General features: G+C 44.9%; 3 protein-coding genes across 7 annotated transcripts; all 3 read right to left on the minus strand.

Annotated features, from left to right (window-relative positions):
- Window positions 1-35,800: 35,800 nt before the first annotated feature.
- Window positions 35,801-43,382, minus strand: LOC101485977 (chloride channel CLIC-like 1). Of its 4 annotated transcripts, none has more exons than XM_004570248.2 (12): window positions 43,321-43,382; window positions 42,960-43,131; window positions 42,744-42,851; window positions 41,792-41,902; window positions 41,430-41,651; window positions 41,165-41,305; window positions 40,961-41,060; window positions 40,564-40,661; window positions 39,888-40,034; window positions 39,190-39,750; window positions 38,007-38,033; window positions 35,801-37,363 (listed from the first exon to the last, which is right to left on the minus strand). In XM_004570248.2, the coding sequence occupies exons 2-12, from the start codon at window positions 43,089-43,091 to the stop codon at window positions 37,268-37,270; spliced, it is 1,743 nt and encodes a 580-aa protein (XP_004570305.1). In that variant the 5' UTR covers window positions 43,092-43,131; window positions 43,321-43,382; the 3' UTR covers window positions 35,801-37,267. The 4 variants fall into 4 exon arrangements, with proteins under 4 accessions (XP_004570305.1, XP_004570304.1, XP_004570306.1 ...); XM_004570247.3 differs by having other exon boundaries at window positions 43,224-43,371; XM_076879854.1 differs by lacking the exon at window positions 35,801-37,363 and adding an exon at window positions 37,391-37,846 and having other exon boundaries at window positions 42,960-43,368.
- A 506-nt stretch (window positions 43,383-43,888) lies between these two features.
- On the minus strand, window positions 43,889-53,521 carry ftsj3 (FtsJ RNA 2'-O-methyltransferase 3). Its single transcript, XM_004570245.3, has 21 exons — window positions 53,335-53,521; window positions 53,093-53,198; window positions 52,334-52,380; window positions 52,145-52,224; window positions 51,906-52,005; window positions 51,482-51,676; window positions 51,240-51,355; window positions 50,946-51,050; window positions 50,733-50,833; window positions 50,485-50,571; window positions 50,251-50,397; window positions 49,930-50,065; window positions 49,607-49,800; window positions 48,042-48,159; window positions 47,855-47,936; window positions 47,569-47,719; window positions 47,304-47,401; window positions 46,600-46,702; window positions 44,789-44,972; window positions 44,613-44,707; window positions 43,889-44,521 (listed from the first exon to the last, which is right to left on the minus strand). Exons 1-21 carry the CDS (start codon window positions 53,399-53,401, stop codon window positions 44,263-44,265), a joined length of 2,571 nt encoding a protein of 856 aa, XP_004570302.1. The 5' UTR covers window positions 53,402-53,521; the 3' UTR covers window positions 43,889-44,262.
- A 1,462-nt stretch (window positions 53,522-54,983) lies between these two features.
- plaat1 (phospholipase A and acyltransferase 1) lies at window positions 54,984-60,334 on the minus strand. 2 transcript variants are annotated; one of them, XM_004570244.2, is made up of 5 exons: window positions 60,204-60,334; window positions 59,151-59,200; window positions 58,699-58,837; window positions 55,784-56,052; window positions 54,984-55,174 (listed from the first exon to the last, which is right to left on the minus strand). In XM_004570244.2, the coding sequence occupies exons 2-5, from the start codon at window positions 59,175-59,177 to the stop codon at window positions 55,073-55,075; spliced, it is 537 nt and encodes a 178-aa protein (XP_004570301.1). In that variant the 5' UTR covers window positions 59,178-59,200; window positions 60,204-60,334; the 3' UTR covers window positions 54,984-55,072. The 2 variants fall into 2 exon arrangements, with proteins under 2 accessions (XP_004570301.1, XP_004570300.1); XM_004570243.2 differs by lacking the exon at window positions 60,204-60,334 and adding an exon at window positions 59,934-60,149.
- Window positions 60,335-60,948: the final 614 nt, after the last annotated feature.

The raw sequence follows: 60,948 nt of genomic DNA on the forward strand, positions 1-60,948 counted from the left end.
CCCCACACAACAATGTAGAGGCGTGTCAATCAAGACAACCCTACAACATCCAGAACCTTCAGGAACTCAGGGAGTGGACCTCATCCACCCCCGAGGCTCTGCCACCAAGGATTTGTTCAACTGCCTCAGTGACATCACCCCCAGAGATAGGTGAGCCATCCCCATACACTACTTCCTCCACGGAAGACACGCCAGTGGGATTAACAAGGTCCTCAAAGTATTCCTTCCACCGCCCTGAGAATGTTCTCCTTTGAAGTCAGCAGCGCTCCACCTGCACTATACACAGTGCAGGTAGAGCGCCACTTTCCCCTCCTGATTCACCTGACAGTTTGCCAGAAGGAAGTCCAAAAGTCTTTTTCCATGGCCTCTCCAAACTCCTTCCACACTCGAGTTTTTGCTTCAGCCACTGCGCAACCCGTGTTCCGCTTGGCCTGTTGGTACCTGACAACTGCGTCCAAATTCCCACAGGGTAAGCCTGGTGGCTCCCTTCACATGTGATGTCCACCATTTGGTCAGGGTTTCCACCACAACAGGCACAGGCCACCTGGCGGCCGCAGCTCTGTTCAGCAGCTTTGGTAATGGAGGTGATGAACATGGTCCATTCGGACTCCATGTCCCCAGTCTCCCTCGGAATGCTGTTAAAGCTCTGTCTGAGGTTGAAGATCTCACGGACTCTGGCCTCTAGTAGGCGTTCCCAGTGCACCCTCACTATTCGTTTAGGTGTGCCATGTCTGTCCAGCATTCTCCCCCGCCACCTGATACAACTCACCTCCAGGTGGTGATCAGTTGACAGCTCAGCCCCTCTCTTTGCACAGGTCACAGGTCTGGTGAAATGATTACAAAATCAATAATCCACCTAGGGTGTCTTGGTGACATGTGCACTCTTATTTTTGAACATGGTGAGGACAGTTCACTAGCTAAGGATTTCCTTGCCCTTAATTAACACCTTCAATCTCACCCAGTGGGTAAGTGAACCAACTCACACAAAAGGTCATATACTTTATTTGGTACTGTCCTATGGTCTGGACATTTGCATTACAGACATTAAGGACTCTGGGATTTCAGATCACTTCCCGGTTTTTGTTTAATGCTGTAGTGAGCAATGTGGAATTGAACAGTGATAGTCCTTTGCGGCAGATGCATACATTAACTCCCAGTCAATCGCTCACTTTGCAGCTGCTTTCCTTGACCCTCCCCTCTCTGATGCTAACTGTAATGGGGATTTATCAGCGGCTGAGCTTGCTAACCTCTTTTATACTACATACGCTGACATTCTTAACTCTGCGGCACCTCTGAGGATTACATGTGCCAAATCCACATGCCAACCCTGGCTAAATGATACTACTTGCACCCTTAGGCGTGAATGTCGTCACACTGAGAGAAAATGGAAGAAAGACAAACTCCACATCTCTCTGGACATCCTTCATAATTGTTTATCTAAGTATTAAAAGTCTGTTAAAGCTGCCAAATTTGCCTTTTTGTCTAGCATTATTATGACTAAAACCACAACTCCCGAGCCCTTTTAATATTTTTTTCTGTGATAAACCCTTGCACTATCACTTATAGGGATGCCTCCCCGGCTCTTTGTAATAAATTCTTAAAGTATTTCACTGAAAAGATCTCAGCTCTAAGGGCTTCTCATCCATCTCATTTATCGTTAGTTTTAGACCCAGTTCCAGTCTCTGAATGCTTGACTGTCTTTCAACAGTTTGAGTCAGTCTCTTATTCTGCTTTAAAAGATATAATTGATCATCTTAAAATCTCTGGTCCCCGTACGATATTCATTCTTGTTTCTTTAAGCAAGCTTAACATACTATAGTTCCTTGTATCTTACTTCTGCTGAATGCATCATTGTCATCAGGTTGTGTACCGTCTGTCTTTAAGCATCCTGTGGTGCAACCTATTATGAAAAAGAAAAACCTTGACCCTAAAATCAAATCAAATCAATTTATTTATATAGCACTTTTCACAGGATAAAAACCACAAAGTGCTTCACAGTAATATAAAACAGAAATACATAAAATACATTAATAATAAAACACACAGCACAAATCTAATTAAAAGCCAATCTAAATAAATGAGTCTTAAGTTGCTTTTTAAAAGAATAAATGCAATCAAGGCAATGCTCTCATTAACCTCAGGCTGATCTCCAAAATCCCTTTTATGTCCAAAATATTGGAAAAAGTAGTTCTAAAACAACTTAAGGCCTTTTTAGATGGAAATGGTATTAATGAAAAATTTCAATCTGGTTTTAAACCTCACCACAGTTCTGAGACAGCCTTACTTAGACTTTTAATGATCTTCTTTTAACTGTTGACTCTGGATATTCCGTAGTTTTAGTTTTACTAGACTTGACTGCTGCTTTTGACACGGTTAATCACAACATTGTTCTATCGAGACTGGAACATTTTGTTGGTCTTAAAGGTACAGTTTTACCCTGATTTAAATCTTACCTCTGAGAGATCATTCTCTGTTGCTTTGGGGCAACACTCCTTGGCCTCTGCCCTTATTTATTGTGGTGTGCCTCAAGGGTCTGTGCTTGGTCCTGCTCTTTCTCTTTGTACATGTGTTACGTCCCCACGAAGAGGTCTAGGCGTTTGAGTGAGGGGACCAGTAACAAATGGGTCCGGAAATAGAATGAAAAGGAAAACAGACAAGAGATATTCTATAACAATATAGTTTTATTACAAATAATATAGTTTTATTACAAATAACCTTAACTTAAAGAGCCGGCAATGCCGTTTTACCAACAATGCCAAAGAAACAAAGGAAACAAGAAAAAACAAGAAAAAGACTACCAAACATCTCCTTTCACTGTTATGCTGATGATATTCAGGTTTATTCATCTTTGAAATCTGATGTGTCTGCTTCTATGCAACCTCTGTTCAACTGTCTGCATGAAGTTAAAATTTGGTTATCACATAATTTTCTTACACTGAATGAGAATAAGACCGAAATCATAGTTTTTGATAGTCACATTCTGCCAGACTGGTTAGCTGATGTCCTAGGTCCTCTTGCTAGCCATCTCTTGCTCACTGTAAGAAACCTTGGAGTGTTCCTGGATAGCTCTTTTAATCTAGAGAAACAGGACTCCACTGTGGTAAGAAACAGCTTTTACCAGTTGCACCAGATATCTAAAGCAAAGCCATTTCCACGCATTTATCACATCCTGTAACCCCCTCTACTTGGGCGTCCAACACTCTTCTCTTTACCGGCTTCAGTTAGTTCGAAATGCAGCTGCACATCTTTTAGCAGGTTAAATTGTAGCCAACTTACATTGGCTTACATAGTTAAATATCGTATAGATTTTAAAATTCTTTTGTTCACTTTTAAAATTCTAAAGAATTTAGCGCCCAGCTATCTTTCCAAATTCCTCCATTTGTACAATCCCAATAGAGAAATAAGATCTTCCAATCAGATGTTCCTAGCATAACCTAGGTCTCGACTGAAGTTGAGAGGTGACCGTGGCACCTAGACTCTGGAATAACCTCCCTGTTCATATTCGTACCGCCGAGTCCATCCAGTCTTTTAAATCCCATCTTAAAACCTCTTTTTACTTTGGCTTTTGATTCTAACTAGTTGGCTGTTATGTGGCTTGCTGCGTTGTCACCTATTCTTTCCTGTCCTGTTTTCTTATTGTTTTGTTTTAATTGTCTCATACTTTTACTGACTGTGAACAGAGGTGGGTAGTTGTCATGGTCCTGGGTCGTGCGACCCAGTGTTTTGTGTTTAGTCTATTTTGATGTTTGTTTGTTTAGGTTCATTAAGTTATTCCAGCTCATTTGTAATTATATTACCCTATTAAGCCTCCCTTGCCCTTCATGTGTTTATGTCTGTGTGTCTTGTGTTGTCAAGTTCATGCTGTCGCTTCTGTCATCTTCTCCCTGGTTCGTGCGTCTACCTGTCATGAGTCATGTCTGCGTGGTTATGTTTAGTTCATGTCCTGTCTAATCTCCATGTTTCCTGTTTTACTTTGTAAGTCTGTATTCAATGTCAGTGTATTTAGTTTCACCTCTCCTGTCCTGTCGTTAGGTTCATGTGTGTCAGCTGTGCTCCCATGTGTGGCCACTTCCCCTGATCATCCCTCATGTGTATTTAGTCTCGGTGTTTCATGCAGTCTGTGTCGCGTCGTCTGTGTTCCCACCCTCCATGTTGTCACAGCCAGTCTTTTGTATTCATAGTTATGATTTCCTGTGTCTTCATAGTTTATCCTGGTATCACTTTCCCAGTTTAGTTATAGTTTAGTTTTGTCACTGCGCTTCTGCCTTGTTTGCACTCCTTGTCTTCAGCCACAATAAAGGCTCGCTTTTCGTTCAACTCAGTTTCGTGTCCACGCCTGTGTCTGCACCTGAGTCCTCCACACACTCGCCACACGGTCTCCCACTACGACCGTGACAGTACGGCGCGACCATGTCGGACTCAGCGGACATTTCAGAGGAGGTAGGAGAGGAGCTGAACAGGCTCTGCCGCATTATGGATCGCATCATCGGATGGACGGATCCAAGAGTGGTTTCCATGGGATTGGCGGCCGTGGACGCCATTTTGTTGCGGGAGCCACGGTTGCGACAGCTCCCCCACCTCATCGAGGCGTTTGACTCCCTGGGCCCCCTTAAGGAGGAGCTTCATGCCCTTGCGCTGGCCCAGAGGGTCCTGAATGCCGCCTCAGCACCCACACCTCCACCCCGTAAACGGGTGTCGTCATGGCTGCCTCATGAGCCAGAGGCTGTGAGAGGTGGAACGCTCAGGCCCACTTCCACTCAGCCATCGCCTCACCGTGGATCGGCTTCCTCGTTTCTGCCACAGTCAAGCTGCACTGACCAGCACACGGAGGCGATGGAAGCCATAGATTTTGGTGACGATGAGCGTCAGCAGGTGTTACGGGCTTATCGGGAGGAGGAGCTCCGTTGGAAGCCTTGGCTCATTCCCGAGGAGGAGTTCCCACCTGTCGCCCTGCTTCAGACCGGCCGCTCACCTTCACCGCCTCGCGAGGACTTCTCGTCTCCGGCCGCTTGTCTGTCGAGGATGTGGGCAAAGGAAGAAGACCCGATCCCAACAGTTAACGCTGCCGCGCTCGCGGCCGCTCCCAGGAGGAAGCGGCGTCGGCGTCGCTCTACACGGCACTCAGAGGTTAGTGATAATGTTCTGTTGCCACTGAAACGCCCTGGATGTAATGAGGGCGAGGGGCTGGGAAAGACAATTAAGGTCTCGGAGATGGAGACTCAATTTACCTGTACTGTTAACTCTGTCACCCCCCCATGCACCTCATCGCGGTCTGTTTTCTCGGGGGCCAGTGAAGAAGCTGTCTTTTCCATGCCTCTGACTGCTAATGTTGAAGGTGTTAATCTTGTGCCCACGTTGTGTTTTGACAACAAAGCTAAAATTTCTGATGTTGGGCACGCTATTCTTGGGGAAAACACACTGCCATCACCGAACTGTGAAACCGACACTGCCAAACCGGCCATAGACTCTTCAGTCCTGAGAATTAAACCAAGTGATGTACTGTTAAACCCTGGTATTATGTATGAGCAGGCTGAGGGGGGACATTAGCGAAACAGAATGTACTAATGATTCTGCACACCCAGAACATCCATCTTCCACTGAGAGGGCTTCTTTTAAGACCGCTACGGCATCTGGGGCCTTATTTAAGACCGTGTCTCAGCCCCTGCTGTCCGTTAACTACAAATTAAGTGAGAAAGCTTCTGATCGGACCAGTAGTAAGACTGTATTGCCTTTGGCTAGCACCCCCCTTTCCAAGTCTGTTTTCCTTGTTCCCAAGTCAAATAACAAATGTTCTGTTTGTATAACTAGGCCAGCGAAAGAAGAAATGTCCAGTGTTGATCATGAAAATGTCTGTTATGATCCTGTGCTGATCGGTCCCCATGTTCCTCACTCTGCTGATGGTTTGACCAGAGTGAGTGCTTTGGAGCCCGACATCAGCGACTGCTTTTCTACACCAGTCCATCGGGCCGGGAAAAATATTATGGGTCTGCCAGGATTCCCTATGTCCGTGAATGACATTGCAATTTCCGTTAATACAAAACTGAAGGACTGTTTAAGTTATGCTCCTGTTTTATCCAATGACAAGGCTGAATTTTGTGTTTCCAAGACTGTCGGGGGGGAGCGCCATGCTAGTCATTACAAACCAGCTAGCCCTTTAACTGCACCCCTGGGCCAGGACCTTTTGACAGCAGTTAATGAACTGGCCGATCTAAAGACAATTCAGCCGGATTGCTCAGAGCCAGTCCACTATGTTTTCTGTGCAAAGCCAAGTCCATGTGCATTCCACTCACTAGCCTTCTACAGCCGATTAGTGTGTGTGGCTGAACCCCTCCTTAACTCAGTCTCGCCAACGGGGGGCTTAGATTCCAATAAGCGTAGTTATTTCCCATGTGACTGCCAAATTATTGTGTTAAAATCATCTGCACATAGTCCTGGTTGTTTTATGTGGGTTCATGAATCAAGTCTTGGCCTTAAGACTCATGCTTCCTGGGACAATATAACTATCACTTATGTCACTGAGCCAACTTATTTCAGGTCTGAAATGTTGTTTGAATCGTGCTCCAAGACAGAAGGTGTGTTTAGCTCCCCAAGAAGGGCAACTAAGGACAAGCCGGACTGTGTTAAGGACTTAGAGACTTTAAGGTTTTTGTCTGTCGTTGCTCCTCTGCTTACACCTGACAAAGTCAATGTCCGGAACTTTGTGCTCACTCCCAGGGTGGCTGTGGCGTTGCCTGACCTCTCACCTGCGTCTGATCTCCAGGTAGAGGCAGTGGTCACCCATCCAGCACCTGAGCTAGTTCCCACCACCAGGGTCAGGGCAGCCGTAGGTCAGCCATATCCTGCACCTGCATCTACACCTCAGGTGGGAATGGCTGCCGTCCGGTTTGTTCCTACACCCGGGTTGGTTCCCAAGGTTATGCCAGTCAGCACACAGCTGAGCTCCGCACCCAGCCTAGGCACTTGGGTGGGAGCGGTTGTCGCTCTGCAGGCGCCTGCACCAGCTCATGTTTCCATTGGAGGCTCAAGAGAATCATCTCCGCCACAACAGCCTCCTACTCAGGTGGCAGCCCTGCTCCCGGTCCAGCCAGGGGCCTCCATAACTGTTCATCCTGCGCCTGCTGCTGGATGCCTGGGTGTGCCTATCCGGCACCCTGCAGCATCCACACCACTTCACGTCATGCCAGCTGGAGGGCCCGAGGAGCCCGTCCAGTCCCATGCCACGTCAGCTGGGGGGCCCGAGGAGCCCGTCCAGCAACCTTCCTCGTCAGCTGGGGGGCCCGAGGAGCCCGTCCAGCCACCAGCTGCTCCACCAGCAGCCTCATCCACGCCTGCAGCAGCAGTTTCATCCACACCGCTGCCTGCTGCAGCGCCTCCATCTCCGGCTTCCACGCCGCCGCCAGCTGCGGTCTCCGAGTCTTCGTCCTCGCCAGCTGCGGCCTCCGTGTCTTCATCGTCGCCTGGTCCAGCCTCCGTGTCTTCACCCACGCCGTCGCCTGGTCCAGCCTCCGTGTCTTCACCCACGCCGTCGCCTGGTCCAGCTACAGCCTCCGCCTCAGCTTCGGCGTCATCAGCTTTGTGTTCGCCTGGTCCAGCTTCAGCCTCCACCTCAGCTTCATCAGCTTCGCCTGGTCCAGCCTCTGCCTCAGCTTCGCCTGGTCCAGCATCTGCTTCAGCTTCACCCGCTTCGCCTGGTCTGGCTTCACCTCCGCCTGGTCCAGCTTCAGCATCCGCTTCAGCGTCGCCTGGTCCAGCCTCCGCTTCAGCTTCTGCTTCGCCTGGTCCAGCCTCCGCTTCAGCTTCTGCTTCGTCTGGTCCAGCCTCCGCTTCAGCTTCTGCCTTGTCTGGTCCAGCCTCCGCCTCGCCTGGTGCCGCAGGGATCACGCCACCTTCAGGTCCCAAACTGCCGCCTCAACGTCATCGATCATTTGTCAGGCCGCTTGTTGGTCATCATCACCACTGTGGCCGCCCTCCGGACTTCTGTTGCCACCCCCCCCCCCTTCCGCGTGGACGACCTCCTACACGCCACCACTGCCTTCCGCGTGGCCGGTCTCCAGACTTGCATTCCCGCAGCCGTTGCCGTCCGCACGGTCGGCCCCCAGAACTGCTTCCTCGCCGCCGTTGCCATCCGCACGGTCGGCCCCCTGAACTGTTTCCACGCCGCTGCCTACTGCGTGGCCGGCCTCCGGACCTGCCCCACTGCCGCTGCCATTCACATGGTCGGCCTCCGGAACTGAACTGTTTTGGCCTCCTGCGCTGTCGGCCCCCTGAACTTGGCCATCTGGGCCTTTTTGGAATCTCAACAGGGTTGTCCGATAAGAACAGATGGCGTATCCACAAAATCCACTGCCACTCAGTTATCTGCCGTTCACTCATTTATTTAACAAGAATCTGAAGCACACATCCATCATGTGAGTGAGGGGATTTAACAGGCTGTAAAATGCTATATGCCGTGTGGTGAGTGATGGTGTGGTTTCTGTTGGAAAGAACATAAAAGTCTTCCATAATTATGTGAATAGAGTGAATTAAATGTGTAATACAACAATACAAACAATACTGGATAGTGGAACATTCAACCAAAATAAGGGAGTATCAACAAATGCTAATTTTACTATTTACATAAATCCTAACTAGGCACTTTACACTAGAGCTAACATGAGAAATTAGTGACGGTCCCTAATGACCCCACGGCAGAGGCTGCTTCGCAGTAAACGGCAGTAACATTTGGTAAACAAAGGGTGCGCCAAGGATTAAACAAGGGAGGATAATGGCCGCAGCAAAGAACAAACACGATAAAACACAGAAACTTACAGTCTCATGGACGCACCGCTAACAGCATTAGAAGGAACGAAAATCCACACGGTGAGTAAAACTCTGCTGCTTCCCACCTGCAGCTCCGACCGAACTCTCTGCGTCGACGTGTGCATAATGATGAGGTGGAATTGTGTCTTCTGATTGGTGAAGAGAATGGGTTGCCTCACCGCTCATTGGCTAAACGGCAGCAGTATGCTGATATCTTACTCAGCAGATGTGGCTCCGTTCGTGAGTTCTGCGAACTGGCTGGCCTTTTGTACAGTTTCAGTCTGCCTGTGTGACAGAGGCAAATAGGAGCAGCTAACATTTGAAAGTGGCAGCTTTATTAATTGAAACTTTGATAAGCTAATGCTGATAAGCTCATGCTGTTTATGAGCCGTGTTAAAATCAATATTGTATTCTCATTCTTTTTTTCTTTTCTTTTTTTTTTCTTTTTTGTGTCCCGTTTGGATCTTTAGCCATCAGAATTGTTGTCTTAAGGCCAAGAAAGATGCCAAGCGGATTTATTTTACCAAGTGGATCATCATGGTCTTGCCATATTGGTCCATTTGATTGACCTTTATTATAATTATGAATTTATTTAATTTTCGGTTGCTACAAACGGGACAGACATGACTGGGGGATAGGACCGGGAGAAAGAATGAAAGAAAGAGAGGGAGAGAAAGAAAACCAAAGGGGAGAAGAGAGGGTGAGAAGGGGGGGAAGAAAGAAAAAAAACAAAATAAACAAAAAAACAAACAAACAAAGCACCTGGGTCACCTGTATGGAGAAAAAAAACAGAAGAGAAAGCAAACAGCAAAGAGCAACATAATAAAAAAAAAAACAGCATCATCACAATAAACTAGCTAGCAGTAGATATCAGTAGATACTAAATAACAAACGATATTGTTCAGCACGCAAGATAGACAGCGCACAATGTGCTTTGAGGCAGCAGCCAAGAAAGCTGTAGTCCGCGTCTGTGAATACCCGTGTGTACACCTGTGTGCATACCTGTGTGGATCAGCATGCTTGTATTCCAAAGGTTTCTCCATGTAACGATCTGCTAGGGAGTGTGGGGAGCCACAGCCCCGTCCTCCAGGGTATGAAGCAGGTATGGAGGAGAGCAAAACTCCAGACATCCAGAGGCCCCCAGAACACAAGAGACCATGGAAGACCAACAGAGGGGCAGCCGCGCCACTGTCCCAGCAAGAGCTGAGGAGAGTCCCAGATGAGGGTTCACCCAGCAGCCGCGGAGCAGAAGCCAGGGGGAGTTGCAGTGACGTGCCCGTGAGCTCCGCCGGCAGCCAGCTGTGCCTGAGTGACCGAGCCCCAGGCCGAGAGGCCGGGGGCACCCCACCTCCGAAGTGGCCCGAGCGAGCCCAAGGCTCCAGGCCCCGATAAGCGGCCGCCAAGGAGTGAGCCGGTGTGTACCTGGACGCCCACCCCCAGACACAAAGAACCACCAACGCACCGATACCTGAGGGAGTCCGCCACTGGCAGGGGAAGTGGTGGTGGGTGGAGATAGGCCTCCAAACCTTGGAGGGCCTGAGATGTCCCCAGAGAGGTGGCGTCTGATACCCAACCTGACATATAGACACAGACATACAGGCACACACAGACACAACCATCCATTCCCCCCCTCATACTCTCATATGCACTTACTCCACACTGAACCAACGTGGAGACAGACATAAAGAGACGCTGTACACACGATCACACTCCCCAAGCGTACTCTACGAACCGGGTCTAGGTACCCTTGCCCCTGGAGGGGGGAACTGCACCCAGACCCAGGTGGTGTTACCCTTTTCCCTGCGGTGGGGAGAGGCAGACCGCCCCGACTCCGTAGCAGCAGGGAGGCCCCACACTCCAGACCGCAGTCGGACGGTCAACTCCTCCTAGCCCTCCCGCTCCAGCAGGCCGCAGAGAACGGGGGTGGGAGAAGACTCCAAACCTCCCTCCACCCGCTCATTGTAGTGTTGATGCATGTGTGTTCTAAGGTGCAATTAAAACCCAGGAGGGCATGGAGCTACCTGCCAAGGAGCAGCAGGTAAGCGCATAGTCCCTCCTGATAGCCCTCAATGTCTAAGTGTATTTAAAATTGAGAGGTGGGCAACGACGCCAGGGGTGAGATGTACACCCTGATGGTAATTTGGACTCCGTGTATCGTGCCCACCCCCAAGATCCTATATGTATGTGTAATGAGAGTGTGAGTAATGTGAATGTCTAAGTTGTGGGATAAAATTGAGGCAGAGGCAGCCAGAAGGGGACGGGGGGGTAGCCTCCTCTGCACCCTGGTGACATACCCCTACTTCAAGGCCCTGCATGTGTGGGTGGTTGTGGTGGAGCGGGAAGAGGGAGGCAGCTGGAGATGGGGAGGGAAGGAAGGGAGGGGCAGGTGACCCCTCCCTGGGGCCAGCTCCCCCGCTGACCCCAGTAGGCACTCCCACACTCCGCGACCCGCCAGGGAAAGGGGGCCCAGGCCCATCCAGACCGGGGCCCAGTGCAGCAGCGCCTCCCGGCCCCACAGAGCCCGGGACAGTCCACCCAACCCCACCACAGAGAAAACTGCACCCACCCCACCATCCACTCATCTTCCAGACTACATAAGACAATAAACGCCCAGGCTGAGATCTTCCTCCACCTCTCCTGTATCTCCCCCTCCTGCAGAGAGAGTTCCTGAAGAGAGGAAAGCTCCTGCAAGATGTGACCATCTCCCCCACCAGTTGAAGAGCCCCCCAGGTGGCTCGACGCACCGGCCCACAACCCCGGCAACACACCAACCAGGACCCAAGCCCCCGAGGCCCGGCCCGGGCCCCAGCCCAGAGATTCTCATTCTTTAGTTTGACAACAGTAACAGAAAAATAAGAACTTGAGAACAAACTTATTTTGGATTCGGCTTTGAATGTGGTTAAGAACCACTCAGAATATAGAAACGTGGGCTACCTAGCATTAGATGGAAATGGTGATGGAAATGGTGCCTCTTCGAGGCAGTCCGAAAGTCTTTTTACATGGCCTCTCCGAACTCCTCCCACACCCAAGTTTTTGCAAAGAAAAAAAGAAGAAAAAAAGAAAGAAAAGCAAGAAAAAAAAGAAAAGCAAGAAAAAAAAAGCATTAGATGGTCACATGGTTAAAAAGCAAGGGAAAATGGCATTAGCTTTAGCAGCTAATGCTTATAAGAGCTGTCCCACAGTAATATTATCCCCGAGAACACTTCAAATAAAGCCTACACTTAAACTGAGAGTGATTTGTGTTGGACAAAATATGCTTTGCTGCTAATCATCCACAGCAGTACAATTTGCATAGTGTTCCAAGCTTTCTGTTAGCTAGCAGTGAGGGGGTGGGACTATGGTCTGTCAGAGAGAGATGGATTAAAACCAATTAGATGATGATAATCAAATAACTCAGCTCCTTAACTGGCATTGGCTGCACCTATGTCAGAGGAGCTATTTAGGTACCATGGTTACATGAGCTCATAAACCAGAGCTATTGAATGTTTTGAACGCTACCCCAACAGAGGTCTATTATCTTGTTAATAATTTCACCTCCTCACTACGTACGACTCTGGAGACTGTAGCTCCTGTGAAAACTAAGGCCTCAAATCAGAAGTACCTGACTCCGTGGTATAATTCTCAAACACGTACCCTAAAGCAGATGACTCGTAATCTGGAGAGGAAATGGCGTGTCACAAATCTAGAGGATCATCATTTAGCCTGGAGAAATAGTTTGCTGCTTTATAAGAAAGCCCTCCGCAAAGCCAGAACATCTTAATATTCATCACTGATTGAAGTAAATAAAAACAACCCCAGGTTTCTCTTCAGCACTGTAGCCAGGCTGACAAAAAGTCAGAGCTCTTTCGAGCCAACCATCCCTTTAACGTTAACTAGTAATGACTTCATGAACTTCTTCACAAATAAAATTTTTATCATTAGAGAAAAAATTACCAATAATCATCCCACAGATGTAATATTATCTACAGCTACTCTTAGTACCATTGATGTTAAATTAGACTCTTTTTCTCCAATTGATCTTTCTGAGTTAACTTCAATAATTACTTCCTCCAAACCATCAACCTGTCTTTTAGACCCCATTCCTACAAAACTGCTCAAAGAAGTCCTGCCATTAATTAATTCTTTGATCTTAAATATGATCAACCTATCTCTAATAATCGGCTATGTACCACAGGCCTTCAAGCTGGCTGTAGTTAAACCTTTACTCAAAAAGCCATCTCTAGACCCAGCAGTCTTAGCTAATTATAGGCCAATCTCCAACCTTCCTTTCATATCAAAAATCCTTGAAAGAGTAGTTGTCAAACAGCTAACAGATCATCTGCAGAGGAATGGTTTATTTGAAGAGTTTCAGTCAGGTTTCAGAGCTCAGCACAGCACAGAAACAGCTTTAGTGAAGGTTACAAATGATCTTCTTATGGCCTCTTTTTTTTTTTTTTTTTTTTTTTTTTTTTTTGCCTGTCCCATTTGGTTCTTTAGCCATCAGAATTGTTGTCTGAAGACCAACAAGGATACCCAATGGATTTACTTTGCCAAATGGATCTTCGTGGCATTGCCGTATTGGTCCATTTGGTCGATCTTTGTTTTTATTATTTATTATATTTTATTTTCAGATGTTACAGACGGGACAGACATCAGTGAGGGATAGGAAAGGGAGAAAGAAAGAGGAAGGAAAGGAAAAACAGAAGGGGAGAGGGACAGTGAGAAAGGGGGGGAGAAAAAAAATAAAAATCTCCTGGATCACCTGTTGAGAGAAGAATAGAAGACAAAAAAAACAAAGCAACATACTAAACACAACACCATCGCATTAATCTAGCTAAGTGTAAACAGCAGTATATACTAAATATTCAATGTTGTTGTGCAGCACGCAGGACAGATGTGCTTCGAAGTAGTAGCCAAGAAAGGTGTAATTTAAGTCTACGAGCAGTGAACACCCGTGTGCATACCTGTGTGGATCAGCGCGCTTGTATTCCAAAGGTTTCTCCATGTAACGATCTGCTAGGGAGTGTGGGGGGGGCCACAGCCCCGTCCTCCAGGGTATGAAGCAGGTATGGAGGAGATCAAAACTCCAGACATCCAGAGGCCCCCAGAACACAAGAGATCATGGAAAACCAACAGAGGGGCAGCCGCGCCACTGTCCCAGCAAGAGCTGAGGAGAGTCCCAGATGAGGGTTCACTCAGCAGCCGCGGAGCAGAAGCCAGGGGGAGTTGCAGTGACGCGCCCGTGAGCTCCGCCGGCAGCCAGCTGTGCCTGAGTGACCGAGCCCCAGGCCGAGAGGCCGGGGGCACCCCACCTCCGAAGTGGTCCGAGCGAGCCCCAGGTTCCAGGCCCCGATAAGCGGCCGCCAAGGAGTGAGCCGGTGTGTACCTGGACGCCCACCCCCAGACACAAAGAACCACCAACGCACCGACACCTGAGGGAGTCCGCCACCGGCAGGGGAAGTGGTGGTGGGTGGAGATAGGCCTCCAAACCTTGGAGGGCCTGAGATGTCCCCAGAGAGGTGGCGTCTGATACCCAACCTGACATATAGACACAGACATACAGGCACACACAGACACAACCATCCATTCCCCCCCTCATGCTCTCATATGCACTTACTCCACACTGAACCAACGTGGAGACAGACATAAAGAGACGCTGTACACACGATCACACTCCCCAAGCGTACTCTACGAACCGGGTCTAGGTACCCTTGCCCCTGGAGGGGGGAACTGCACCCAGACCCAGGTGGTGTTACCCTTTTCCCTGCGGTGGGGAGAGGCAGACCGCCCCGACTCCGTAGCAGCAGGGAGGCCCCACACTCCAGACCGCAGTCGGACGGTCAACTCCTCCTAGCCCTCCCGCTCCAGCAGGCCGCAGAGAATGGGGGTGGGAGAAGACTCCAAACCTCCCTCCACCCGCTCATTGTAGTGTTGATGCATGTGTGTTCTAAGGTGCAATTAAAACCCAGGAGGGCATGGAGCTACCTGCCAGAGAGCAGCAGGTAAGCGCATAGTCCCTCCTGATAGCCCTCAATGTCTAAGTGTATTTAAAATTGAGAGGTGGGCAACGACGCCAGGGGTGAGGTGTACACCCTGATGGTAATATGGACTCCGTGATTGTGCCCACCCCTTTTAGACCCCATTCCTACAAAACTGCTCAAAGAAGTCCTGCCATTAATTAATTCTTTGATCTTAAATATGATCAACCTATCTCTAATAATCGGCTATGTACTCAAACAAGCTTTCACAGCAATAGGTGTGGCATGTACAGAACTCAAATAACATCTCCTTAAAAGGAGAGACCATTAGCTTATCTGTTGAAACAGGAGGTAGCTTGGTATATATAGAACTCAATAACATCTCCTTAAAAGGAGAGACTGTTAGCTTATCTGTTGAAACAGGTGGTAGCTTTTTGGCTGTCACAGCACATTTTTTCTGCACACAAATGTCTCACTCCCTTTTCCTGCAATTGTCCAATTCACAAGCTCTTCTTCCTTTAAATGAAGCTACAAATAAACATAACACAAAACTCAAAATCTTTCAACAACAGTGAAACAATCACAGCTGATTGTGTGATGATGTAAACTGTCACTGTTACATTCAGTGTGTGTGACATAATGTTAGTGCAGGGCTGATAACAGCCTGGTTCTGTTAGAAACACATGAACGTGTCCATAGATCAGTGTGTGTTTAACATGAGAGCTTCAGCCCTGCTGATGTGTTAAATAAAGACATGCAGGAAAACTGATGAGACTCTGAAATAACTCTTTATATTTATAATGTAACTCTGCATCAAAAGAACAAGAAAGGATCCCAGACAGGTTTATGTGAGCAAAGACGATTCTGACGTTTCTGTGTTTCTAACAGTTTGACATTATTAGTAAATAGACTGCAGTGAACAGGATTTATAAAGAGCTTATATATAAAGATATGACAGCTGTTTGACAAGTTTATCACTCTGTGTTTTGACCTGATCAGTCCAGCTGTTTACTTGAAATATGTTCATTTACCTAGTCTGTTATATTTATGTTCTTGTCTCTGTTGAAAAACACATTTTAATGTCCCTCAGATTTTTCGCCCAGATGAATAAATATAAAAATGACACAAACTGACTGCAGCTACTTTTTGTCCTTTCTGTCAAAAACCTTCATCTGACTCATGAGAGACACGTATCAGCTGTTTGTGACAGATCAGAGGCCAACAAGTCATTTATAACACTTTCAATCATTGTTTAGCACAAATTCAAATTCAAATTTCAAATGTTTTATTTGTCACGTACACAGTCATACACAGTACGATATGCAGTGACATGCTTAGACAACTGCTCGTGACCTAAAGAAAAAAAAGGAAAGGGCTATGAATAAGATAGGAAATAAATATGAAAAATTAAAGTGTAAATTTAACTAGGAAGGAATAAAATATAAAAAATTAAGGTTAAAACTGAAATAACTGTACAACACAAATTAGAATGAAGGGTAAATTTAACTGGGAAAGAATAAGATAAAATATATAAATTAAAGTTGAAAATAAAATAACTGTACAACAAAATACACAATACACAGTATAGAACTATATAAGAATGTATGAAGAAATATAAATAAATATATATATATACACACACACACACACACACACAATAACAGCAGCTGTACAAGTATTAACTGGAAATGAAGAATATAGTGACCAGTGTTGTGCAATCCACATTATGTCTTGTGCAGTGCAAATATGCTTAAAGTGATTTAAGTGATAACAATGTCCAGAATGTCCAGTGTGTGTGTAAGAACTATATGTGTGGGTCAGTACTGTGTGGGGGTGTGATTGAGAGACCGTATCGCCTGCGGGAAGAAGCTCCTTCTCAGTCTCTCTGTGTTGGTCTTCAGGGAGCGGAATCGCTTTCCTGACCTCAACAGAGAGAACAGTCCGTTGTTGGGATGGCTGAGGTCCTTCACGATCTTCCTGGCCTTGGTCCAGCACCGCCTGCTGTAGATTGAGTGCAGGTCAGGGAGCTCGGAGCGGATGGTGTGCTCAGCTGACCGCACATCCCTCTGTAGAGCTCGTCTGTCCTGCATGGTGCTGTTCCCGAACCAGGTTAAGATGTTTCCCGTCAGGATGCTCTCTATGGTGCACGAGTAAAAGTTCCTGAGCACCTTGGAGGGCAGTTGGAAGTCTCTCAAGTGTCTGAGGTGGTAGAGACGCTGACGGGCCTTTTTCACCACGGAGTTGATGTGACAGGACCATGACAGGTCCTGCGTGATGTGAACTCCGAGGTATTTGAAGCTGTCCACTCTCTCCACTGGGCACTCGTTGATGGCAGGGGTCTGGTAGTTCCTCTCCTGCTTAGTGCTGAAGTCCACTATCAGCTCCTTTGTCTTACTGACGTTTAGAAGGAGGTTGTTCCTCTGGCACCAGTTCTCCAGATTCCTAATCTCCTTCAGGTAGGCCGTCTCGTTGTTATCAGAGATCAGGCCTACCACGACGGTGTCGTCAGCAAACTTGATGATGGTGGTGGAGCTGGTAGTGGCCACGCAGTCATATGTGTACAGAGAGTACAGCAGGGGGCTCAGAACACACCCCTGGGGGGCTCCAGTGCTGAGAGTGGTGGAGGCTGAGACATGTCCGCCCATCCTTACTGCCTGTGGTCTGCCAGTTAGGAAGTTGGAGATCCACTGACACATAGATGAGCTGAGTCCCAGATGCTCCAGCTTGGTGGTGAGTGTGGAGGGAATTATGGTATTAAATGCAGAGCTGTAGTCTATGAAGAGCATTTTAACATAATTCCCCCTTCTAGTGTCCAAGTGAGTGAGTGATGTGTGGAGGAGATGAGAGATGGCATCGTCTGTGGAACGATTTGGACGGTAAGCAAACTGTAGTGGGTCCAGTGTGTCTGGTAGTGAAGAAATGATGAAGTCTCTGACCAGGCGTTCAAAGCACTTCATCACTACTGAGGTGAGGGCTACAGGGCGATAGTCATTGAGAGAAGCAGGGTGGGGTTTCTTCGGGACAGGAACAATGATGGACTCTTTGAAGCATGTGGGGATCACCGACTGAGATAAAGAGATGTTGAATATCTCAGCGAACACAGGAGCTAGCTGGTATGCGAAGTCTCTGAGGATACGACCTGGGATCCCGTCTGGTCCTGCTGCTTTCCTGGTGTTCACTCTCTTGAAGGCTCTCCTTACTTCATGCTCGGAGATGACGAGCACGTTTCCGGTGCTGGCAGTATCTTCCTGTCTGCAGCCGTTAGCGCCGCTAACACTAGCATTGTTGGAGTCCTTAGCTGCAGCCTCGCAGCGAGTATAGAAAGTGTTCAGCTCGTCTGCCAGAGTCACGGCCGAGTTCGTCATACCGGTCGTTGGTGCTTTATAGTCCGTTATTGTCCTTAGTCCCCGCCACAGGCTCCTATTGTCATGGTTCGCTGTGTGGCAGGCAGGATGAGGACCCAATCGCAAAACTCACACACACGGGGATGAACTCAAAAAACACAGCTTTATTGCTGGCCACGAGAAACAATACAAAACTAAACTGGGAAAAACTAACATAAAGCTCACCAAGGAACACAGGGGAATCACACACAACATGAGGGAGAACGCGACGCCGAACAGAGGGAGACTCAGACAGAAATACACAGAGGGTAAACGAGGAAAGTGGGCACACACGGGGAACACAGGTGACACTGATAATCATAACGAGACAGGGCGGGGTGAACTGAACATGACATGTACAGGCACAGAGGTTCAGACAGGAGGAGAGAGAGCACGGGGAAACACAGACATAATGGGCAGGGGAAACATGGGATAAAACATAAGGAGAGACGAGGGCTCACAGATACACAGAGGGGCACACAGGGGGTAAAAGCCATGAAGGGAAAACACTTAGGGAACAACACAACAGGGCAACTCAGAAAACATGGCCTAAATAAGGAACGAAATACAAAAATACAAGGAACTAAGAATACTGGGCCCACATGGCCCAGGACCATGACATCACCCCCCCCCCCCCCCTAAAGGGCTGGCTCCCGACAGCCCAAACCCGAGAAACAAAAACAAAAACAGAAAACAACCCACCCAGGGCGGGAGGCGGGGGACCAGGACAGAGGGACCAGAACGGGAAACAAAACAAACAACAGAAAACACAGGAGCACATGACCATAGTCAAAATAAAGTTCAGGGGGCCGACCCAGAGCCCACAGGCACAAGAGTTCACGGGTCACACGGTCGGGGGGCCGACCAGGCGGGTGGCACAGGTGACAGAGCTGGTCCGTAGGCCGGCCGTGCGGAAGGCAATGGCGGCGGCGACGAAGGAGACGACGGAGCAGTTCAGGAGGCCGGCCGCGCGGAAGGCAGCGGTGGCTCTCCAGTGTCAGGCGTGCTGGCCATGGCCCGGTGGGCACAGGACCAGACGAAGCACAGGCTGAGGCTGGACCAGACGAAGCACAGGCTGAAGACTCAGAGGCTGGGCCAGACGAGGACGAAGACTCAGAGGCTGGGCCAGACGAGGACGAAGACTCTGAGGCTGGGCCAGACGAGGACGAAGACTCTGAGGCTGAAGCCGGAGCCGGACCAGGCGGAGCAGGAGCAGCTGATGCAGAGGCCGGACCGGGCGAGGATGACGGCTCTGAGGCTGCAGCTGACGAAGCACAGGCTGGAGCTGCAGCTGACGAAGCACAGGCTGGAGCTGCAGCTGACGAAGCACAGGCTGGAGCTGCAGCTGACGAAGCACAGGCCGGAGCTGCAGCTGACGAAGCACAGGCTGGAGCTGCAGCTGACGAAGCACAGGCCGGAGCTGCAGCAGACGAAGCACAGGCTGGACCAGGCGTAGCAGAAGGTGGCTGGACGGGCTCCTCGGGCCCTCCAGCAGACGAGGCGTGAGGCCGGACGGGCTCCTCGGGCCCTCCAGCTGACGTGGCATGAGGCTGGTGCGGTTCTCCTGAACCCCCAGCTGACGAGGAAGGTTGCTGAACGGGCCCCTCGGACCCTCCAGCGGAGACAGGAGGCTGAACGGGCCCCTCGGACCCTCCAGCGGAGACAGGAGGCTGAACGGGCCCCTCGGACCCTCCAGCTGACGAGGTAGATGGCGGCGTGGGAGCCGCGGAGTCCTGGATGAGCTCATCCGAGCTCCCAGCAGGAGCTGATGCAGAGCCAGAGAGATTTGAGACCCCTGGCTGAATGTTAAGCTGACCAGCGGACCATACTGCTATCGGGGACTGGGCTACAGGAGCTACTGGGGCCTGCGCTACAGGCGGCACTGGAGCTACTGGGGCCTGCGCTACAGGCGGCACTGGAGCTACTGGGGCCTGCGCTACGGGGGACACTGGAGACTGAGCTGAGGGGGACACTGGAGACTGAGCTGAGGGGGACACTGGAGACTGAGCTGAGGGTGGCTGCGAGGGAGCTAACTGAACTGAGGGTGGCTGCGAGGGAGCTGACTGAACTGAGGGTGGCTGCGAGGGAGCTGACTGAACTGAGGGTGGCTGCGAGGGAGCTGACTGAACTGAGGGTGGCTGCGAGGGAGCTGACTGAACTGAGGGTGGCTGCGAGGGAGCTGACTGAACTGAGGGTGGCTGCGAGGGAGCTGACTGAGCTGTGAAGGGCTGCGAGGGAGCTGACTGAACTGGCCTGGGAGGAGAAACACGAGCAGGAAAAGGAGCAGGCTCAGAAAAAACTGTCCGAGAAATGGCAGGCTCAGGGTCGACAAAAATAGCTCTATCAAAAATGAACCCGCCGTCCACTTCATGTTTTGTAGTTTTAGCATTGTCCGGTTTATGGTGGCGGGCGCGCCGCCTCCTTCGAGCAGAGGAAGCTGGCGCGATGGGCGCTGATGGCGCCAACACAGAGGGTGACGTAGTGGTGAGTTCCCCGTCGTCCGCCCCCATCCTTGCCAGAAATGAGACAGGCGAAAAATAGCCTGAGCGGATCGGAACAAAACAAAACAAAAAACAAAAAAAACAAAAAACAAAAAACAAAACAAAACAAAACAAAAATCTTCTAGTTTCACTCATTTAAACTCTGGCTGCAGGATTCTGTTCACCCCTGCTATCATGTTCCCCAAAATAATACTAATTCAGTCGTCTATGTATCAGTTCTCAACCCACTCAATAAACCAGACAGGATGATGGTAACAGTATTACCTACTTAAAATTGTGTTTGATCTTCATTACGTGTGTGTGTGTGTGTGTGTGTGTGTGTGTGTGTGTTAGTCGGGTTAATACATTTTCTGTTTTTATGTTTCCTTTCATGTACCTTCCCCCTTTTTTCTGAAACAAAACTCCGTTCACTCCAAATTTTGTTTCAGAAACATCTAAATGAAAAACTCTGTCTTAGTCAGGCACAGCTAAACCCCAAATGCTTCCAGGTTACCATAGGCAACCACACTGTGTGTTGTTAACCCCTTCTACAAATGCCCTCTTTTAATGTGTAACACTTTGTGTATGATTTTGTGTTATCTCTGGTGCATATTATGTGCATGTGTGGTGTCACCTTTCCATTTTTCTAACAGTACACTTGCATACCTCAGTGCTTGTCTTCCTCCCCCTTTTGTGGTGGTCTGGACACTGTCAATCCTCCACTTCCAGGCAGTCGCTTGTCTCCCCGGATTCCTTAACCTAATTTGATTCCCCACACTAAAACAGCCGCCTCAGTCCTCTTCTGTTCCTTTTCTTCTCTCCCACTTTTCAGTCCAATGGCAGTCAGTTGTCTTCAGCTTTGTCCCGTGTATCTCTTTGTCCCACTGTCTCATTCATTGCCATCTCACTCCAAACATGGCAAATGTCAAGCTCAGACAGTCTTCTCAAAAGTCCTTCACACACAGTGAGGTTGCAGCTTGCTGGGAACGCATCTCCATCCATCCAATCTAGATGGTGGTTCTTCTCTTTCTGATGCCGTTTGCCCACAGCGCTGCTGGACCTCTCTGCTCAGAACTCTGGTATTGTCTCTTGGACTTCTGTCCATTGTTGATGTTCATGCTTATGCTTCTGAAACTGCACTCTGTGTCTTCAGGGAGAGATTAGCTTCCTTGGAGCTTGCTTGTTCAGGATGAGGACGGGAAGCTGCAAAACAATTCAGCCAAAAAATTCTGGCTGGGTGTTTCTATTTTTTCTAATGATTTCAACCTATAATTTTCTTCCGACTGCTGCCCGTGGAGAATTGATCCAGGTCTGTTCCCCACCTGTAATCGACAGACTGAGAGACTTTCATTATTCAGTGTGACTGCATATGTTTTCATCACTCCTAAAGCAACACATCTCTACTCATTTTGTTTTAAACTCTGACTTTAAACCCCAAAAATGAAATTTTTATTTGGTCTTAACTACAAACCCAAAAATCTTCTTGATGTTGTTGTTAATTATTTTCATCCACCACACTCCAAATTATGTTTTCTTTTGTGTCCAGCAGGGGAAGAAGGTGACCTGTAGCGTCACTGCTTCCCCCAGTTGGAGACAATTTCCCACTCACACTTCCACGCTTTTTATTTTCTTTGTTTTCATGATTTTCTTTCTCTTTTTTTATTACCCCATTGTTTTACACCCACACATTAACCTGTTAACTCACTCCTTCAACCTCATCTTCCTTTCACCCCAACAGCTCTCATAGAGTCAGCAATCAAATTCTCCATTCATCCTTGAATACTTGATCACCTTTAAATGTCACTGTTAATTTTATCAATTTATTTATCATTACTTTAACACTAATCCACTGTTTATTTATTTTTTTATTTACTTTAGTTCATTTCCTCCTCTTTGATCACTACGATTTCTTGACTATTTATTATTTCACAGAAAATCAACTAATCTACTTTGTCTCCCTTTTTGTCATCAAGGAATTCACACACACTCACAAGCTAGTCACTAGCCCCCACCTTTTCTTTCTCTCTCACACACACGCACATTTTACTCTTCGTTCGTTCCACCTGTGAACCCGCCCCTCGAGGCTGGCTCACACACACCTCATGCTTCTCGCAGTCCCATTCAAACTTTCTGCGAGACACTTCTTCCTCTGCTTATTCCGGACAACGCCCCAAGCGGCACACAGAGCGGGTGCCGTCCGCTCTTGTGCACCTCGCAAATTATTCAAACTGCGCCACGGACTCGATACTGCGGTTTCTCTTCCCCTAAAAGATATAAAACCAAATTAAACCCCCCAATTGACTTCACAGTTTGCAACAATTCGCGACACGGCCTCCTGCCGCGATTTCTGCACACCACAAACACACACTTTTAGACACGAATTCTTTTTATTACTTCAATTGACTCCCGTACTTCAGATGAGACACAGACTCTAACTGCGCTTTCACACAAACTGCACAGTCTACACACACTGCAGTCAGTGGGCTGAGCCAAGCAGTCGTACTCTCACTAAGAAGCAACTTGCCCCCACTATTATGCATGTTATCAACCGCGACTAGGATCCAACACCTAGCTTTAGTTATTTAGAGCGCCCCGGTGCCCAGGTCACCAACCCGGCAAATCCCAAGGACGCGTCCGACCAAGGGTGGAGTTGCCAAACTCGGAGCGCACACGGCCCTTAGCCGGCGACAAAGCCTTTCAGCCCCGCTTTCTAACTAATAGTAACACAAGTTTCCTGCTTTAACGCACGGGGACGGATCACCGCCACTTTTTTCCTAATTAAGACGGATGAAACACTGATTCTATTAAGCCGTAACAAAAATCTCCTGCTTTAACGCACTGAGATTTTCTTACGGGGCGCTAAACATCAACTTGGAGTTCTTAAAAAAGTCTCTTGCTTTAACGCACTGAGACGGACGCTAGCCGCCTTTTTTCTACTGAGTGAATTTACACTGGGATACGTTCAACTTAGCGAACAGATAATTTAGGCTTTAAACAATATGCACGGTTCGAAAATAAACAGGTCGTGCTTACCTTTTAATCATGTGAGCTAGCTCTCTGTTCGCCTCGTTTCACGATCTCAGCTCTGCCAATTCATCTCTGCGCCTCGAGCGAATCCCGGGTTTCGGCACCAAAACTGTTAAGAAATCAGTTTTACCCCGGTTCTTTTTATTCCTCGAGCATCCAGAGATGGCACCGGACTCAGTAGTCATTTTCACAAAACTTTTATTCATCTTTATTCATCTTCATTTAAGCATGCATGCACTTCTAGAAGGGAAGACGAGGCCGGTGTCCCTCTCCAAAATCTTCACTCCTTTGTCTGTGAAACACAGTTTTATAGGGGCGACCCTATCATAAAACCCCCTACGGTGTGCTGCAAACTCTGTCTGTGTCTATGTGCACGAGCACATGAATGCCTACATGTGCGCGTTCCCTCGTGTCAATGTGAGTGCTCGTGTGTGACTGTGTACGCATACCTGTGTGTATGTGTGAGTGCACATGAGTGAGTGTGGGTGTGGATGTGTGTGCGTGACAGTTAAAACACTGTGGGTGTAGGTAACTCCCTAGAGGTCATAAAACCCCTCTCACTTCCAGACCACAGTTACAAATCTTGAGACCCCCACCCTAAAACATCCTCTGGGGAATTTCCACTCAGTGGGGGAGAGGTCTCATACAATCTACTCCTAAGTTCACGACACAGTGAGGCCTTCATTACTTTAAGGGCAGTATCAATGTCTCTACAATAGTTCTACATTCTATGTTAACACATTTCTAAACTCTAAAATCAGCTAAACATTCTACAAAGGTTAACTGGTTATAAATGAAGGAAACACTGCAGAAGATGTTCGAGTAACCAAGGCTGAGGCTAAACCAACAACACGTTACAGACTCTCTAATGTTAACCAGACATGCTGGGGCAAGGTGTTCAACTAAAACTGGAAGAGGTCCAGTCAGAGAGGATTCACTGAAGCATGATCATAATAATATCTAATTATTCAGTGATCGTTCTAAGTGCTGAACTTCATAAAAATGAACCAAAGAGAGTTAAATCTTGAATTTCTCCTCCTCTGTTTCTCATCCTGACTGAAAGTCTGAACCAACTCCACAGAAACAGAAGCTAACCCCAGGCAAGGCAGCGTGATGCATCCCGAGACAACAGGACTGGGATATCTACATAACTGTGTGAGTCAATTGCCTTCAAAAAGTTTATCAATTCACTTGAACCAAAATCACGAACACCCGGTGCTGCAAGAGTTAATAGTCTCATTGGGGCCAAGATATACATTTTATAGTTGCCTGGTATCAATGGTTGTTCATCTGCCTTTATTTATTTATTTATTTAAAGAACCCATAGGTGGGAATGTGAGTTGTCTGTCTCTGCGTGTTAGCCCTGCGACAGACAGGCGACCTGTGCAGGGTGCAGGGTATGGTAGCTGGAATAGCAACATACCCAAGGATAAGCAGAAGAGCATGACTGATATGATGAAACTGGGATTTTGTTGCACTTAATTATTGCAAACAAAACTAAAACTATAACTGAAACTAATCAAAACTAAACTGAAACTAAGGATTTTCAAAAAAAATTAAAACTAAACTAAACTAGCAAACAATTGGTAAAAACGAATTAAAACTGATATAAAATTGAAAATCTGAAGTCAAAACTAAATAAAAATAAAAACTAATGAAAATTGCAAAACTATTAAAACCCTGGTAATTAGTTACTGATTACTTTTTTCAAGTAACTTGACCAACACTGTTCACGGCAGCCATAAGCTTCTCCAAGATCTTATCCGTGCTGCACTCAATGAGCCCATTTTGAGAAACTCACGCCTCGTCCCATCATTTCAATCCCAGCGTGCAGCCTTGTGGGGGTTTGAACAGCCGGTTCCGCTTCCTTAATTCTTCGATAAGCCAGGGCCAAGCCAGCTCCGATCAGCAAGAACCCTGTTATCATGGTTCCGAATAGGTAGATATCTTCAGCACTCAGGCTCACCCAAGCTCAGACTTCTCGTTGAGAAAAGGGGTGTCAATTGCATTCAGCGACAAGTTGATCAAATCCATAATTCCTCTTTTAGGTTTTAGAGAACAGACTGTGAGAGAGTGTTCCAGGGAAAAGTAATACAAAAAACACGAGACTAAGGGGGAGGAGGAGGAGGAGAAAAGTGCGACTGCCTTCGTCAAGAGCAAGAGAGTAGTCCATCATCTGGTGTCCCCACTGTGGACTTCTCTGACCTCCTCTTAGGACACCAGAACATGATCTTCCTTTGGTTCAACACGACTCACCAGGAGGCCACGTTTGAGCTGTAAGGAGATGACATCATCACAGTGATCACTCTGGGAACATCCAGGACCACCATGTTTGTAGTTTTCTCCTTCCCACTGTAGCTGTGTTTGAACAGTTTGTGCACACATGCTCTTCATCTACCCACAGTGACTCCACGCTGGTACAGAGCTCTCCTCTAACCTGTCACATACTTATAGGGATGTATTTCCTTTTTTTTTTTTTTTTTTTGCCTGTCCCGTTTGGCTCTTTTGCCATCAGAATTATTGTCTAAAGGCAAAGAAAGATGCCCAACGGATTTACTTTACCAAATGGACCATCCCAGCCTTGCCATAATGGTCCATTTGATTCACCTTTTATTGTTTATTTTATTTTCACTTGCTGAATACGGGACAGACTTGACTGGGGGAAAGAAGGGGAGAAAGAAAGAGGGAAAGAGAAACAGCTGAGAAGAGGGACGGGGGAGAAGGGCAAAAAACAAAAACCAACAGAATGGGCAGAAAAAGAAAAAAAAAAGAAAAGAAAAAAGAAAAAAAATGCATATATCGATCACCTGGATCATCTGTTGAGAAAGAAAAAAGAAAACAAGCAGAAGAGAACAAGAGTAATAGAATAAACAACATCACAATGATATATGGGAATATGACAGTAAATACTAAATATTAAACATTATTGTGCAGCACATAAGATCAACAGAACACAGTGTGCTTTGAGGTAGGAGCCAAAAAGGGTGTAGTTTGTGGGTGTGATCACCCGTGTGTACACCTGTGAGCATGGATGCGCTTGTTTTTTTTAAAAGGTTCCTTCATGTAATGATCTGCTAGAGGGTGTGGGGGGCCACAGCCCCGTCATCCAGGGCATGAAGCAGGTATGGAGGAGATCAAAACTCCAGACATCCAGAGGCCCTCAGAACACAAGAGACCAAGGAAGACCAACAGAGGGGTCTTTTGTGCTTTCATGTTATATGACCCTTTGATCAGCAGTACCCCACACACACACACACACAAACACACACACACACACACACGGTATTCTTTGTTCACATGTATACCTATGTAAGATGCTATATGTTAATGACCCTATGCATATTCATGTAACCACAATAAAAGGAGTGCTATGGGGAACCTGGCTGAGAGTCTGACGGAGGTCAAGTGGTGGAACGACACTTGGCTCCAGACAGGTCTCCCTCATGCATGAGTGACAAGAAGAACTTTGCCTACTTCGTGTCTTGCTTGCTGTGTAATTATATTGCCTTCAACGTTCCAGCGAATAGGTTCAAGCTACAAACCTATCACTAACCCTTATTGGGAGGATGGGAAGAGGGAGGGGTTCAATATTTACAATGGGTCATTGTAATCATAAAAATTCATGGGGGAATTGCAACTAATTCATGATTTAATTTTGATAATTTTAATAATTTAGGGTATTATTGGGTTAAAATTTTCATATTTGTAGTTTGAGCACAAGGGGCATGCAGAATTTGGGGGTTTAAAAATATACAAGTAAAAAATTAATATGTCATAACATTTAACATAAATTTTGGGATTAAAAATTATTATTAAAAATTTCATGTTAAATTGGACTTTTAATATTGGGTGTAAATATGATTTGGGCCTACAATAATTAAGTACATACTGGGAAATATCATAATTCATGGAGTGAGCATTTTTAAAAACTAATGGGAAAGGGCAATTTACATAGGAAGGAAATTTGGATAAAGAAGACGAATGAAAAATCTAACTGGAGCAGAGGGTATAAAAGGCGCTGAGACACACGGGAAGGGCATTTCGCCTTGAGACACAAAAGGAGCAACATCACAGAGACTAGACAAACACACAGAAGTTTGTTTTGCTTGTTTTTTGTGCCATAGCCTGAAGAAGGCCCTTTTCAGGGCCGAAACGTCGCGGCGGCACAAATTGAAATTTTATTTTATTTAATTCATTTTATTTTTAATTCATAAATACAAAACTAATAAATAACAAAAGAGCAAAAAAACTTTTATTTCATTTCATTTTATTTTCTTAATTACCACTCTTACTTTTTGATTACTTAGATACCAAAGGCGACATTATTAATATATAACAAAGGCGATACCACAATAATAAAAATCAACACACTACATAAGTAAACAAAAACACCAAGACATTAAAAAGTCCATCGGGCTCGATGGCTTTTTTTGATGATGAGGATGGGTGGACGGTGGTCCGTCGCGGGAGGCGCCAGCGGCGTCCTGGGCGGTCCGACTTCCAGCAGCAACGGGTCACCTGGGGGATGGACCGTGCACGTCCTCCTGCCTTCGAAAGAGGGGGGAGGAGTCAGTCTTCATTCCCTAACCCTAAAAACAGTAGCACAAAGAGAAAACAAGTCAAAGAAAAAAGGAAACACAGAAAGCAAAGTGAAAAGACAAGTAAGTCACGTAAAAAGAAAAAGTGAGAACCCAAGAAGTGGGAGGAGACAAGCAACACTGTTACGTTCCCCTGAGGGGTCTAGGCGGGGAGGGGGAAGTAACAAAAGTGACCGGGTCAGAAAAAGGAGTCAAGGAGGCAAAAGGGTTAAATTAAAGAGTTTTATTAAAGTAGCGCAACTAAAAGAGACGGACAAGCCGCTATCACCATTTAAGAAAAACAAACAAAACTCAGGCGTTGGTCAATAAAGTAAAACGTAAGCCAAAAAGAAAGAGCAGCTCACTAGCTGCAAACCACCAAAACACAGCTCACTAGCTGCAAACACAAAAACCACTCAGCTCACAAGCTGTAACCACACTAATGGAACTCTGGCCCAGAGCTCACCTTTCCCTGGGCTTAAATACTGTTAATTACTGATGTGAGTCAGCTGTGTAACAGGGAAAGGTGGCACCTCAGGCAGAAGAGGTGGTGGGACACGCCCACACAGGCACCTTCAGGAGGAGGAGGCCCTGCTAGGGCCGTAACACCCCCTCCCATAAATACAAACCCATGGTTTGTCAAATTATTACGATAACCACAACAAGTCCATAACCGTTTCATCACCTACTGGCAGGCTTTCCACCTACCAAACCCCATAGCAACGGTTAGGCATTGCCTGCGGAAGCTGCCAACCCCATCTCAATGGGTTCAAAATACTTACTGAGGGTGGCCGCAGACCCTCAAAACAATTTCTCATGTGATAACCAGGGCTTTTTTGAGCCATCACATGTGGAGAACACAGCAGGTCATTTTGAGGAACTGGGACATTGTCAACCAGCAGCAGCTCAGGGTTAGTTGACCTCTCACACTGACTACATGACACTATTGAGCAATTATGCTCCAAGTGTAGCCTTTTACTAGGCCTGGCAACCTTGTCGGTTTGAGAACCACGACTAACTTTTCTCAAAGCAGGCCCTTTTTGCTTTGAGTCAGCTTTCCGTTTGAGTTTCAATTTCAAACAGTTAGCAATGAGGTGTCCAGGTTTGTGGCAGAAGAAACAAAGCTTCGTTTTGGGTCTCGAAACCACAACTTTTTCAGCCTTGTTAGCTGGCTCCCTCCTAGCTCTCCAAGATGTATTACAGTGAGAAGAGATGTCACATTCTACAGCATTTGTTTTATGAGTTAGGGTAAACTCATCTGCCAGTATGGCAGCCTGCTGTAATGTGGAAACCCTTTGTTCGCTTAAATAAAGAGCAATACACTCAGGAACAGAGTTTTTAAAATCCTCCACAAGCATGAGCTCACGTAACGACCCCAAACTGTTAACCTGGCTTGCAGAGCACCACCTACCAAAAAGCTTTGCCTTCTCCCGAGCAAAGTCAAGGTAGGACTGACCCTGTGCCAACTCCAAACCTCGAAAGTTCTGCCTATAGGCCTCAGGCACAAGTTCATAGGCTTGGAGGACAGCACTTTTAATCTTTTCATAAACTAGGCTGTCCTGCCTAGACAGACCAGAGCACGCTTCTTGAGTCTCACCTGTCAACCGACACAGCAACATCACCCCCCCACACATCTTGAGGCCACTGCAGTGCAGTTGCCAGGCGTTCGAACACACTGAAAAAGCTGTGAACACTGGATTCACAGAAGTCTGGAACCAGGTGAATGTTATTGCTCACAAACGAGCCTCTAGACACCTGTACACTAGCAGCTGTGTCAACCATTTTGGGGATGGTGAAGAGTTAGCAAAACACAACCTAATTAAGACAGTTAACAGACCACTACACAACTTACTTTAGCTGACCAACGTACCTCTTACAGTATACACAATAAACAAACACAACTTACCCAGTTCCTAAGCACAACAAACTTTACCTATCTTCTGGAGCGTGCCGGGCTTGAGGCAACTTGAAAGGCAAAACTTCAGCGACTGGAGCCCTGAATTGCCTACCCCCAACAGGGAACTAATCCCCGCCCAGGATTACTCCGAAAATAAAAAAGGCAAAACAACAAAAGAGTGCCCGAAGGAAGAACTTAAAACAAAGCTCAGCTGGACACTCACCTAACTAAACTGGGAAGTTGAATCTCCAAAGGTAAAAACAGCAAGATAATCAAAAACCAATTCCAACTCAAAACTCCCTTTTCAACGATCCCGGACGAGCCCCCACTTGTTACGTTCCCCTGAGGGGTCTAGGCGGGGAGGGGGAAGTAACAAAAGTGACCGGGTCAGAAAAAGGAGTCAAGGAGGCAAAAGGGTTAAATTAAAGAGTTTTATTAAAGTAGCGCAACTAAAAGAGACGGACAAGCCGCTATCACCATTTAAGAAAAACAAACAAAACTCAGGCGTTGGTCAATAAAGTAAAACGTAAGCCAAAAAGAAAGAGCAGCTCACTAGCTGCAAACACAAAAACCACTCAGCTCACAAGCTGTAACCACACTAATGGCACTCTGGCCCAGAGCTCACCTTTCCCTGGGCTTAAATACTGTTAATTACTGATGTGAGTCAGCTGTGTAACAGGGAAAGGTGGCACCTCAGGCAGAAGAGGTGGTGGGACACGCCCACACAGGCACCTTCAGGAGGAGGCCCTGCTAGGGCCGTAACAAACACTATAAAAGCCAAGACGGCACTGAGCTCGGCCTGAAGAAGGCGAAGGAACGCCGAAACGTCGCGAGGAGCTCAGTAGATGCGCATTAACCCAAGTTGGGCAATTTTTTGAACTGGGGCAGGGGTACCACCATCCTGTCCCACGGTGGAGAGTGCATCTCAGGGAACCGGCGATTGCTGGTGCCCTGATCTTTTTTCAACACCCTAACCCTATTCTCGCAGTCGAACTCGTCTGGGCTTCACCTTCCCACTGGCCCCTGTGTCCTTCTCATAGTGTCCTTTGTTGTCTTGAAATCTCCAGCAGACACAGTCTGTTTCTTCTCCGTTGATCTTTTCAGTATTTTCCTTTTAGATTAAATCCCAGCCTGGCAAAATATCCCATTCAGTGCCTTTAAACAGTTATGTCACACTGTTCTTACCAGCCTGCAGTTCACCGTGCATCTTTTCATCACGTGGTTTCTTCTTCTCTGTTCATCCTTTCAGTCGTCTCTTTCAAGATTACTCCAAGCATGGCAAATATGCTGCTGCTGGTATCGTCAGTGTGGTTTCAGTGTTAATGGTTCAGTTGCACTGTCTTTTGCCTGCTGTTAATTCTTCAAGTCCACGATGTTCTGTCGGTCTTCATCAGGAGATTAACTGTCCTTTGAGTTTCTTCTCAGGATCGGGACAAGTGGGAGGTCAAGCTGTAAAATTTTAAGCCAAAATCTGGCCTATTTCCTCCCAATTCTGTTAATCTATGGTTTTGCCGCTGTACTCAAAATTCCAGGTTGAGAAAAGTCCACCTTTATTTATTTGTAACCTGTATTGACACACTAAAGCATACCATTAATATCCTTTTCATTTCTTTTCTTAAAACCTCCATTCTGCCTAGAGTTTGACTCATCTCTCTCTCTGGGTGCTCACTTGTCACAGTGAGTCTCCTTTTATGGGCATGCAAAGTTCCTGTCACACAAACCATTTCTTGTCACACACACACAGCACTCAGAGCCATATTTCCTGTTTCTCTTTCCTATTTTACAACCTAATCAAACTGTTTAGTTTTACTAAGTCTTGATCTAAAAACAATGCACCCTTGTTTCACGCACACACTTTTAAATATACTAAATTCTTTGCATTTGTCAGTATTCACATCACAGTCTTCAGTGTGCTCAGCAGAGCTCTTTCAGACATCAGGAATCGTCTCACACACACCGCCTTTTTCTCTCACACTTCCACTTCTGCACGCACTCTACTATCAACTTTCATGGTGTTATTATTATTTATTATTTTGTAGAAATCACACCCAATCACTCAAAGCCTACTACTCACAGCATTCACACACTTAAACTGTGACAAGAGTTGAGGAATATACTCAAAACACGCTTTCCTAAGAGTATTTTAGACATGCCTTTCATAATCAGAAAGAGCAAGTCAAAAAGAAAAACAATTGAAACCTCTATTATTCTCACCGCACACACAAGAAATTGAAAAAATAAAACACACCAGCAATTATTGCTGGAGAGAGGTTACTACTAAAAGTAATATGTTAGTCTTAAATATATACAGTGCACTCACTATATATATATATATATATATATATAAAACACCCAGCACGCCCCTGCGGGCGGTTTATCCTTCAAGCTCGGGTCCTCTACCAGAGGCCTGGGAGCTTGAGGGTCCTGCGCAGCATCTTAGCTGTTCCCAGGACTGCGCTCTTCTGGACAGAGATCTCCAATGTTGTTCCCGGGATCTGCTGGAGCCACTCGCCTAGCTTGGGAGTCACCGCACCTAGTGCTCCAATTACCACGGGGACCACTGTTACCATCACCCTCCACATCCTCTCGAGCTCTTCTCTGAGCCCTTCGTATTTCTCCAGCTTCTCGTGTTCCTTCTTCCGGATATGGCTGTCATTCGGAACCGCTACATCGATCACTACGGCCGTCTTCTTCTGTTTGTCTACCACCACTATGTCCGGTTGGTTAGCCACCACCATTTTGTCCGTCTGTATCTGGAAGTCCCACAGGATCTTAGCTCGGTCATTCTCCACCACCCTTGGGGGCATCTCCCATTTTGACCTCGGGACTTCCAGGTTATACTCGGCACAGATGTTCCTGTACACTATGCCGGCCACTTGGTTATGGCGTTCCATGTATGCCTTGCCTGCTAGCATCTTGCACCCTACTGTTATGTGCTGGATTGTCTCTGGGGCATCTTTCCACAGCCTGCACCTGGGGTCTTGCCTGGTGTGATAGACCCCAGCCTCTATGGATCTTCTACAGCTTGATGTCATCCATGTACAGGAGGTGGCTGACAACTGCTCCATTCCGTAGTTGGTATCCGTAGCCAGTCTTGTTAATGATCTCACTGAGGGGGTTCAGGCCTATGCAGAACAGCAGTGGGGACAGAGCATCTCCTTGGTAGATCCCGCACTTGATGGTGACTTGTGCTATGGGCTTGGAGCTGGCCTCTAGTGTTGTATGCCACATCCCCATTGAGTTCCTGATGAAGGCTCTTAGGGTCCTGTTGATCTTGTACAATTCTAAGCATTCCAGTATCCAGCTGTGGGGCATTGAGTCATAGGCCTTCTTGTAATCAATCCAGGCAGTGCACAGGTTGGTCAGTCTGGTCTTGCAGTCTCGGCTGACTGTTCTGTCTACCAGTAGCTGGTGTTTTGCGCCTCTGGTATTCTTGCCAATCCCTTTCTGTGCCCCACTCATGTATTGACCCATGTGCCTGTTCATCTTAGCCGATATGATGCCTGACAGGAGCTTCCATGTAGTACTGAGGCAGGTTATTGGTCGGTAGTTGGATGGGACCAGTCCCTTCTTGGGGTCCTTGGGGATCAGGACCGTTCGACCTTCGGTTAGCCATTCCGGGTGTCTCTCGTTAACTAGCAGCTGGTTCATTTGTGCTGCCAGACGCTCGTGGAGTGCAGTCAGCTTCTTTAGCCAGTAGGCGTGATGGTGCTGTCCAACTCTTCATACTGGAGACCCTTTCTTGGATATCTGCCACTGTGATGGTTACTGGACCCTGTTCAGGGAGGTCGCTATGGTCTGCCCTCAGATCCACTAGCCACTGAGCATTGCCGTTATGGGTTGCGTCCTTCTCCCATATGCTCTTCCAGTATTGCTCCGTCTCCAGTCTCTTATTGTTCCCTTGCCACTGAGAGTACACCTTTGCTGGTTCTGTGGAGAACAGCTGGTTTATTCTCCTGCCTTCTATCTCTCTGGTGTACCTCCTCAAGCGTCCTGACTCCTCTTTGCCATAGCATTTATGTTGTACCTTGTCAATCTCTAGCTGTGATAGCAGTCCCTTCTTTCGAATGTTGGAACACTGAGCTACTAGTTGTTTCACCGTCATTGTGGATGTTGGGTATCGAAGAATCCATAGGTCCCCTCATCCTATTCGTGTAGCCCCTTCCGCCAGGGTTACTTGCGTAGTAGCATTCCAACAACGCCCTGTTTTCGTCTCTTGCCCACCGATGCCTTCTTGTTCCAGTAGCCCAGTTGTCGTCAGGGTGCCCTGGTTCCTCAACACCTGACGCGGACCTTGTTGATCCGGGCGACGTTCGAGCCGGCATGCCTTCATATTTATCTGTCTCGCTCATGTCTGCGGTAGGCTCGGTAGGCTATATATATATATATATATATATATATATATATATATATAAATTTAAAAAAACTCAGTCAATTACTATACATTCACTACGGCAGCTCAAGACTTTATTTATAGCCCTCTAATAAACATAAATGGCGTCTTAAACACACATTCAACAATGTTTGCAGCAGTACTTGTAAAACCAACTGTGGTTTAAACAGTTCACTGCTTACTAATTTGCATTTTCACACACACCATCTAAAAATAGCAGCAGACAGTCAGTGCATTACTGAGTCGACACACAACCTCCTCTCACACCAAACTCTCTTATTTTATATTACAAAGACGTCTTATATTTACAACCACTGTCAGATCTGTCAGCTTTAGCGCCTAAACAATTTCGACAAATTTAAGTTAACGGTCCAACCGATAAAGTCCAACTTTCTTGTGATCAATTAACCAGTATCTGTCCAACAGTTTCTGGCCTCATCTCTAAAATCCCTAACTCAATTTAAAAGCGTCAACCAACCCAAACTTTGCCTGAAGCTCTATTTTTGCCATTTCACAGCCAAGGCTTACCCCAAAGTTTTAAGTTAAAGTTACACGCCCGAAGTCCAACTTCTGCTGGCCAAAAAAGCGCAGACTACCGTTCCAAACGGTAAGGAGACTCTAACTCCTAGTTATTCTGGAGTGCCCCAAGCTCCACAGTGACCAACTGACTATCCCTCTTCAAGGACAATGCCTAAGCGTCCTTGGCATTGGCAAGCGTTACCTCTGAGCACTGCGCTTCCTATCAGTCCAACTGACGTTCTTGAATAATTTATAATACTTTGGAACAACAGTAAAACACCCAAAAAAGTGTAAGACTGAAGCAGGTCCAACCTTATAACCAATAGGGGCTCCAACCCCAAACAATAACCAAATTCCCTAATATACTAAAAGCAGTCCAACTGCTTTCCACGGTCCAACCGTATTAAATCCTTTAGCGGTCCAACCGCATTCAATCATTTAAATCCTCAGTACTGTCATGAGATTTTCATCAAAATCAAACCAGACATTCACCAGTAATTTCAGTGAGTAGACTTTAATTTGTAATGTCCAATTTGGCACACTTTGGAAATAATTCAACAGGTAGTGCCTTACCTTTGGATAAGCCGGCTTATGCCCTCTCACTTCGACCACTGGCACTCGTGTCTGCCCGTCCGACCACCTCAGACCACCGAATTTCTCCGTCTACACCTTCTAATTCTCTCCCTCCTCAACCACCGGACGAAGCCCCCAAATGTTAAGGTTCAAATATTGAGGAAGGAGAGTACAAACAACCAGGTCCAGAAGAGCTTGGTCAGACAATTGATTTTAATGAAATACACTTACACGACTTAATCAAAGCATAAACAGATATTTTATACCATCAGGGCTTGAATTTAATGACGCCCCCTCAACGTCAGATCCATTTCATACATAGGTCAAAACCACAATGACTTTTAACACAGTTTAAAAAGAACATTGTCTTCATCTTCATGGCAGGTACTTCCTGTCACTGCCGGATGCTCGCTTATCATCTTGACACATCAGCAGCAGTTCTGCGACAAACTGCTCTTTTGCAACCCTGAGCAAAACATGATTAAACTTTCACCTATAAATGATTCTCTCTAACTGAGTGTGTGTGTGCTAACCACAATTGTACCCTATTTCACCTCGCCGACTAGCTCCTGACCTCTCACCAGACAGAGAGACAGAAGCCACTCTCATATATGTAATAACCGAACTGAAACTATGTATATGTTGAATAAATGTTTTAATCAGGAACCTCTACTAAAAGCTTAATCAAAGAATATAAAAGTATAAAAGACAATTTGAATAACCTAGTTATTCACATAGCCTCGTCCAAACAGCTCCTCAGAATAACCTGCACTTAGACTCTGCTTTCAGTTTCACTTCTGTAAAAGGCACACTCTGCAAACCTGCAATTTCCTGTCAGCCTGCAACTTAGTCTTTCTGAAAGACACACACACTGTTTAAACATCTGAATGCAATATCAATACTGTAGATTATATTATTAATGCAATGGTAATGATGATGATTATTAACAATAGCAGCAAAATAATTTCCCTGATCTCCACAGCTACAAAAATATCCGTTCGGAAAGACGGAGCGCGCACGACCATACCCAGCTGATAGCACTCCCGCCCCGCCGCATCATCGGGTTAAACCAGCACCGCCGACAGAACGAGTGAGAGCGCAGCTGGCACAAAACACGGATCGCTGGATGGCCAGTTATTCATCAATAATATGTAGCAAAACCAAAATGTGTGGTAGCATTTCTTCAGAAGAATAAACATAAAAATATCGTAAAGCCCAGTGACAAACAACATTAGTAATAGTGTATTTATTTCCACATATTCAGAACTTTTTATTCCTTAAAAGTCCCCAACAGTTCCAAAAATGTGGCCTCAGTCAGGCTGTAGTTAAAAATTCAAAACATCTTTTTTAATTTGCAGCACCGACTTATTATACAGCTCGTCAAATATAGTTCCAATTTTAACAACGATTTGAAAGACACCAAAAAGCACACAGGAACACCAAACTGAGTAAACAACACTGTTCCAGCCTGGTGCTGCATGATTTCCCAAACGTTTTGCCAGCGGGAAATCAGAATTCACCAGGAAAACACAATTATCCCGAGCAGTTGTTCCTCATGGATAGCCACATACGGGTGACCGCACAGCAGCAAACAACCACACTGCGTGGTGGTAATCCCGTCATCCTGTTAATTCACTTTAACACCATCTGTACATCTGTCAGTCAGATGTATTCATTATTTCCACCAGTCTCCTGGACGGGAGCTTTAAAATTTACAGAGCGTCGCAGTGAGGAGTCTTCAAGTGAGGCTTCTGGGCGCTGCAGAGAAACAGAACAGAAATGCATTACAAATTAATTACATATTAAAAAGTACCTTTTAGCAGCAAATAATACACTCATAAACCAAAGTTTAAAATTTAGCCATTAAGAGATTTTCAACTACATAAAGATAATAATAATCACAAAACGTTAAACACATTTGGAGTTCAAAGTTATCATTTTAGTTACCACAGCGGGTAGCTCCATGCTTAATTTGATACAGCTGTTTAACCATCAGCATCAAATGTGTCTCCTCCTTGGATCAAACCAGGGAACTTGCAAATGTGTAAACTATACAACTATGAAGCCACTAATTATTTGCTGCAAAACGTCCTCAAATGAAAAAAACAAAACGATGTAATGAAGATACAGTCGCTGACATGCACTTTATTGCTGCGTATACTGAGAGAGCTCCATCAAGCTCACCAGGATTGAAATCCACTGTTGTTGAACAAACGTCAGTGGTGTGGTAGCAACAGAAATCTAACATATACAAGGCAGAAAAAAAGCAGTAATGATAACGCATTACTGGCTCTACATTAACAAAACTAAGACAAACTCAGCAGGTATAAAAGAAAAGAAAAGAACAAAAGACAAAAATGCAGGAAAAATGAAATGTTAATGTCATTAAATACTTTGTTACCAATTTATGTTGCATGTGAATATTCACCTTCCCGTCCATGAGTGCATTAAAAAAATAAGAACAACATTAGTCTCTGTTAAAAACCACTGCGCTGTGTGTCTAATTTGGTTGGATGAATATTAGGGCTGCCACGATTAGTCGACTAGTCACGATTACGTCGACTATCAAAATCGTTGACGATTAATTTAATAGTCGACGCGTCTTTTGAAGCTTTGTAAGACCCCAAAAGACGCAGGAATAAGTAGTAGGATTTAAGAGTGTAATAACGGACTGAAACAGAAGATGGCAGCACTGCATGTACAAGGATGCCAGTTGCCGTTAAACCCAGAAGAAGAAGAAACTGTGTCCCAGAATTCATAGCGCGGCCCAGCTCAGTTTCCAACAATGGCGGCAGCTAGTTAGTTTTAATATTACTCTTATTATTCTTTCTGGGTCACAAAATAAACGTTTACCATATTTTCAGGCGAGAATGTAGCTGTGTAAACCTCAAATATCTGCTCAGTTTATCAAGACACCGCATATTTTCAAAAGCGCTCCGACGTTTTCGGAGACGTCTGTTACCCGCTAGCTCGATAGCTAGCCGGGGGCAAGGCTCACTAGAGCCCTGAGAACACCAGACTCCCGGCAAATCGTCTTCAAACCCACCGCCGTCTTTTGCTACTCAGGTTAAACATGACATATGAGTCACTTTGATAACTTAAAAATGTTATTGTTTGGCTTTTTTCAGTATTTTATTTGTTCCTGAGTAAATCGGTTTGGCTGAGATTAAAGTTATAGTTTTTACACAGCTGAATAAAGTCAAGCAGACAGCTGATTATCAGAAGTGTGAGATGCTCGAGAATATACTGCGGTGAGTTTATTAAACTCCACCGAAACAATCTACAAATTTCATTAAAATTTAATAAACTATCATCTTCTCTTTATTTTTAGTTAGCACATACCTGAAACACTTAAAGCTGTAAGCTAATGATATATAAGAGTAGATGCATGCTGGTGCAATAAGCTGCAGGTTGTACATTCAATGGATGCATGATCTGATTAGTTGACTAATCGCAAAAATAATCGGTGACTAGTCGACTATCAAAATACTCATTTGTGGCAGCCCTAATGAATATAAAAAAAATCTTAAAAAAAAAAAAAAAAAAAAAAAAAAAAAAAGGGGGGGGGGGGGGGGGGGGCTCACCTCATCGACAGGCTGCACGTCTGGGAGCTCAGGTCTGAGCAGTGCAACATCTCTGTCTGGTTGATCTTGAGAAAGGTTCTCATTCCCTTTTGAAGTTTTATTCTTCGACTCAGACGAATCTGACCGAGCAGCTTTTGGCTCCGATTTGGCTTTGTTTTCACCAACGCTGTTATCCTTTGCTGCTGGTGGCCGTTCTTCTGCTCCCCGCTGGTTTTCTGAATCTGGCTCAACAGACGGATTCTGGTCTGCCTCAGGAACTTCATTGGCCCGCTCAGCGTCCGGCTCATCCTCAGCAGTTCCTAGAGTCTCGACCCACTGCCTGTTGGGTCTCCTCTGATGCAAGTCATTCCTGTTTAATCTGGCTTCATCAGCTCTGTACCTTAGGGCATGTTGCTGTTGAGGTGCATCCCCTCCTGCAAAATGATTGCAGTCCTCAATCCTGAGGCGAGGTTGAGCTTGCGGTTGTTCCAGCTCTGGTGGTGGTGGATCGGTTCGAGGGCGGCGTAGAGGTGCCATGATGCCATGCTGGAAGGCTGCTTGCACACTTCCATACATGAACACCTGTAGAAGAGTCAAACATATATTTATTTATACAAAGCAAAGACATACAATGTATTGCTTTATTAATGCAAATAATGCTGTGTATACAACGAAAGCTCCATAATGTGAATTAATGTGAAAAAGGGGACAATTTGTACCACAACAGCGATCACGATAGTGAGCAGGACTGGGATCTGCAGGGTAACTGGTAGATCTTTGAGGAGCGCTCGAAGAAATTCACTGATTCCCTGTCCGAAGTGCTTCAGTGGCTCTGTGATGAAGGTCGTAATGGTAACAGAGATTGCCTAAAAAGAGAAGGATGTCTAGGTCATAACAAAGTCCAAGCGCATACCAAGGAACACAGTTTGGCATGGTAAAAATATATAGCAGTTAGAACAAGGTAGACTGGTTGCTGGGTAAAATCGGTGTAAAGAAGGTGCTGTACCAAAATCTTCCTGGTGACAACTTTGGTTTTTGCCACAGTGGCTGTTTTTTTTCACGTTTTGTCTGCAACAAGTTGCCAACTAATAGCCGAGCAGTTGCACAACTTGAAAAAGTGTGACACAAACTGGACATGGAAGCAAAGTTGTGCTTCAGTGCTGCAGCCAAGATGTTTCAAAATGCAATTTCAAAATTTGTACTTTTTACTTCACAACTGGAGGTTGTCGTATGGTCGTGGGCAGTGTGTGACTGGCAACTTGCTCGCTCACTTCTACGCTGTCAACATATTTGTCACATGTCCAAAATGGCAGCCAAATTAAAACCATGTGTTTAGTGGTGATGTGTCCGCAAAACCTCAATAACCCTTAACAGACATTCCAAAGAGTGGCCTACCTTGGTTGGAGGTACCAACAGGATGGGATTAACCATGAGAACTTCATAGTATCTCTTACAAGGGTCATCTTGAAGAGTCCAGGTGCTTCTAAACCACTCTGCAGGATACCAAATACAGGTCCAAGCTTAGGCAGACGTTATGAGCCAAATACGCTTAATATATGCAAAACAGCAATGCTGGAGTCTAAAACTGTTAAAGCAGCTGAGACTTCAGAGTTTGCACAATGACTCCACAAGGACTTAAATTCCTCTCCATCTCATGGCTGTGCAGTGAAACGTATTTCAAAATGATATTTAATACGCTCTAAAAAAGAATGTTTTTCTCAGCCAGTTAATATTTTAGATGCAAGAGGTTTTCACAGAATGCCGTGACTGTTCGTGCTTGGTGATTGCATACCTTTCAAACTGTCACTCCAGTCAATTTTCTTCACCCCAGTGCATTTTGCATTAAAGCCTTCCATCTTCACTATATTATTTTGATGCTCAGCAAAGGCAATCTGAACAAAATATACATATTTATTAAAAACATTGTATTTTACAATCAAAGCACTGAAATACAGCTAAACTGAAACCACTGAAAGCTGCAGGAGCTCCTATTTACCTTGTACAGGTAGAACCAGTTCCAGATAATACTAACGAAGAAGCAGACGGCAAACAGTCGTCGGAACTGCACAAACCAGGAGATCGTTGTCCACAGTTCGGTGCTGATAATGGCTACTATAATCAGGACAAATGACCCGATCTGGAGGAGAGAGCAGAGTACAGTTTGAGTGGTTACAGAAAATAGAAACCATTAAAGCACAGTAGAAGCATTAAGAAGAGTCAGAATAGAAGGAAGCCAGAGGTAAAAGCTACTAAAAACTTACTTTTAATACTGTGTCCAGCTCCACCCCAAAGGTGTCTTCAAATCGCCACTTCCAGGCCTCATAATCATGCGGTTTAAGGTCCACGAGTATCTGACTGATGGCGTTGTCCAGAGCGCCTGTTCTCCATCTGTCTTCACCCTCCAGAAGTGTCTGGATCTCTGTCATGGCTTGTTTGGACAGTTTGACTTTGGCATCAAAAAAGACATCTGTGGAGTCACTGGGCTGGGGAGAAATTAGAGCAAGTGTCTTAAAATTGCAATATTTATGACACTTGGCCAATTATTGAACCAGAGAAAAATTATGGCACAATATGTTCAACTAAAATCTCATAATTCACCATAAAACATGAGATGACCACCTACCACACCCACTCTTTGTATTTCCTTCAACAGTCTGCTCAGAAATCGCTTGAACACTGGACTGCATGTTGGCTGTTGTGAGATGAGCTTGATCGTCTTCTTTTGATCTTCATTCTGAATGAAGGAAGGTGGTGTAACGATATGAAGGATATCTTCTTGGCACACTTCGCCATAATTTAAACATCTCAGCCTACCCGAGTCTTGTTGCTGACCCACTAATGGCTGTTCTAAAAGTAGTAACAAAAGTCAAATCATGTATAATTGGTTTCTTGTACATTCAGTGATGATCTCAAGCCAATAGAGCACCTTTGGGATGTGGTGGAACTGAAATGTTTGCAGAACCTTGTTGAACATAAGACAGCTCTGAATGCAAAAGAGGCTCCAACACAGGACTAACAAGGTGTACCTAAGAAAACATGCACAGCGAGTGCACATGTATACATAAAATGTGATTGAATGTGATAGGCTAACTATGTGTTGACACCATAGTAACAGCCTGACTTTTACTATGGTAATGTCCTGATACTCTTGATGGTCCAGTATCTGTAAGTCTGACTCTAGTTAATAGAAAGTGAGAGGCTTAGAGTGCGGCTAGTCCTATCCCTGATCCTCAGATCATACTTTACTTCCTTTTTAGAGGCTACATTTCAAAAGTCCCTTAGAAAAAAACTTTCCAGACTCCTTAAACCGTCCACACAATTCTGTTTAAAAAGGTACATGAAATTGTTTTCTAAGCTTGAACGCAGAGCTTGACTCAGGAGTGTAAAACGTGTCAACAATTGTGCTAACAATGAGAAGAAAGTAATAAGCCTGGAGCCTAAATACTGTTAGACAAATTGGAAATTGTTTTTCAGTTCTACACCTTCAATTAACTCATTCAATTTGAATGGGGGAAAACTTATATTTTGAAAATATGAATATGCATTGTGCCTGATTTATTATTCAAAACACCAACCTGTTTCTGTAAGCCCTCCACTTGCTCTTTGCAGGACGTCAGCTCGGTCTGGCTAGGGTCCTGATTGTACTCTCTTCTTTTAGTGCCCACGTTGTCATAGCTTGCTGGCTGCGATGCAAATACACACTCTTAATGTCAGAGCTGGACAACACAACGTCTTCACAGTGATCAGAACCGTGTCAAATGTAGCTGGGTCAGAGTAAACAATCTCCCAACCTCAGTAGGCTTCCTCATCGTTTTGGTGCTAGCATCGTAGTTGAGCATATCGTAAGGGTCGAGCCACTCGTTGTCCTCTTGCTGGCCCACGGCAGTGAGCGACAGGCTCCACAACAAAGCAATAAAGAACATCCTGGCCGGGAGAAGACAGGCTCCGAACCAGAGTTAGATCCTTGACAGTGAAAGCAAGCACAGGTGTGCACAACTTTAGCTAGCAACGTTAGCTAAGTTTAAAGCTAATTTTTAAAGCAACTTTAGACTCACTGAATAAAACGTGACGTTTAAGGTAATATGACAGGTTGAGGCGTGGGTCACATATTAAAACTAAACCGTCTATACTGAACAAAACAACATAACAGACCTTTCCGCAAAAGGAACCGCTTTACTGTACAACCGCGTGACGCAATTTAAGTTTGAAGGCTCATGGGTAATGTAGTTTTGGGAAGAAAAAAAAAACAGTCCATTTTGGTAAAGCCGTAGTATTGATATTAAAAATCAGCTCAACCACACATGCAACTTCATAAGTAAACATACAGGAGCATTTTTTACAATTACACAAACTGAAATACAAATAAAGTATCAGGTACTAGAAATCCTAATAAGTGCTTGAGCAGATTTGCTTTCTTACACTTGCATTGATGCACACAATTTGGTAATAGAAATTTTAAAAATGTAGTTTATTTATTTAGGTCACAGCAGCGTTAGTGTTTCTCCAGCATGACCGAGGACACTGAGCAGATGTTTCTGTGCAGGTCAGACTTCAGGAAGTACTCGCGCCTTTTTGAAATAGAAAAGACGTCATTCATCAGGTTGAGTTCGCTTCCTGCTTGGCCTGTGCAGTCTAAGACAGATGTTTTTGCACTTTTATAGCTGTGGCTGCATTAGACAAAGGATGAAATGGTTTTTTTGTAAAATGCTTGAACAACCAATCTGAACAAAAACTTTATTGCAAAGATTGGAATTTACACGAGACAAACATTTATCAATAAACTTTTACTGCATTTTACAGTTAAGCTGTTCAGTGAATCCTCTTCCTTCCAGGGGGTTCAAGGCAAATCAGCTACATCTTCACAGAGACGTATACATAAAACCTGGATGTCATATCTCCCAGACATGTCTGAGGTCTCCAGGGCTTTAAGAAATCCAGCAAAGGTTCCAAAACAGAGACTCATGTTTATTTTGTCTGTGATACAGGAGCCAAAACTGAACCATCATAGTTCACCAAGCTCCACAAATGCTCAGTTATAACACGAGTCCAGGGAGTTGAATAATAATAACGACAAGCAGAAACTCAAATGCATTTTCATTTTCGCCCTTTACCACTCTTCACCCCTCCTTTGCCACCCTTAGCCTGTCGTCCCTTTCCGCGCTTTCCTTTGCCTCCTTTAGCGCGTTGTTCTTTTCTCTGCATTCCCCGCAAATCTTTCTTCATGCGCCCGTCCACCACCTTGAAGACTCCTTTGACACCAGGAGGCCGTCTCACCTTCTTCCCAGCACCCTTTTTGCTCACAACGTATGTTACTTCTCTCTTTTCTTTCCCCAAGCCGGCTTTCTTGTATATACTGAAAGAAACACAAACAGTATTGAAATTTTCTCCTGGGTAAAACAGCCAGTTAGTTTTGTCTTCACAGCCCCACAGATGTGACAACATACCTCTTCAGCTGAGCCATCTTCTCCCTCTCAGAGATGTCCACTGTGTTGACAACCGCTTCTGCTTTCTTCTTGGCCTGCTCCATTTTTTTCAACGTCTTGAAAAGAAACAGCGGAATTAATACATTCGGAAACACACCGATTACTTCGAAAAGCTCCTCGGGCTACAAGTGTTTTACCCTTCTCTTCTTCCTGGCCTTGGCCTCAGCAACTCGTTTGATTGGCCGAGCATTGATCTCCTTCCATTTTTGTTTGTATTCCTCCACCATCTCCTTGGTGACCGGCACCGGCCTCTTCCGGTGTTTCCGTTCATCATCGAGGAACCACTCCGGTACTTCCCACGGCTCGTCAGAGGTGGCGAACCTGAAACGGCATACACAAGGTGTTATTCGTGATCTTCACTTATTCCAGCAGGTTTAAGCCTTATTTGTCGAAAACAAATGTTAACCCGAGTATACGCATCGTTAGATGCAATCAGCAATCTGAAAGGCAGATTCTTTTCCATTAGTACCTATTGGGATTGACTCAGCAAAGTTTTAGGTCATAGTACCTGGTACCACTGCTCGACTGGGGTTCCAAGCAATCCGAGCAGATACTAAAATGTGACGCCGTCAGAGTGCGTGCCACCGATTAGCTGGTCAGTGGCGTCACTCGATGAGTCGCAAGAGCGTCTCCTTCCAAAAAATCAAAACTGCCCTTTTTGAAACCCGAAATGGCTACAAAACCCCCCCAAAAAAACAACGCCATGGTCTTAGAGTCTGCCGAAAAGCCACAGATGGAGCACCAGGTATTAGGGGCTGTGCCATTTGACCAAAATCTCCATATACCAATTTCTCATCACGACAACGATATAAATCACAAAACGGTGCATTTTCTGTAAATTCTGTGAATCTCGGGCAACTCGACCTGCATGAAGTGTGGGCGTCGTGCACCTGGAGTCGAGTGTTTTAACCGATACATAAAACTGCATTTTTTTAGACATAAGTTGTAACGGCCGCCATTTTCTTCTTGAGTATTTATTACATGGCGTGCTGCGGGGAAAAGCCATGTTCTAACGTTTGAGCCTAAGGTTTATTTTGACCACCTGACGGCTCTTTTCTTCTCATCCATAAACCCTCTCCACACTCCTTCACGTGATTCTTGCGTAGGTGGTAGAAGAGAAAAACAAGATACTGCCGTATACGGGTTTTTTGTGACACCACGAAACAAACGATAGCACATAACATGAAGCGACAGATATTTTCCTGTCAACATCCGACATATTTCATCATATAGAACAGCCCTCCCAGGTGCATCAACACTTTGACATCCACCTTTGTTATAGCGTTCGTGTTGTATACTAATAAGGTCACAGAACGCTCAGCAGCATTATTAATAATAATAATAATAATAATAATACATTTTATTTGAAAGTGCCTTTCAAAACACTCAAGGTCACTGTACATAGTAGAATAAAAGCAACATAAAAGCAAGAAGTTTACAGAATCATAAAAGCATAAGACATAAACAAATAAAATAGCAGAGTGGAGAGGTTATGTGGGATAAGCTATTTTGTACAAGTGGGTTTTGAGTTTGGACTTAAAGAGAGAGAAGGAAGAGATGTTTCTTAAATCAGGAGGTCGGGAATTCCAGAGTCGTGGAGCAGAGCAGCTGAAAGCCCTGCTCCCCATGGTGGCAAGACGGGGGGGAAGGGACGGAGAGTGAAAGGGAAGAAGAAGATCTGAGACAACGAGATGGGGCGATGATCTTGACCAGGTCAGAGAGATATGGAGGAGAGAGATGATGAATAGCCTTAAATGTGTACAAGAGTATTTTGAAATTGATGCGATATTTGACCTGGAGCCAATGAAGCTGCTGCAGGACAGGAGTGATGTGGTGGACAGAAGGGGTCCTGGAGATGATACGGGCAGCAGAGTTCATCGCTATGATGACAACCACGGACATTTGCTAGTTCTGGATTGTAATGGAAAAAGATCCAAAGCACACACACCTGTGGAAGGAGCTGTCCACCAGGTCCCTTGCCCTCTTCTTAGATGTAGCGATCTGAGTGCCGAGTGCCAGGCCTTCTGGACTCAGGATTCTAGCTTTCTTACCTAAAGAAACAGTCAGTCATCCAGAGTTACACACACACAGGCTAAAAACAGAATATAAGCTCTAAAGCATGAGATAGGACATATAGACATATCAAATATTGCTGAGATGCAATGGTGCATGTTATTTAACTTAAGAGCACTTTTATTGGAAACCATGCGGGTTATTCAAATGAGTTTTCAACCCAGCTGTGGCAGCAGCAGTGCAATACTTCAGGTTACAAAAGAGTTTAGAGGTGCAACACCAAAATGGATGGGTGCCAGCACGCAGCACCATGCAACAGGGGGCGCTCACCAAGCATGAAAACTGACTGACTCTTCCTGAAGATGGCAGACTAAAGGTTCACCACTGAGTGCAAAGATGCACTGAGGAAGAGTTTCAGCACTCGAAAACTGACAAGCAAACAATTTAGAAGATCGGAGAATTATGTGCTGCCTGGCAAAAGCATAGTTTCTTTGTAGGGCTTCAAACGTAGGGCTTAAGATGAGCTCTGTCAATTGTTCTGGAGCCCAAATGTGCATAAATAAAGAAATGTCTATATGCGACATTTAGATGATGACGAGAAGTGTTTGGGGATGCTGACGACCTCATTGTCATACTCACTGGTACTTTCGACAGGAACAACCTGGAAGTCGTCGTCATCATCGACCTCTCCTGATACTGCACCAGCCCCCCGGGCCTGCTTCATTCTGGTAATCTCCCTAAAAGGAAACCGGTGAACATGTTACCTGTATATTAGCATTAATGTTAAGAACAGTTTTAAGAAATTGGAAATATTGCAGATTTCTTTTCAGTTACGCAATCAAACTAAGCTTATTAATTATGTAACACACTGGACTAAAGAGAGCCACACTTAATGTGCTTTTACGTTTCATCATTGCTGCTGTCATCCGAGTCACTGTCACTCTCCTCTGCAGCTTCCAGTGATGGTCCTGCCTTTTCCTCCTCTGGCAGAGCAGCTTCTTGCTGCTCCTCCTCCTCCTTTATGTCTTCCTCAGCTTTCCTCTTTTTGCCTTTTCCTAGAAGTAAGAATACATACAAGGATAGCTACTAGTCCCTCACAAACACAATTTCATTTAAAGCTGTGAAAAATAACATGTATGTGAACGTGTGAGTGTGAAGACATGAACACGAGGAGGAGAAACACTTCACACCTGACTGTTTAGTCCGGAGCCACTCGGTCTGTTTGAGCTCGCTCTCTGCGTCTCCTTCGAGGCCAATCTCAGAGAAGATGCCCTACGGGTACACAAAGCACGGTGAAAGATCAGAAATCAAGTAGGAAGCAGGTGCCGCAGAAGAATACCTGAGCTTTAGATGTTGCGTTACGAGTCAAACACACACCTTGCTGAACCACAGGTCGGCCTGACGCTCCATCTTCTCATCTTTTCCCTCTAGCTCCACCACCAAGCCACCATCCTGCTCTTCATCCTCCTCCTCCTCTTGGTTGGTAAACTTTACTCTGAAAACCACAGAAATGAATCGTGAACTTTGAGGTCTTCTAGAAAGGTTGGGCTTTCTTTCTGGTAAAATAAATAAATAAACAGACTTGAGCTTCCAGGGAAAAACAGTAAGCATCAAACTTGTGGAATGACAATAACAATTCTAGTAAATCAGTCTACTTTGAGACCAACTCTGCTAAAAATAAATTTGTACTCACTGAACATGTATACTAGGGGTGGGTTTTAATAATCGATTCATTGATTAAAAGTGATTCTGGCTTGGATAACGTGATATCGATTCATTAAAATCCTGAATCGATTTTTTATATAAATGTATTTTGCCCAAAATTCCAGAATCTCAGGTGAAACGTCACAAATTTTGACAACCACCAAACATTTAAAACAGTAAATGAGAGCAGGAACACGGCTTCTGCACAAAGACGTAAACACAAAGCGCGGAGCCGCCAAAACATCAGAATCAGTGAGATGTCGCCTTTCTCACCGACGACACGGTCGGGGCTGAAAGCCGACAGCTCGCTGATTCTGATGTTTCGGCGGATCTGCGCTTTGTGTTTACGTCCTTTTTGCGCTGATTCTAAAGCTGTTAGTTTTATCTCTCTCCAAACAATATTGACTGAACCAGCAGCAAAAGAAGATCCAAACTAAGCTTCACATAAAGATCGTCATGAATTCACTGACTTTTGCTGTTTTGCTTCCACCAGGATAAAATCACACTTCATGCACAGCTCTCTCTCTCTCTCTCTCTCTTTTTCTCAGTGTACTTCAAGAACAGTTTCCCGTCTATCCCCGAAATCTGTTTTCTGCATTATTCGCTTGCTTGTTACGCACAAGTCTACCGTTGTTCGCAGGCTGTCGGCCGATGTTTTTTTCCTTTTACTTACTTCCGAAAAGAAAACCTAATTTCTGCCGTTCAACAGGCTTCTGAACAAATTTAAACTTTTTAAAATTATACAAAATGCAAAACGCTGTGTCTGTAATAAAACCGCTGTAACTTCAGAGGTAATGTTCATGTGTTGATTAATGGTTTTCTTTCGTTTCTGATGTACTGCAGAATATTTTTATAAAATCCAGGCCAGGAAAATCACCTTCATGTTTTTCTGTTTTATCTTCAGCTACTTTGACACAAAGGCCTCTGCTGTGATGCTCACACCTGTGATAAAGTCTGGAAAGTGTCAGCTTCCTTTAGATACAAAAATATGTAAATGTACTGATCTGAATTATAATATTTCTGACTGTCAAAATTTCCCAGATTTAAATCGAATTGAATCGAATCGATTCAGGACCTTGTGAATCGGAATAGAATCGATTCTAGAAATCAGTGACGATACCCAGCCCTAATGTATACATGCTATTCAGTGCTTAACACCTTTCTAAAGAGAACTCCTACAGAGCCAGGCACCACATCACCAGTACCTCAGAGTGCTTTTGCTCTGAATGGCCTCTTACTTCTTTTTTGGTGCTTTCTTTTCCAGCTCCTTTTGTCGCCGTTCCACCTCTTCCAGATCCTCGTCATCCAAATCAGATGCCAGTGACATTTTATCTGCATCATCGCCATCTTCATCGGAGAGGTGAAAATCATCGTCTTCATCTACCAGAGTGTCCGCTGCCTTCATGTCCCCCTTTGATATGTCAACAAGCACCTGAGGGACCGAGAAATTAACATGAAGCCGCTTCTCAGTGATAAAGCTCGTGGGACTTGAACTCTGTGGGAATCAGCGGTATTCTGATCTTGAGTTTGGTGCTTTTGGGAAGCAGCGTGTGACGTTTACCTTTTTCTTCTTGATGGAGACGAGAGAGAACAAGGACGAGTCCTCAGTGGAGGCGATGGACACACCCGGTAGATCCATCTTCAGCTCCACTCTCTCTCTCTGCTTCCGCTGCTCCTTCAGCAGTTTCCTCTTCTTCCTGCCAAATCAGCAAGAGACAGTTTCTTGGTTTGCCCCTACAACTGCATCCGTGGCAAAAGCTAAGAGGTGAAACTAAAAGTAAAGTGTTGCTTCTCTTTAAGGCAAGATGTACCTATCAAGACAAAGTAGGAAAGATGAGGAATTAATGTCACCGAAAACACAAAAAACTAAAGCGGTTCATACCGTTTGAGCTCAGCCACCTCCTCAGCTTTCAGCTCTGCCAGCTTTTTCACCATTTCTTCCTCCTCGTTGTCCTCACCCTCCTCCTCTTCATCCTCCTTCTTTCCTGCTTCTTCCTCTGAATTGCTCCCTTCTTCATCCGAGCTTAAGCTAAAAACAATGTAGAGATGATTTATGTGTGACACACTTTAACAAAGATTTAATATTTAAATTGCTTTTTCTTTTCTTTTTTTAAACCTGATCTCCTGGTCGAGCTGCTTAGCCTCGTCTTTCAGTTTCTTAGCTAGGTATCTCCTCAGCTTGGACCTCCAGTTCAGCAGCAGGCTGCAAACGTGAGAAAAGACATGCAAACACGGCCCGTGTTAACAACACTTCATGCTACAACACGTTCTCACACCATCTGATGTATGTGATGTGCAAGCACAGTAAAGTAGCAGCAGCTTACTAAAGCACAAACGTGGCGAGTGAGAGATGGAAAAGCTCACCGGAGTTCTTTGCGGCCCAGGACTTTGATGTCACGACAACACTCCTTTATTTCATTGCTGGTTGCTGAGTGAAACTCCAGATCAGGATTGTTGAAGGTGATCTGAATGAGACAGAGCAAGAAAAGCACGAGTTTTCTTCTTAGTTCTTATTCTTAACAGGACTGTCTCAAAGCCCCCCCCACACACACACACACACAAACAAAAAAAGCTCACCTCACTGGCTTTTCCCAGAAAGTCGACTGGGTTCTCGGCTTTCAGAAAATCGGTCACCATGAAACTGTGGTAGAGCGTCAGATCTCCATCTGTATATCCCTCCGCCTGCAACAGAAGAAGAGCTGCTTCATCACTGATGGTTCATTTCTGGGCTCAAATGTGCCTTAAAGTAAGTCTTAAACCTTGTGACTGATAAATAAAACAAAGTGTTTAAAAGCTAAAACTTTTCATAACAGGCAATCACAGCCAGCTCTGACATGCTTATCGTGACCAAACACTTGTCAGTATACATGCCTTTGGCTTCTTTACAGGGATCAGCTCCTTCACAGTTTTGGCCTGCACCTCCACCTCTTTGAATGCATACTTGGGGTCAAAGAACTTGCTGTCGATTTTGTCCGGGGCAACAAAACCTGATGATGACGACAATGGGGGAGGTTTAGGTGAGGTTTAGTCAAGAACAAGGTCAAAATTAAGGTCATTATTTATTGTCTTCAAAAAGCGAATGAAATAATAAAGGTTGTGCTAATGACACCGACCCTGACAGATGACAAAGATCTCAGCAGACTCATTCCTGGATGCCTGCGGTTTGGTGGCCTGCACCTTCTTGAAGAACTGCTGGAAGATCCAAAGCAGAGGCTGGTAGTCTTTGGAGCGAAACACCTTGGTGACAAAGGTGCCTCCTTTGGTAAGAAACTCACAGGCCAACTTCAGAGCCATGAGAGTCAGGTGAGCTGTGGGTGAAAAAGGGAGGATTTCAAAATTAGATTTAAATACCAAATACTGTGGAAAATGGACATGAACTAGTTTAGGCACAACAGAGACACAAAATCAAAGAGTGGTAAGGATGTATCAAAAAAGAACCCCTTACAATCCTCTTCAACCAAATTAAATCATTTTGGACATATTGTGCGAATGCTGTTTTACTGCAGTCTGATCTCTAGACGTTTTGTCTCGACTCACCTTGGGAAAAGGCATCGTGCTGCCAGTTAGCTCCCACATTTGGGGCTCCATCGTTTAACACAACATCCACTTTCCAAGTCTGAAGCTCCTTTCTGAGAGACTGTACAACGGAAAGAGTGTCTCATCAGTTAAAACCATGTCACAAACATAGCGTTGGCTGTCCACATCTGTACTGTTGAAATATCATCTCTGATTTTATGTTTTTTCAGTGATGCTGTGAACAGCAGCAGCTTTCTCACCTGTCTGCATTTCTCAGTGGTGATGTCTTCTTGAAGTGTCACCACGTTGGGGATGGGTTTAATGGGGACCAAGTCAACACCTGAGAAGAAGAAACCACTCTTATGGGGAAGTATTGTCACACACATTACAGCTGCTTTAGAAGCATAACAGAAACAGAGCCATTTATCATTGGAGAAATTTGCACTCACCGATAATCAGACTTGAAACAGGCATAAACTTAGACGCTACCTGCAACCTGGAAAAGGAGATTTTGAATTCAACTTTGATTATTTTGCATAGTACAAATCACTCATTTATCCGTTTTCGCTTCCGTCATGACGTATTGTACCGTAATGTCATTTCTGTAAAGCTCGTGCATTTTATCTTGTAATCACAGCAAAAGAAAGTCTGTGATTATAGTGAACCAGAGTCGTGCTCACCAGAGAGGAGGTCGAGGTTGGTCACACACGGTCCTAAGTTAATGCAACTTTACACAAACTGCAACTGTACAATCACCAGTCAGCTCCTCTTCCCTGACTTTCACCCCCTACTTTCTCCCCTCTCCCCCATACTGTCATTATATTAATGCTGCTATCCTGTATATATCGTACTTACTATTGTTTGAGTACTTGCGATTATTTTATTGTACTTTTTATATTTTACATTTATATTTATTATTTATCTTGCACCAAGGGAGTGGCACTCCAATTTCGTTGTACTCTGTACAATGACAATAAAGGCTATTCTATTCTAACACTTCTGTCAACGTGGTCGCTGTTTTCTCTTCTCTCTGTCCCTGACTCAGCTGCCACTTGTTATAACAAAGACCTTTGGTGATCGTTCAAATGTGACAGAAGCGAATGACCAAAGACTGCAAAGTGGTCAACTGGCCAGCTTCCCCCCAGAGGGGTTACTTCTTTTCCTTTTGTTACCACACACGACGGCATGTCTGGTGACGGGATGCTTACCACCCTCCAGGTGCAGCGCACAGATCCACCAGAGCTCGGGCTTTCTGCAGAAACTGGAACTTACGGTTAAGCTGGATCAGTTTGAAGGAGGAACGAGAGCGATAACCTAAAAATTACACAAAAGAGGAGATTTAAAAGATTGCCAGCAGTCTGCAACCCACACTTTATATCGATCGGAGCTTTAGCCTGCTAATGCTAATATCACGACAGTCTCGAGCTCATGTTGTTTTCCGGTACTCTACCTGTTTCTTTGGCCAGGTGGTAGAATTTATCTTTCCGGGTCTTTCCGACCTTAAGTTTCTTCCCCATATTTGCTGCTTTACTTTTACGCCGGACCTTAACACACAGATATGTCACACACTCAAAACACCCCTCTGCCTATGAAAACAGCACGTGTACACGTGCCGGCGCAGGACTACGACGTCACACTTCTTCTTCTTCTTCGGATTTGTTTGTTAGTTTCGCGCATGTTTCGCCACCTGCTGTTAACAACACATTACTACGATATCTTAAATAAAATGCATTATTATTATTATTAATATCCATCCATCCATTCGCTTCCGCTTATTCTTTTCAGGGTCGCGGGGGGCGCTGGAGCCTATCCCAGCTGTCATAGGGCGAGAGGCAGGGTACACCCTGGACAGGTCGCCAGTCTGTCGCAGGGCCAACACACAGGGACAGACAACCATTCACACTCACATTCATTCGCACATAGTGACAATTTGGATTAACCTATCCCCACAAGCTGCATGTCTTTGGATGGTGGGAGGAAGCCAGAGTACCCGGAGGGAACCCACGCAAACACGGGGAGAACATGCAAACTCCACACAGAAAGACCCCGGCCTGATGTTGGAATTGAACTCAGGACCTTCCTGCTGTGCGGTAACAGTGCTAACCACCGTGCCACTGATTATAATAATAATTATTATTATTATCATTATTATTATTAATGCCGTTGCTGCTATAAATATATCCAGTTATATGGACAAGATTAGTACTAGACACACAAAAATAGCTCATGTTTATGAATTGCTATTGAGGGAGAAGGACTGTTCTTGTCATGCATACAGGCGATCGTGGCTCAAGAGTTGGGAGTTCGTCTTGTAATCAGAAGGTTGCCGGTTCGAGCCCCGACTCCGACAGTCTCGGTCGGTGTGTCCTTGGGCAAGACACTTCATCTGTTGCCCACTGGTGGTGGTCAAAGGGCGCCAGTGTCCGGCAGCCTTGCCTCTGTCAGTGCGCCCCAGGGCAGCTGTGGCTACAATGTAGCTGCCATCACCTGTGGGTGGATGACTGGATGTAGTGTAAAGTGCTTTGGGGTCCTTAGGGACTAAGTAAAGTGCTATAAAAATACAGGCCATTTACCATGGCAGTCTGAGCAATGTAAAATAAGACTGTAATTCATTCATTCAACAACTCTCCATTACCCATTATTTGCTTTCATCTAATGGCATCACTCTTTACAGATCAAAAATTAATTAAGTGAAAATAACACACCATGCTTGGTTTGCTGAAATTACAGAAAACAGGGATCCACAGTATTTACTATGGCCTATACTGGTGTCCAGCATGCTTATAGTTTTTCAGTTACAAAGGTGATGATACATTTCTGTCCATCCATCTCTTTAGGACCTAATCCCAGCTGCTATAGGGCGGGGTACACCCTGGACAGGTCACCCATCTGTCGCAAAGAGACAGACAACTATTCACACCTACAGGCAATTTAGATTCACCAACCTAACCCCATCAAACTATGATTAATGCTCCATGGGTTAAAAAAAATAATTTGGTCAAATAATTCACAACTCCTGCCTACAACAAAGACTGGATCAACAAACAACTGCGGCCATATTGTAATGGTATATGGGGTTTGTTAATAAACATAACATCATTTTTTAAATCTTTATCAATGTTTATTTTGTTATTTTTTATCACAGCCAAATGAATTTAGGGAAAACACTTTAGTGAAGACTACAGCTGTCAGAAAGGCCTGTTTCTGGACCGTGTGTTGATCAGTCCCAGGACAGAGAAGGCACTGGCTGCTGCCGTCACCAAACTGATGGCCCCAATGGCTCGTGAAGCCTGTGGAGACAAGAAGGAGGGGCAGGGCGTGGACTGCGGGTTAGAATAGGAGCAGCAGAGGCTGATTGATTTTATTGCATATTTACAATACAGCATGATTCCAAACTTAACAAGACTAACTCATTAGTCTGTAACTCAGATTTGCCTAACTTATAAGAGGAAGCAGGCAACAACACATTTATTTACAGTAAACCTTTTTTTCCCGTAAACTCTTTTGAGCTGATTATTTAATTCAAAGCTGATTTGTTGTGTAAAGATTAAGGCTTTGGCAGGATGTATTTGGCTCTTAAACATAGCTTTAAAGTAGATTTGGATGTCGTTGTTTTCAATACAGAACATGGTCATAATTAAAGCAATTATAAGATTATATGTGGGTGAAAAATAGAATTATAAATTATATTTTGGGACAAAGTATCATGTTTTCATTTTAGTGGTATAGTAGAGCCCTAGGATGGATAAATCCCTGATGTTAAGGTTCACTCTGATTTGCCACTTTGGTCAATGTTTTTAAATGTCTGACAATGTGAGACTATGACAGGGCCAATGTTTTGGATTTATTAGTCGCTTTTAGTGACACACCAGACAGAAGCAGAACAAACAGTGAGAGACCTGCTCAGACACCCCCTCCCCGTAACGAAGAAGGGTAACGAAGTGCTCGCAGTTGCTCCCCAGCAAGTCATAAGAGACCTCCTGGCCAATGAGGACTTGTGCCCGCTGGATGATTTCACAGACAGGGAGGGGTGTGTGGTTGTGGTCATACTTGTTGTTGACACGGTAGGAATCACTTCCCACTACCTCCTTCAGTAGCTGCATGCGTACCACTGCCTTCCTGCTGAAGACAGACTTCACACTGGACATGGCGGCTGCCTGGCTCTCATCTGTGGGAAAGGAGAGATGATTTAAATTGTCAAAGGGAAGAGAAGAAAGACTCTTCTGTAGGCTAAGGCTAATGACGCCAGACTTAAAGACCAGATATAAACACATTAGCACAATGAAGCTGGAGAATGAATGCTAACCTTTTTTCCACTCGATAAAAGTTAACGTGAGGGTTCCCGATGTTTAGAGACAAATGCAATCACAGGATGCTGTAAATGGACCAAACTTCAGTCAAGAGAACAACTGAGCTGTACGTTTTCATTTTTTTTAAATCTCTCAGTCAGAACATACTCTATCATGTTTAGGTGGAAACTAGCGAGCTAACCTCCTGCTAACTTCAAACTCAGTTAAATTTCATAACTTCTGTTTTCATGGATGCCTGGATGTTAAACTGAATTGTTACACCTGGTAAAGCAGCTGATCATTTTATTAAGATGAAAGAATTTAGACAGTTTGTAACGCTGAGTTATACCGCAGTGTTCATTTGACTTTGGGACCTGAAGCGGAGTTTGGACCCAGAAACAGCTAATGACATCAGACTAAAAGACCGGATAGAAATGGGGACGTTTTCAAGTATGAAACAGGGGGAGGGGATGCCAACATCTGCAGATAACAGGGGCCACACGCTTGTCAAAAAAGGGTAAAAACAAGTTTTGGTTATAAGGGGGTGAAAATTGTGATATGTTATCCCAGCCCGTTTCACAGTGAATGCAGTTCACTATGAAAAAGGACATTTTTACAGGACTCTGGGTGTATTTGTGAAAAAGTAAGAACATCCTCTCTCTTTCCCTGGAAAATGCACATAATCATCAAAAAGTGTGAGCACCTCTATAAAGTTTCTGCAGTTTGCTGGCCTGGAGCATTCAGATGTGTGTAAACACGATCCTACAATATTCCCAGGAGTGCACATCATAGCCCCACGATCACCCAAGAGCTACATCTCAGACTAAAGGCTTCAGTCTGCATGTTGAATGTTAAAATTCATGACAGCTAGAAAAATACTGAACCAGTATGAATAGTTTGCCAAGATAAAGCCTCTTTTCTCTAAAAATGAGCACGACAGGAGAGTTTAGGCTTGCAAAGCTGCATCTGGAACAATGGCCCTCACTTACTAACAGTGCATACACAAAAATGTGTGCATGATTTATGGATACAAACATTTCATGCACAAATCAGTGATTTATCAGTATTTTCATACCTGAATTTGTTTACATGTTACATGTTACTAGTCACTGCACAGTGGCGTCAGAGTGGGTATTTCAGTTTAACAGGTCAACAAAGTTGTATTGTATTCATTTTTAACCTCCTTTCACTCTTCCTTCAATTATTTGATAAACGACATCTCAGGAGTTATGAAGTGCCCAGACCTTAGTGAAATAAACAAAGCTAAAATTAATTTGAATTCAATTCAATTCAATTCAATAAAACTTTATTGATCCTGAAGGTTGACCCCGAAGGAAATTGGGTTAAGGCTGCCGACCTTTGCCAGCGCCATCTTACCCTCCGACCATACATACATTAGACAAACATCACATGGGGAAGACAGGTCAGAGAGGTATAACAATGGAAAATGCACAACATGAGGAAAGACGAGGAGAAAAAATAACTCCCCCCAGACTGAGCTCCAACAGGAAGATCAGTTTGAGAACAGAAAAAAACACCTCAGCACATGAATCATCACATCTCACAACATAAAGACATGAGCTTCGAAGGCGTTTGGAGGGGGTGGGGGGTGAGTGTAGGTCTGTGTCAGTGTACATGCGTGTGTGTGCGTTTTCCATGTTCAACCGAGAGAAAGTGTCCCTTCACCCGGTTATGCAAAAGTCAACAATCTTCGATCAGCGCGGATGGCCTTGAAGGAAGGTTGTTGTTCCAGTCAGCTTCAACCTTGGCAGGCCTTCAGCTGGTGCCAGTGGGATGGCCGTATGAGTGAAGATGGTGAATATTTAGTGCGAACAACTGCATCCAATTTTACAATTGGTCTAATGTCCGTCACTGGTCACCAATTCTCTCAATTCCCGTTGTTCTTCTCCAAGATCGTATCCATATTGAGTTCAAAACACAGTCTGAGTACTCACTGCCCTGCCCATCGTCTATCACGTCGGCCAGCCTTGTGGGATTTTGAACAGCTGTAGCTGCTTCTTGTACTTCGATAAGCCAGGTCTGAGCCAGCTCCAGTCAGCCAGAACGCTGTTATCATGGTTCTGAATTGGTAGATGTCGTTCATTGTCCTCCATCGAGAGTGTCGCCAGACAAACGATGCAACCGACCATCGAGTATCCGGCAGCAAATGTCTCCGCAGGACAATCGGGCTCTCCCAAGCCCAGGAAGGTGTCAATTCCGCTACGGGACCAGTTGATCAAATCCATAATTCTTTCGGTTTTAGAGAACAAGACTGAGAAACTCTTTGAGGGTTAGAAAGCGAGACTATACAAAAGACATGAGAAGCCAAGCAGGAAAGATAAGGGAGAGGGAGAAGAATGCGACCGCCTCCGTCAAGAGCCAAGAGAGAACTATTCTCTAATTTAATTAAGCATCAGGATGTAGTTTGTAATGTGAGCCTTTTAACCTCAGTCTAAAACATGACAGGTTTATGTCAGATTTGTGAGGATAGCCGCAAGTTTTACGTTAGAAACTCTTTTACTGACCAACAGGAGTTAAGTTGATGATGTAACCATCTCCCAGGTAGAGAGCCCAATGCTGATAGGCTGGTCTGAAAATCTCAATGAGGTCACCAGGCTGGGGGTCACCAGAGAGGGCAGGAAGGTCCAGCTCATTAGAGGCCATCTACACAGAGAGCCACAGAGAGACATACATGCTTAAAAGGACATTTAAATAACAAAAATAACAGAAATATTTAGTTGATAGAATATTTGTCATTTTAGAAAATGTGAAATCTGTAACACACTTGCAAAATGTGAAGTCTTTCTCACTAGATTTGAGAAATCTTATCGCTGCTACATGATTACAGATTATATAATTATTACTGATAAGGAAAAACTGCTGCTAGAGTGACCGCTCACTCATATGTGTATCCCTCTCTGCTGTCATTCAATCCCCAAAACACACATGGCTAACGCACATTATCCAGCAAACTTACATTAGAGTTTTGTAGTTGTTTATCCATCCCACATCATGCTTCCACAAATTCTAAGAAGAGAAGAAGAACAGAGAGAAAATCCTTTCAATTCAGCTGATAAATACAAACTGCTTTTACACCAAGAGATGGAGAAATTCCACTTTCCTTTCCTAGTCTGATAAGATTCGAAAGGGAAAATAACAAAATTCCCAGAGCAAGAAAATGCTAGATAAAACACAATGTAAAGGTCACCCATACATACACGCACGCACAATACACACCAGCTCGCACAGACAATACGCACATGAGCTCTTGTTTCACCTGTGCTGCCACAATAGCAGCAGCACAAAAGGGAAGCTGACAGAAAATAGTTTGAGCACAGGTTATTTCACACAGGAAAAAAATATTTCACCTGTCATTTCATGTCTTTAATTCCCTCTCTCTCTTATTTTTCTTTCCTGGATGATAATGATTACAGTGTGAATATTTCCCAAGGTCAGAGTTTAATGTTGAATAAAATTTCACTTGGATGGCATGAAATCAATATCTGCCTGGGCGAGCAGCTGCTATATCCATCTCATTATTAATGTATGGTGCCCAAGACACATTGAAAATAAGTGTCCATACATTATTCACCAAATCAAAACCGCATCAGCATCTGAGAGCTGCCACAAATACAGAAACATACATGTATAAAGTCATGTGACAGAAGTATATTGTAATAACTAAATCGAGGTTACAGACCAAATAGGCAACACTGAGCAAACATTTTAAAGAGAAAAGGCGTCCAAGAGTAGTACTTACTCAAACACCAGCAGCTTTTTCTTCCTCACCATTTTAATTCCCCATCATAAATTCACACAAAACCATAAAGAAATTCAAGAGAAGAGAAAAAAAGAGGTTCGAACACGAGTTCCTGAGAGGATGAGCAGATTTTGAATATCTCAAAGCAAAATGAGAGGCTGGAGGTCCTGGTGGAGGTATTTCACTGTCCGCTGTGCTGACTGATAGCAGTTTGTCCCAGCTGTCAAAGTGACACACACATATAAACACGCACACACAGGCATTTCCTACCTGCTTTTGTCCCATTCAGAAGGAGCTGTTTGCACATATATAGCTGGTTTCAGATTAACTCTGTCTGATCACTGTTCCTGGAAACTGACAGATGCACAAAATATCTTACATCGTGGAGTTTAGGTACAACACCTGGTGGACTGGTGTCAGAATAACAACCTGTCTCTAAATGTTCAGAAGACTTAAGAGATGGTTGTTAACTTCAGGAAGAGCTCAATGGCCCACACCCCACTGCACATCAACGGATCTGCTGTTGAGATGGTCATCAGTGTGAAGTTCCTGGGTGTGCACATATCAGCTGACCTCTCCTGGAACCTGAACACAACCACCATCATGAGGAAAGCCCAACAACGTCTTCACTTTCTTAGAATCAGAATCAGAATACTTTATTAATCCCGAAGGAAATTAGGGTTACAGCAGGCAGCACGCTAATGGCACATGCACACTTACAAAGGAACCTTCTGACCAACTTTACACAAACATCACATTGGGGAGACATGTCAGAAAGGTAGGCTGATAGGAAAAAAACAACGAAAATACATAACATGAGGTAAGAGGAGGAGAAAAAAAACTCCACTCAGACTGAGCTCCTAGTGGGAGAACAGTTTGATAACAGAAAAAACACCTCAGCACAAAAAGCACATGACTATCAATACACCATAGAAACACAAGACAAGCAACAGGGGCGGGTAAAGGGTGAGAGAGAGCCGGTGTAGACAGCGCATCCGGTCCTGCAGCATGTCTG

This window comes from Maylandia zebra, linkage group LG23 (assembly GCF_041146795.1).
Source record: "Maylandia zebra isolate NMK-2024a linkage group LG23, Mzebra_GT3a, whole genome shotgun sequence".
Taxonomy (NCBI): Eukaryota; Metazoa; Chordata; class Actinopteri; order Cichliformes; family Cichlidae; genus Maylandia; species Maylandia zebra.

Excerpts from the sequence above, each read along its gene's own strand:
- ftsj3 (XM_004570245.3), bottom strand. The coding sequence starts at position 53,401 with ATGGGGAAGAAACTTAAGGTCGGAAAGACCCGGAAAGATAAATTCTAC. Across the intron at positions 52,381-53,092 it reads TGCGCTGCACCTGGAGGGTG|GTTGCAGGTAGCGTCTAAGT; the intron begins GTAAGCATCCCG and ends CTCCTTTTCCAG. Across the intron at positions 51,677-51,905 it reads GCACGATGCCTTTTCCCAAG|CTCACCTGACTCTCATGGCT; the intron begins GTGAGTCGAGAC and ends TTTCACCCACAG.
- LOC101485977 (XM_004570248.2), bottom strand. The coding sequence starts at position 43,091 with ATGTTCTTTATTGCTTTGTTGTGGAGCCTGTCGCTCACTGCCGTGGGC. Across the intron at positions 42,852-42,959 it reads CGATGAGGAAGCCTACTGAG|CCAGCAAGCTATGACAACGT; the intron begins GTTGGGAGATTG and ends TTTGCATCGCAG. Across the intron at positions 41,652-41,791 it reads AAATACAAAGAGTGGGTGTG|CCCAGTGACTCCACAGATGT; the intron begins GTAGGTGGTCAT and ends ATTTCTCCCCAG.
- plaat1 (XM_004570244.2), bottom strand. The coding sequence starts at position 59,177 with ATGGATAAACAACTACAAAACTCTAAT. Across the intron at positions 58,838-59,150 it reads AACAACTACAAAACTCTAAT|ATGGCCTCTAATGAGCTGGA; the intron begins GTAAGTTTGCTG and ends CTCTCTGTGTAG. Across the intron at positions 55,175-55,783 it reads GGGAGGGGGTGTCTGAGCAG|GCTTCACGAGCCATTGGGGC; the intron begins GTCTCTCACTGT and ends TTGTCTCCACAG.